Source organism: Trichomycterus rosablanca, chromosome 8 (genome assembly GCF_030014385.1).
Source record: "Trichomycterus rosablanca isolate fTriRos1 chromosome 8, fTriRos1.hap1, whole genome shotgun sequence".
Lineage (NCBI taxonomy): Eukaryota > Metazoa > Chordata > Actinopteri > Siluriformes > Trichomycteridae > Trichomycterus > Trichomycterus rosablanca.
This window is the reverse complement of record NC_085995.1, coordinates 37,767,697-37,828,644: the sequence shown is the minus strand read 5'-3', so window position 1 is coordinate 37,828,644 and position 60,948 is coordinate 37,767,697. Positions and strand designations below refer to the sequence as shown.

Below are 60,948 nucleotides of genomic sequence, written 5' to 3'. Positions count from 1 at the left end.
CAGCTTTTCAATGGGCGCAAGGCACACAGTAACACCCTGGATGGGGCACCAGTCCATCGCAGGGCAGACACGCGCACACACACACACCCATTCACCTACAGGGCAATTCAGTGTCTCCAATTAACCTGACTGCATGTTTTTGGACTGTGGGAGGAAACCCACACAGACACGGGGAGAACATGCAAACTCCGCACACAAAGGACCCGGACCGTCCCGCCTGGGGGTCGAACCCAGGACTTCTTGCTGTGAGGCGACAGCGCTACCCACCGAGCCACCGTGCCTCCCCTTAAGTGAACAGTGATTAGTAAAAAGAATTACATTATTGATACAGAACACAATCATGCTATTACTAAATGTTATAAACTCATTTAAGCGTTAGATTTCAGAGCAAGAACTGAAGTCTTTCACACTGGCGGTTGGACGAGGGTACTGCTGGTGTCATTTACGGTGTATAGAAAGGCACGACTCCTACTGGTGATGTTATGGAGTCTGGTAATAGGAAGCTTCATAAACACAGCACCTTACATGTCACCCCATGATTGAATTGCCCCATGAATTGCTTATACTTAATCTAAATCCTAAATTGACCGGATACACCGAGCAGAAAAAGCCGAATGAGATTAGTGCAACGTGTGGACACAGCTACAAGCTAACATGCTAAAAGCTAGTAGAAAGGTCTTGAGAATCCTTGGACTGCAAAGTACAAAGCTGGCGGGAATTCAGCAAAAAACAATGCTACGTTTAACTAAATAAAGCTGTTTCTTTTCTTCCAGTAACCACATCAGGTAGAATAATTAAATCTACACATTTAAACTCATTTCATGTGTTTTCAATCTGGATCCAGGTTAGATTTAATTCAAATTTACACACTTGGCAACAAACTTTACTGTAACACAAAACTTTGGAATCCATGGAGCACATATGCAGTGAGCCAATGTTTTAGGGAGGGGTTTATGGTCACCAGATACATCTTGGAGAGTGAGAGCGAATGTAAAATCATCAATAAATGTATTTAAACATGTAACGGGAATAAATCACTGATCAGGTAGAATAATTAAATCTGCACATACTTTTATATTTTGGGTATAAACGGTGAGGGTGGGAGGAGGAGTAATCGGTCGTGTCTGACAGACTGAGAGACGCTTATAGTCCAGATTTAGCTCCATCTGATTTCCACCTTTTTGGACGCTCAGAGAAGCTTTAAGGGGAAGAAGATTTTCATGTAATGTGAAAGCAGCGCTGCATCATAAAACTTGCTGATGGAATTAAAAAGTTGGTACGACGCTGGGAAAAATACATCGGAAGGTGACGATGTAGAAAAGTGATGGAGTGTTTTTGAAATTCTTAATAAATAGAGTTTAAAAAGAGGTTTTGTTTGTTTGTTAGGATTTTAACGTCATTTTTTACACTTTGGTTACATTCATGACAGAAACAGTAGTTACTTATTACACAAGATTTATCAGTTCACAAGTTTATATCAAACACAGTCATGGACAATTTTGTATCTCCAATTCACCTCACTTGCACGTCTTTGGACTGTGGGAGGAAACCGGAGCACCCGGAGTAAACCCACGCAGACACGGGGAGAACATGCAAACTCCACACAGAAAGGACCCGGACCGCCCCACCTGGGGATCGAACCCACAGCATTTAAGGTACTGAGCTAGTAAGCAGAAGATGCCGGTTTAAGCCCCACCAACAACAACTTGACATTGTTGGTCCCCTGAGCAAAACCCTTAAACCCTTAATTTCTCAAAATGTATTCGGTAATAATTGTAAGTTGCTTAACATAAAACAATATAAATCCTAAACAATCAGTAAATATTTGGTTACTCAAAGAATAGATCAAGCTGAGCTACCAGTAAAACGGGTAAAACGTGTACAAATGAACCTCAGGTTGGAAGAAGTCGTGTAGAACTGAAAGACAGCCTTAGTTGGGAACTGGCATGGGAAAAAACTTAACAATGACGCCAACAGAGGACTTAAATTTTAATCTACAATAATAAAAGGTAAAATGAAAACTGGCTGAAAAAATAACAGCTTGTTAATGCAAACTCGTCGTTTGCACATTGTAAACACATTACCATTCTGATCGTATCATGAAATAACAACAAAAACTGAATAAAATGGTGGTCAGTTTAAAAGGTTTAGTTACATTTTACATTTACATCTGGAAACAAAATGCAATAATGTGAAGTGGAAAAGGCCCAAAAGATAGAGCTTCACTGTGTAAAACACATTTCTATACTGGTTGTGATTTCCTTTTATTCTGGACGTTTATTGTTTGTGTAACCACGTTCATGTCCATTTCATGACTCGGTCATTTCATGTGTTTCAATCTGGGTCCAGGTTAGATTTTTGTCTGAATGTACACACTTGGCATCAAACTTTACTGTAACTCAAAACTTTGGCATTCATGCAGTACATTTGCTGTGACCCACTGTTGGGTAAAATCACCAATAAATGTAATTAAACATGTAACATGTGAATAAATCACTGATCATATGAATTATAACATGATAATAAAGCAGACAAACATTCTAGTGTAAACAGAGTCGAATATAAACGGAAGCATCACATTCAGAATGAAGCGCTGCAGCTTTAAAAATCATCAGTAACGTAACAGTGGTCAGATCTGGGGTCACTGCCTCCGTGCTTCAGGGTGTGGATGTTGTAAACAGATTACACATTAATAAAATAGAATTACACCAGAAGTGGAAAATCTTAAAATTCAATTAAAAAAAAAACCTTCATTTTAAATCCTTTGGTGGACAAAAGCACATAATGAGCAGATCATTTCAATAAGTACAAAGATCTATTAACATAACAAAACAACCACCGATAGGAAGTACTGATTAGAATCTGATTTTAAACACTGTAAGGCAGTGGTCCCCAACCACGGGGCCGCAGACCGGTACCGGTCCTTGGGTCATTTATTACCGGTCCACACAGAAAGAATAAATAATTAGAGATCGTTACAAGAGCAATTACATTTCCAAAACTTTTCTGGTGTTACTGTCCCCAATCACCACTAGGTGGGAGCAGTGTCTTGTTGCATCAAAAAAAGGTCAGAGATCCCACTGATTTTCCATTCTATAGTTATTCTATTTTAAATCCTCTCGCCCCCACCGGTCCGTGGGGCAAAAAAGGTTGGGGACCACTGCTGTAAGGCACAAGAGGCCAGTTGTTGTTTTTTTTGACCATTTAAGTACAGTAACAAAACAGTAACATTATTCTAATATGGATTAAATCAGAGAATTCAAACATTTTTCTACATGAACTAATGCATCACAGCACGTATTTCCCTTACCCTCGTGCATCTAATCTTAAAACACTTCAGAACCCTATTTTACCTACAGAATTCTCACAATACTAACATTTCTAATGACTGATTTGTTGTCTAACAATTTATATTGGCAACAATCTTTAAAAGACTTTAATATACTGGGTTGGTTAATGTTACTTCCTATTGGGAGGGGAAAAAACCAAAAGAATGTTCTAGTAAAAAGAAAGTTGTGCATTTGCACCGTCTTTACTAATAACCCTGTGTGATGAATCCTCATATTGCACAGTTATGATACCTGGGACTGAATCTAATGAGCTTTTTGTGTTTATTTTCCCTTGAGTGCTGTGTATGTAACTGGTGTACCAGAGTAAAGGTGCAGTGTGCACAGCTTGCACATGGGAAGATACAGGATGCAGGGAGGGAGCTATTAGGGTTCTGGGCTATAGTTCGAAATGTTGAGGGTTCAAATACAAGCTCTGCCGAGGTGTCGGACCCTTAACCGTTTGCTCCATGTGGCTGATCCTGTGCCGTGCCAACTTCCCGACAGTCTAACATACACAGTACTTACAGTAATGTACAGTACAATAAAAACAGCTGTATTTATTCTATTGTACTGCACCTTCCTTCCTCATGCTTATGCAATAAGGGAAGATCTTAAAAAAACAACAATAAAGAGGTGAGACAGTTCAAGTGTAGCTCAAATTTAGAGGAATTTAGTTTCGTTTTGTGCAATTTGCAGCAAATGGATTTGCAATTTAAATCAGCCAGCTTACAAAGCCAGGCATAAATGGTCCACAGCCTGTTGTCTGGAATTGCCAGGTGCCGTTTTTATCCTGCCATGTCAGTGTATAACTACAGGTGTGTGTTTATTCTTATTTATTTATTTAATTGTTTAATGCCGTTCTTACACCATGATTATATTCACAGCGGGAAGGGTTGTGGGTTTATTCTCTTTGCCTTTAGCATTCAATTTGGGCATTTTACCTAAACTACATAAATATGTATTAAAACAAAATAACAGCAGGACCGCTCAGGTGGAGCAGCGGTAAAAACACATGCTGAAACCAGAGCTGGGATCTCGAATACATCGTATCGAATCTCAGCTCAGCTCTGCCTACCGGCACATGAACGATTGGCCTGTTGTTAAGATATGGGTGGGATATGCCATTTAGACTCCTATATATTTCCCTCTTGATCCTATGTATGTTCCTAAATACATTTATACATTCACTGAATTCCTTTCCTTATTCTTATAAACATTCCTATGTAATGTAACAATCATGTAATACTAAAAAATATCAAAATATTCAGGGAAACGACTTGTTTTTATCAATGCTTGTGTGTCTGTCTAATTTTTGCAAAGGTTGCGTGACAGAATGCGCACCTTCACATCACACACACTTACACGTCAAATACAAGATGTGTGTTTGTGTGTGTTCGTGTGTGTGTGATTTTGGCCAAAAGGACAAAAAGTCATAATAAAAATAAAATCAGGTAAGATAAGTAAAGAGCAATAAAAATGTTCCCTAAATTCTAAGTTGTAAAACAGCCACACCAGAAATGATCATCCAGCTTAATCAGGTGGTTTAAAATGCAGTAACATTAAAAGAAAATCTAAAAAAGGAGACCGGACACTGAGCTCATACTGAAGTACAGGAGAAAACATTTTGGACAGTCTTCTTGGTATAAATAAAACATTTGGTAAACAGGTGAGACTCTCAGGACATCTTTCCAATCTGGACTTTCTTCCAGGCTTCAGAGGCTGTGAATATGATGGAATCTATGATACCAGCCACTGTGAAAGTCCCGCCGATGATGGCGCAGATCTGAGGATGAGAAAACCACAAGGAATCAGTAAAAGAATTAAAGCAGAACAAAACTAACCCAAACCCACACCCCACCCCTGACACATGGGCAGCAGTCGTATGCATTTTTTCACCTGCACTAGGCGAGTGCTAATGCAGATCAGCCCCGTGTACGGAGAGACACACACTGATCAAGACACTCCTTCCCCGCCCCTGTGCAGGCGCCATCAATCAGCCAGCAGAAATTGTTGTTGCATCAGTTACGAGGAGACCCTATCCGGCTTATTACTACCCCACCCTTATATGAACAACAGGAGCAATCGTTGTTCAAGTGGCCGCTTAGCCCAGCCGGATGGCAGATTCGATACGATGTATTCGAGATCCCAGCTCCGGTGTGCTAGCGTGTGTTTTACCGCTGCACCACCTGAGTGGCATGTCAATAATTTTGATAACAGGGCATTGTGGTGAGTGTTTTCAGACTAATATGAATACAGAATAAAGAACAGCCAGACGTGCAGCTCTTACTTTTTTCCTTTACAGCTTACAGCCGATGGTTGGTGACCGGCAAATTATGAGTTTAATGAATTTTATTTATTTCATATATTTAATATTGGTGTATGTATTCATGATTCTATACAGATTCTAACTTTCTAACTGTACCCCCCTCCACCTCCACCACCACCACCACCGAGCTTGAACATCAAAGTCAGCTTTTAATGAAAACGAGATTAAGTTCAAGATTTATAAGCATTTTAGCAAGTATGCAGATTAACCTGAAGCACTGAGCTAGCTAGAGTGTGTTTACTGGTGGTGGAAGCCTAACCGGTGCCAGTCCCAAAATGGTAGTTCATCCGATTACCCTTGGTAGTTAAGACCCCACCGAAATCAAATAAATCCTTAACAATTACATAAATTTGAAACTCTTTCAAGATTCAAGATTAACTTTATTGTCATTTCACTGTACACCAAGGTGTATAGAAAAACTAATTTACGAGCATTCAGTTCATCCTAAAAACACAGCAGATTTAAAATATAGAGCATATATAAAATGAAGGATATAAAAATGTAACCGACTGAAATAGGTATCAAAAGTTAAATATATCAATATTAAAATTCACATGCCAAATTTGCATAGTAGTTATTGCAGCTATGAGTTGCAAAATTCACACAGTGATTATTACACGTGATTTGTTGCACATTGCACATTATTGCACATTATGATATTGCACATTACAATACTGTATATTCGATTTTGCACAAATGGTTTAATCTGCTTCAGTATTTGGTGATTTTGTTCTGTTCAGGAGTCTAATGGCAGTCAAGCTGAGATCAGAACTCTTCAGTAAAGTTACATATCAGTCATTTTAATATTATATAATATTTTTAGCACTTAGATAATAGGTGGCTTGAATGAGTCTAGGTTCCTAATGGACAAAAAAATGAGGTATAAAATATGATATGAATACGACTATGATGATGCCGGCAGTGTAGCCTAGTGGTTAAGGTACTGGTCCAGTATTCAGAAGGTTACCGGTTCAAGCCTCACCACTACCAGGTTGCCACTGTTGGGCCCTTGAGCAAGGCCCTTAACCCTCAATTGCTTAGACTGTATACTGTCACAACTGTAAGTCGCTTTGGATAAAAGCGTCTGCTAAATGCCGAAAATGTAAAATGTAAATGATGCTTAAGACTAAGAACAGCTGAAAAACCTTGTTAATACACATGATGATCAAACATGACACTAATCATTTGCTTCTACTTTACATGTTTAAGAAACAAGACAGAGATTTTACTAACAACGTTACACATTTCCCTACAGAACAGTCAGTTCGTATCACTTACGGTGGTGATGAAGCGGTAGATGGGTTGCCTCCTCTCTGTGTACTTCACCGTGATGGGACTCAGATCATAACGGAACCAAATAGCTGGGATGATGCGGCCTGTGTGACTGTACGACACGTATTCCTGCAATAAACCACAGCTGGATGGTAACGATGTGCAGATGTGAATGTTTTTAAGGCTGAAGAGTCAGAAAGTTGTCGGATCAACTAGTGAACCTTCAAAACATAGGTCTGGAACAATCTGATATTTCTCAGTGATCAGTAATAACCAGAACATAATAAATGTTCATCAAATGCATAAATAATTAGAATATTTATTTGAATTTTAGAACAATCACCTGAGACAATCGTTATTTAAATAAAGAATTTTAGCATCATGACTGTTCTTTGTGCGCAAATAAATAGGGCTAGTTTAACTACAACCATTACAAAGAATGTGACACAACTGTTGCCAGAGTCAGTGGGGTAAAAACAAACTACAGGTCTGAAACATGGTTAGCACTGTTCACAGTCAAGCAAGCTGCTCTCCTGCTTTTCTTTATCCATGCAATTATTTCAACTTTGGTCGTACGTCAAGATGAATAGCACATAGGTGAATGCATAGCTTGCTTGACTGTGGACAGAGATACATTTGTTTCAGCAGCTTCTCATTCATAGCTGACCTGTTTTAGCATCATGACCCTTAATTCCAAAGCTCTGCCTCGATGTACACAGACTCCCATTTCACATGGTTATAAGGGCGGCACGGTGGCTAACTGGGTAGCACTGTCGCCTCACAGCAAGAAGGTCCTGGGTTCGATCTCCAGGTGGGGTGATCCGAGTCCTTTCTGTGTGGAGTTTGCATGTTCTCCCCGTGTCTGCGTGGGTTTACTCCGGGTGCTCCGGTTTCCTCCCACAGTCCAAAGACGTGCAAGTGAGGTGAATTGGAGATACTTAATTGTCCAAGACTGTGTTCAATATAAACTTGTGAACTGATGAACCTTGTGTAATGAGTAACTACCGTTCCCGTCATGAATGTAACCAAAGTGTAAAACATGACGTTAAAATCCTAATAAACAAACAAACAAACATGGTTATAAATTGCATCTCACAGAGTAGAACTTAACACTCTGGTTTACCTTGTTGGCGACGGTGTACTGGTAAGAGAACTTCTGCTTTCCTGAAAGATCCTCGTACACTGTAGGAACAATCTTCAGGATGTAATCATGGGACGCCAGAGCTGATCAGAACAAAAAGACAAAAAAAAAAAAAGTTCAACATGGCTCAATAACCATCAAATATTCATACATTTATTCACTGTCTGTTTTACCACCACTTTATGGTGGTCAAGATCACAGTGGGTCTGATTCATTGGGCGAAAGGTAGGATACAGCCTGGAGAGGTCACCAGTCCATCACAGGACACAAAAAAGCACACACATACAAAAACACACACTTTTTTTGCAATTTTAGTAGCTCAAACCAGCCTGACTGCATGTCTTTGGAGGCAGACACAGGGAGAACATGCAAACTCCACACAAAAAAGACCCTGGCCACCTGGCCAAGGAAATCAAACCCAGGACCTTCTTGCAGTGAGGTGAGAGCGCTGTGCAATGCGCCACCATGTTACCTTGTTGTCTAAATTTACATGAAGGTGGCACGGTGGCTCGATGGGTAGCACTGTCACCTCACAGCAAGAGGGTCCTGAGTTTGATTCTCAGGTGGAGCACTCCAGGTCCTCTCTGTGTGAAGTTTGCATGTTCTCCCCTGTGTTTGGGAGGAAACCACAGCACCCGGATGAAACTCACACACAGTCAAAGACATGCAGTCAGGATAATTGAAGATTGTGTGTCCTGAAGGATGGATGGATGGATGGATGGATGGATACTTTATTTATCCCGAAGGAAATTATTAAATTTTTGAATACAGGTGACCCACCCAGGGTGTTTCCTGCCATTCGCTCAGTCCACCAGACCCACCGCCACCCTACATTGAATAAAATGATGTGACCTAATATCAACCGTGTTTCTACAGTAATGTGTACAAGGTATTTTTGTTAAATTTAATGAAATTTGGACCTCATAAAGGACTGGCACCCTGTTTGGGGTGTGTTCTTGTTTTATGTCCAGTGTTTCCAGGAAAATCTGACCCACAACAACCCTGACCAGGAGAACACAGTGGTAAAAATGACATTAAATGAATTGTGCCTCTAGTGGTTACAAGCTGAACTACAGTAAGTTATTGTGTCTGCGGTCACTGTCTACGGGAAGTTTGGCTTCTCCTCTATCTCTATGAGCTTCCTATGAGAACCATGTTTGAAACCGGAGCCCACAGAGGAAACCCACTCAGACACGGGGAGAACATGCAAACTCCACACAGAAGGGACCTGAGCCGCTTCACGTGGGCATCAAACCAAAGACCTACTTGCTGTGAGGCGACAGTGCTACCCACCGAGCCATTGTGCCACCCATATAAAGGAAGATTTCTCTCATGGAAACCCAACCCAATCAATAAAGCTCATTAAGAGCAGTTTTGGTGCCAGTCATTTCTGCCAGATTGCGTTTAGCGCTAGGGCAGCTCCACTTATAGTAATAGACTTTGAGATAGCTCAAACTAAGTGGAAATTTGATAGACTGACTTGGAAACTGGCACTGTGCAAGTTAATAAATCTTCAATATGCCCTGTTGTTCTGCCAATGTTTCTCTATTAAGATGGCACGGTTACATGCTTTGAGAAAAGGACGGGTGACTGTAGGGCAGGAGATCCCAGATCTGTACATGAGCCTTTAAAATGGGGCTGATTATAAAGTAAAGAAAAGCACCACATGTATTCTCCTGTATTATCTGTGTGTGATGAAGACACACTGGGGCGTCCTACCATTAGACTGGAGTCTGTTGGCACCACCGAGGGCATTAAAGGCTCCTTGGACGTGCTGCACCTGCAACAACAAGCAAACACTCGCTTTAAAATCAGCCTCTGATGGAATTAGTTTGATTAATGTTTACGTCTGGGATGAAAGAACCTGAAGTTTATCCCCGAAGGCGAGTCTGTGTATGATGTGGGTCATGTCCGGGTTCTGCGGCTGCGCCGTGGCGCTGTGTGTGGACACGTGGAAGTTTCCAGGCACCTGGAAAAAAGCAGGAATGTAGAGAAAACCCTCGGGCAAGCCGATACCAAGATACACCCGTTACACGTTAGCTGCCTGGCACAAAGTTCTCCGCCGGCTTTCTGGATTTAAAACGAGGCCTCAGAAATATTTCACTTGATGAACCGTCCAGCATGCAGTCGGTTATTTCCTTTTGTTTTGTAAGTGTGTGACGTCGGGGGACATTTTTCCAAACAAGGCCCCTTTCAGTGCAGCCAGCGGCGATTATTCAGTCGAAAATAATGAAATTTAAATCGGCACGTAACTCACAAATGACTTCCTTTTCCTTTCAATTAGAGCTCAATCCAGTCTTTATATTATGTGCCATGTTCATGCTGCAGAGAGATTAAATCACTTTGAGGTGTAATTACTGCACTGGAGTGCACCAAAAGCCATTTCCTTTGTCTTACCAAAATATAACAATAATTTAGACTCTCTTGCGTCACGTCCACTATCGAGGCCAGTGCGCACATGGCTTAAGGTCAGGAGAAGAGACAGGGTTTATGTTTTTGTACAGTTTGATCCAGAGATGTTCACAAGTCACAAAATACGAGTCCGAGTCGAGACACGAGTCTTTAGGCTAGAGTCTGAGTCAAGTACGAGTCAATATAATCTACACAAAACATATATTGAAAATGTAGCGTAGAAATAAAAAAATAATCTATAAATTCAGATTAAAACAACAACAGATTAGCGAGTGTATTTAGCCGTTGTACTTTGTGCCTTTACTTTCCTAGGTACCGCTTAAACTGATACGTTTTGTTTTCATTGCCAAACAAAAGCGTGCAATAAATTACAGCACAGCGGCCCAAAGCCAAAACACAGCAAAAAAAATCATAATACTGCTTCTGTTCTTCCAGATGCTATTAAATTTATAAGCGTGTGTCCCATTAGGAATAGAATCCGTTATTTTGTCATTGTTGCTTATAATTAAAAACCTCGAAACTTTTCCCGGTTGTGAAGTAAAACAGGAACTCGTTAGAAAGCCGATAAAGCGTTTCATTACCACGTCATCTGTGTGACGCTGCAAACTAAATAAATGCAAATAACAGCATTTCTTACTAAACATTACAATCAGAAGGTCTGATTGGTTCAGAAAGCGGTTCTTACAATCATTAGCGTCAATTCTGTACGAGCGCTTCATTCACATGGTCTGTTACTTTGAAGTGCACTACGTAGGGTATTACACCATTTTAAGTGGAGAGCGACGCTTCATCACTATGCTGGAAGCTGGCTGTAACATTTACAGACATCCCAAGTTGCAAAAACTCATTTCCAGGAGGTACCCCCTGACCACGACCCCCCCCTACATAGTGCACTAAGTTGTATATCAGATAGAGAATTTGTGTTCCCTACATAGAGCACTAGATAGTATTTTAGATATGAATTCATGTTCCCTACTTAGTGCACTAGACAGTAGTGCGTGTGTGTGTGTGTGTGTGTGTGTGTGTGTGTGTGTGTGTGTGTGTGTGCGCGCTCATTGACACTCGTTCTAGATTCCGGGAGATTTTATCTGACTTGCGGGCATCAGATAGCCGCTATGTATATGCGGGAGACTCCCGGAACTTCCGGGACACTTGGGATGTCTGCATTTACCCATTGCGTGCGTTGCGGGTTAAGATGGCCACAGCGTTATTAAAGAGCAGACAATGACACGATCAGAATGATGTTGGATCATATATATACATATCATATATATACAGTATATATACACGTAATGTTGCTGACTTTTGTTGTACACAAGTCATTTTATGTGAGTCGCAGACTCGAGTCCCCATATCTGGTTTGATCTGCTTTCTTACTTTATTAATGCTGAACTCGCCCTCGAACCGGCAGCCGTAACCATTGTTGAGTGGAACCTTCATGGAGTTTTCTATGTGGCCGACTTCATGACGTCCCATCTCATCCTGGATGTCCAAACCCACCACTGAAAGGGACAAACAGAGGAATCAGCATGTTTACAGGAGTCACTGTCCTATCAAATCAAAATCAAATCAAATCAAGGTTTATTTGTCACATATAGTCACACACTACAACTGGCAGTGAAATGCTTTAGTGACTGCTCGGCCAAATTAGCTACAAAATAGACAAAAAATATATATTTAAACAAAAAAATAGAAATATGTTATTAAAATCAAAAAGTGTAGAAAAATACAAAAAAATGTATTAGATTGAAATTAAAAGAAACTTAAATATAATTTAAAAATAGAAGCAATTTAAGTGAACCAAGTGTGTGAAAGTGACAACAGTTGTGCAAGAACTGAACATCATACATTTTCCAATATTTTTTAGTAGCAGCTCAGCACCAATGATATAAAATCACAGATTGAGCTTAAACAGATCATCAGATGTCCCAAATGATCAAAGTGGGTTATTCTAAATATTTAGCACACTGATGTTCTCATGAGAAGCGGCAGGCTGTGTCGTCGTTTCCTATGAACTGTGGCACTTTTGCCGCATTGGGCTCTCGATTTTTGCGCTTCACCTGATTGAACTTTGACCCAGTTTGCTGCTGACCTTTTTAAAGCTCCTTCAATAAGACAAACTGTTTGATATGACACGGTAAAAGCGGCTCAGGCCATGCAAAGCAAGCTTGACGTTACTAAAACAACGAGTGAGGAATTTCATTAGTGGAGAGAACTTATGAGCAGTTATAATGAAGAGAAGTTTAGTGCTCCTGTGTCGTTCTTTTAATACATTAAACCATGTTAAGCTTTATTAATGATAAGCGTTTTAGACTCTGGGAGAAGCTGATTCTGATTCTCACAATTTCTCAGAAGCTCGAGCTGTAACACAAGTTTAAAAGTGAAACAGTGAGGAAAGTCGAGATAAACACAGATACATGTGGAGCTGTAACACTGGATCCAACGGTTATTCCACACAAATGCAGATTCGTCTTATATTCACACTTTGATGACGTTTTACTGCACCGTCCAAGCCAAGTGCTGAGTAAAGTGGCAGTTTGCGCCGATGTGAATGCACCCTAAGACCCTAAGACAGACTGACTGACTGACTATCTATCTATCTATCTATGCCGTGTTTAGTCTTGTAAGTTACATTCACGGCAGAAAGGTTTATGTGGGTGCTTTGTATCCATTACGTAGTCTCTGATATTATATGTGTATTCCTAATTTAGTGATTGTAATAAAGTTCAAAGGTTTTTCTGTTTTTCCAAGGTTAAAAATGTCTTCCATTGTTCCAGCTATGGAGAATTTTTGTCTTTCCCTTTGGTATGTAGGGCAGTTAGTATGTGTTTAATCGTGATGGGTAGTTGGCAGGATTCGCATTGCAGGGCATCCTCCCCCTTTATCAAGTAGGAATGTGTAATGGAATATGTGTCTGGTGTGTCCAATGCGACATCTAGAGTAGATAACTTGATCTTTATGTTTTCCTGGGTATGATTTCTGGCAGATTTTTAAGTCAGGGCATATTTAATGAAGCTTGTTCTGTGTTAATGTGTTCCATTCTGTCTGCCATTTGCTATATAGATAGACAGAGAGACAGAGAGACGGATGGACGGATTCTATCTATCTATCCATCCATTCGTCCATCCGTCTCTCTGTCTCTCTATCTATATATAGACAGAGAGACGGATGGATGGACGGACGGACGGACGGACAGACAGACAGACAGACAGACAGACATACTTTATTGATCCTGAAGGAAATTCAAGTGTGTATATACTGTATATATACAGTATATACTGTATATATATATATATATATATATATATATATATATATATATATATAGTTTCACTAGAGGTATGGTGTCTGTTGTTGGAAGTTTGGGGTTGATGATCTGTTCTCCTGTTTCTCTTATTGCCAACTGATCTGCTTTCTCTTGTCCTGGAATTCCACAGTGGCCCGGGATCCAGCAGACTTTTATATCGAAGTTGTGTTCTGTGAGCTTTTGGTTTCTTTTCAGAAGATCAATAAGGATCGGCTGATGAAGTGAGCAGGTTGTAAGTGCTTTCAGACAGGACAGCAACTAGATCTTTAGTAACATCTAGAATGTGATTAATTCTCAGGTTATAAATGCACGTTTTTGTTTAAATGTATATGTACAGAGTCAAAAAGACCACATGCAAATGTGAAAGTTGAAATATATACACTGACACTGTAAATATTAAAAATAAAAATGCTGACAAACTGTCAGTCAGTGTAACGACACGACTAACGTTGACCTTTAACTCTTACGCCAGCTTTCAATACGTAACCGAGCGTAAGGGCAGAATGAGGAAACATTTAGCTCTCTTAAAACCTGTCCACAGAGTAGAAGTGTTTCCATTACATCAGCTCCACTCACAGAGCCAAGCACCCTCACCATCCATATAAAAAACCTGACACTTATAATAATGATCCTACTCATCACAACAGAACTTAATGTCATGCTTATTTAACACCACTGGTTTTAACTGAGAATGTAACGGAACAGTGAAAACCTCTCTGCCTCCTCAGTGTTCATGTGATCATCAGTGGTGTTCCTAAAATACTCCAGCTTACGCCAAAGCATTACAGCAGGGGCGCAGAGGAAAAGCCTGCCTGCACCTCATTTATTCCATTCAAGAATAAACCATGTGATATTAAGAAAGGTCATGAGAAGAATAGATGTTCACGTCAGGCATAATTACAGCACTCCTGTTTTTATAAGATGAAATGTTAAAGTAATATAAGGAAAAAAAGATTCATGACTACTAAAGAGTAAAGAACGGAAAGGAAGTAAGAGACATTAAGATTAGTAACTTTTTAAACTGGTGAACCACAACCAAACATTTCACTATTAAAATGCTAAAGTTTCACTCAGATTTATGTAATGTACTTTTAACCTGGTACTTCTAAGTTTAAAATTGGAGATAATGGAAAACTTCATAGAGCCACAAAAACATTCAACATTTAATTCAGTTCAGCTAAAACCATCACCCTCAGGACACAACACATGTTTTCCCAGCATGAACTGATACACCGATCAGCCATAACATTGTTTCTACACTCACTGTCCATTTTATCAGCTCCACTTACCATATAGCAGCACTTTGTAGTTCTACAATTACTGACTGTAGTCCATCTGTTTCTCTACATGCTTTGTTAGCCCCCTTTCATGCTGTTCTTCAATGGTCAGGACCCCCACAGGACCACCACAGAGCAGGTATTATTTAGGTGGTGGATCATTCTCAGCACTGCAGTGACACTGACATGGTGGTGGTGTGTTAGTGTGTGTTGTGCTGGTATGGGTGGATCAGACACAGCAGCGCTGCTGGAGTTTTTAAACACCTCACTGTCACTGCTGGACTGAGAATAGTCCACCAGCCAAAAATATATCCAGCCAACAGCGCCCCGTGGGCAGCGTCCTGTGACCACTGATGAAGGTCTAGAAGATGACCGACTCAAACAGCAGCAATAGATGAGCGATCGTCTCTGACTTTACATCTACAAGGTGGACCAACTATGTAGGAGTGTCTAATAGAGTGGATAGTGAGTGGACACAGTATTTAAAAACTCCAGCAGCGCTGCTGTGTCTGATCCACTCATACCAGCACAACACACACTAACACACCACCACCATGTCAGTGTCACTGCAGTGCTGAGAATCATCCACCACCTAAATAATACCTGCTCTGTAGTGGTCCTGTGGGGGTCCTGACCATTGAAGAACAGGGTGAAAGCAGGTTAAAAAAAAGTATGTAGAGAAACAGATGGACTACAGTCAGTAATTGTGGAACTTCAAAGTGCTTCTATATGGTAAGTGGAGCTGATAAAATGGACAGTGAGTGTAGAAACAAGGAGGTGGTTTTAATGTTAAGGCTGATCAGTGTATATATGTGGTCAGATGTCCTTAAGCTCGTTTCACTTTGCTGATGGGATCTTTGGCTGTTTTATTAATCAGAATCCAGATATTAAAGAATTTGGAATTGATAATCCAAACTTCACAGATTGGTTAAATTTCTGCAACACACCAACCACTGTTTCATCTCACCACTCAACTCACATATGAATGGATGATGAATTTGTCCAAGGTTGGGAAGAAGCCCCAAAAATGCCAACTTGGACAAAGAGACTACTGTTCCATGTACCTTGACAAATGCCAACACAACCTGAGGCTGCTAAGAAATGATGCCAAATGACGAGAGTTCCTCATAGTAAAGCTGGTGGTTGTTTCTAATGGGTGCAAGCAAACTAGCCCGATTTACACAGACACAAAAAATTATCACCAGATCATGTTAGGAAAAGCTCGTGGTAAACCTGATTGAATAATTACAGTCAGACTTTAAGAGGAAAACTCAGAATGTGATCAGAATAGAAAAGTGTTGAAGGTGTGAATTCAGCACGAGGTTGTTACTGCAAGTACGTGAGTCATAATGAAAAGGAGAGGAGAACAAAAAGTCACGCAAGAACTTGTTTCCTCTCTCAGTGACCGGAGGGTACAGCTTTATATATATATAGAAATACATAAATAATCATTCGGAGGGAAATGTTTAGAAATCTAGGAGCATGTAAAACCTTAGAAAACTTCTACATTCACTTCTAAAACTAAATAATATAAAAATATAAACCAAAATACAAAAGAAATTTGTAATTAATACAATACACCAATCAGCCATAACATTAAAACCACCTCCTTGTTTCTACACTCACTGTCAATTTTATCAGCTCCACTTACCATATAGAAGCACTTTGTAGTTCTACAATTACTGACTGTAGTTCATCTGTTTCTCTACATGCTTTGTTAGCCCCCTTTCATGCTGTTCTTCAATGGTCAGGACCCCCACAGGACCTCTACAGAGCAGGTATTATTTAGGTGGTGGATCATTCTCAGCACTGCAGTGACACTGACATGGTGGTGGTGTGTTAGTGTGTGTTGTGCTGGTATAAGTGGACCAGACACAGCAGCGCTGCTGAAGTTTTTAAACACCTCACTGTCACAGCTGGACTGAGAATAGTCCACCAACCAAAAATATCCAGCCAACAGCGCCCGGTGGGCAGCGTCCTGTGACCACTGATGAGCTCAAACAGCAGCAATAGATGAGCGATCGTCTCTGACTTTACATCTACAAGGTGGACCAACTAGGTAGGAGTGTCTCATAGAGTGGACAGTGAGTGGACACGGTATTTAAAAACACCAGCAGCGCTGCTGTGTCTGATCCACTCATACCAGCACAACACACACTAACACACCAGCACCATGTCAGTGTCACTGCAGTGCTGAGAATGATCCACCACCTAAATAATACCTGCTCTGTGGGGGTCCTGTGGGGGTCCTGACCATTTAAGAACAGGGTGAAAGGCTAACAAAGCATGTAGAGAAACAGATGGACTACAGTCAGTAATTGTAGAACTACAAAGTGCTTCTATATGGTAAGTGGAGCTGATAAAATGGACAGTGAGTGTAGAAACAAGGAGGTGGTTTTAATGTTATGGCTGATCAGTGTATATACAATGAAAAAGAAATACTAAAACATAAGACTAAGATTGCAAAAACACTACAAATACTTAATACTACAATTGCAGCATTAAAATCTAAATACTCTAAACAATAAGAGAAATGCTAATAAATTGCAGAAAATGTACTAAACAACAATGTTCAATATATAAAATCAAAATATATAAGTTTTTTATATATATATAATTCAGACATTTTTGACTCAGTGGAAGTGTATTATTCTTTCGGATGAACAAAAATAATATAGATTTGTTAACTAAAGCTTTTCAATTTTTGTACGCGTAGCAACTGGTTACCCATGATTCATCTGTTCAAACTTGATGCCAAACACCATCACAACCAATTTTGTATCTTTTGTAATTTACCTCACGTGCATGTCTTACACAACCAGAGCTTTGAGAAGAAATTCACGCAGACATGGGGAGAACATGCAAACTCCTTACAGAAATCACCCAAACCGCTCCACCTGGGAAATGAACCCAAAACCTTCTTGCTGTGAGACGACAGTGCTACCCACTAATGATACTGTGGTTCAGTATTATACGTTTAATATGTTAATTAGTACTTTTGTATTTTGATTTATTCAGATTTATATATTTTATCTGTCTCAAAAATATTTTCTATATTTTTCTTTCGCACTATTTGTAAATATTATTGTTTACATTTGAATATCACTTTGCAAAGAATATTTTTACCTAAAATTTTATATTACATGTAAAAATATATAATACATATGCTGTTTATTTAAATTAATATTAAACAAAACATTATTTTATAATACATTTTTAAAAATCTATTTCTATTTAATTCTATATACTATGTTATTGTTTTAAGAGGATTTTTCTGGTATTTTGGTTAATTTTTTTCTTTCAGATTCTATTAATGACAGGAACGGTAGTTACTCGTTACACAAGATTCATCAGTTCACAAGGTTACATCAAACACAGTCATGGACAATTTAGTGTCTCCAGTTCACCTCACTTGCACGTCTTTGGACTGTGTAAGGAAACCGAAGCACCCGGAGGAAAACCACACAGACTCAGGGAGAACATGCAAACTCCACACAGAAAGAACCTGGACTGCTACATCTGGGAATCAAACCCAGGACCTTCTTGCTGTGAGACGACAGTGCCACTTGCAATTTTTCTATGATACTGTGGTTCAGATTTATATATTTTATCTGTTTCAAGAATGTGTTAAATATTTTTCTTTTGCACAATTTGTAAATATTGTTTACATCACATTGTTTACATTTATTTATATTTGTATACATTTTTAGCATGTCCAATTTTTACCCAATTGCATTTATGCTTCTTCTCTACTGGTGCTGACCACCGTCCAGATTGAGGAAAGCAAACTGATACACACCCTGACACACAACCTCTCCGACACGTGAGCAGTAGCCGACGGCAAGTTCATCAGCCGGATCAGCCTTGTGTACAGAGAGCCACACCCTGACAAGCATTATTCCTCGACTCGATTCCTCGCAGGCGCCATCAATCATTCAGCAGAAGTCGTAATTGCATCAGTTATGATGTCCCTATCCGGCTCCATCCCTAGATGAACAACAGCCAAACGTTGTTCATGTGGCCGCCCAGCTCAGACCGATGGCATATATTACATATGATATTTATTTTCATTTATATTAAACAAAACAATTATTATTGAATTACTCAAATGTTTTCTGTATTTCCATTTAATTTTATATACTCTGTTATTAATTTAGAAAGATTTTTCTGGTATTTTGATAGATTTTTAGGGTTATTATAATATATTAATATTCTATATTACAGAAATAATTAGAATTTTTGGACTAATTAAATATTTAAGCTGAATTATTTTGGTATCTTTGCTTCCACAATCTGTGTAAACAGACAAGTTTTACAACCAAAATTGTCCTGGCACCTGAACACGAGTCTAATGGACTGTAAACACTGATATGCACCTTTGGAGTTTGTCTGCTGGAATTTGTACCCACTCAGTTAAAAAGGCATTTATTATGAAAATGGTCTGTGGCTGCTCTCGTTAGGGGAGCCGGTAGGACTGGTGGCACAGCTGATTTGACAGTTATTACGCCGGATGCCCTTCCTGACACGACCCTCCCTATTTATCCGGGCTTGGGACCGGCACTACAATGCACTGATTTGTGCATCCTAGCGGCTCGGTACCTATAGGACAATTCAGTGTCTCCAATTAGCCTGGCTGCATGTTTATGGACTGTGAGAGGAAACCGAAGCTCCCGAAGGAAACCCACGCGGACACGGGGAGAACATGCAAACTCTGCACAGAAAGGACCCAGACCGCCCCACCTGGGGATCGAACCCAGGACCTTCTTGCTGTGAGGTGACAGTGCTACCCACTTAGTCATCGTGCCGTCCAAAGGTCTGGCTAGCAATCAACGTCCCGATTCATCCCAAAGGTGTTTGATGAGGCTGAGATCGGCTCTATTCAGGTCACTGTTCCTTCACTCCAAACTATCCACTTTTACCAAAAACGGCCTTCCCTGTATTGTTGCTTCAGAGGGAGGACGTGTAATATGTAATACAAAGTATTGGCGGTTAAAAACACCCAAACACTTAATCATTCATTATTATGGGTGTCTGTATACTTCTCGGACACATCGTTTGGTCTCAGATCTGGTAAACGGTGACGTTTTTACATCATCAATGTTGTTTCCTTCGCATATAAATAAAGGGAACCGGTAAAGAACTGTGTGTCCGCTAAGTGACGACGCAGCTCAGGTTCACCTTCACCGACGGCTCTTTCCACAAACACTTACAGAGAAGATTTGCATAAAGCTGCAGGAGATTTCCTCCCCCGGACAGAGACAGAGACCGACCCGGGTGCGAAGAGCTGAAACTGTTATGCAACCTCATGCAGCATGACGGGAAATGAACCAAGTCATGATCTGTTCAGGAAATCCTGCTTTCATCAACTTGGTGTAATAATAGGGTTAGAGTTAGTACAAAATACAGTAAATACCTAAATACCTAAATATCTAAAACGTAATGATACTAGTATCAGAGTTTATAGAGAAATATTGATGTTTATACTCACAATCACAGTGTAAGTTTGGCAAACTGATGTTTAAAGTCACTTCAATCTTCCCACCACTTTCTTTATCAGGATCGTCCACGTACAGTTCATTTACTCTGGAAATACAGAAGAACAATTAACAATTAACATTATTTACATTATTTATTATTAACTCTGTATTATACACTGATCAGCCATAACATTAAAACCACCTCCTTGTTTCAACACTCACTGTCCATTTTATCAGCTCCACTTACCATATAGAAGCACTGTTTGCCTGCATATCTTTTTAACCTGCTTTCACCCTGTTCTTCAATGGTCAGGACCCCAACAGGACCACTACAGAGCAGGTATTATTTAGGTGGTGGATGATTCTCAGCACTGCAGTGACAATGAGACAATGTTGTGCTGGTATGAGTGGATCAGACACAGCAGTGCTGATGGAGTTTTTAAACACCGTGTCCACTCACTGTCCACTCTATTAGACACTCCTACCTAGTTGGTCCACCTTGTAGATGTAAAGTCAGAGACGATCACTCATCTATTGCTGCTGTTTGAGTCGGTCATCTTCTAGACCTTCATCAGTGGTCACAGGACGCTGCCCATGGGGAGCTGTTGGCTGGATATTTTTGGTTGGTAGACTATTCTCAGTCCAGCAGTGACAGTGAGGTATTTAAAAACTCCAACAGAGCTGCTGTGTCTGATCCACTCATACCAGCACAACACACACTAACACACCACCACCATGTCAGTGTCACTGCAGTGCTAAGAATGATCCACCACCTAAATAATACCTGCTCTGTGGTGGTCCTGTGGGGGTCCTGACCATTGAAGAACAGCATGAAAGGAGGCTAACAAAGCATGCAGAGAACCAGATGGACTACAGTCAGTAATTGTTGAACTACAAAGTGCTTCTATATGGTAAGTGGAGCTGATAAAATGGACAGTGAGTGTAGAAACAAGGAGGTGGTTTTAATGTTATGGCTGATCAGTGTGAGAACCCAACAGAAATGGAAATTCTTACTGATTTAATAGAGCTATTATTGCTTATAGCCAATAACGTTACATGGTTTTGTTAATACACTATATGGACAAAAACATATATGGTCAAAATACTAAACTAAATAATGTATAAAATAGTATAAAATACTATACTAAAGAAATGCCAACGAGGCAGAATTACCAGCTGGCACGGTGGGCGCTGGCTTGCTCTCGTTCCTCATTCTCATGCTAAGCTAATGAAAAGAGGCCAAGTCAACAATATCCTGTGTGAACCTCACAGTTTAACCAGAACGTTTTAACCAGCATCATCAGATCTGTACATTAAGCAACATGCAGTACCGGCCGCCCCTCCCTCACACTTAATATTAACATCACAATAATCTGACCTCAGTTCTGCCTGAATGCTGATTATACTGATTATTTCTTAAGGCTCAGATCGAGTCCTCACAATGGTGACCCGGGTGAGTCATGTGTTTCGGTAACAACATCTTGTATGTGATGTAAGTGAGGAGAAAACAGCTTTACACATACGTACATTTCTGTAGCGATGAATCCCGTCAGCTCGGACAGAAAGAGGAAAAGCATGAAGACGCAGCAGCAGATGGAGACTGGAGAGACGGAGAGGGAAAAAACAGTCGAATAATTACGCATCAGAAACCATCAACAAGTGATTCACTTTACTGTAAACAGTTTAAACACCAACAAAATAGAATTCATAATAGTTTTTTTACTTCCTTAAATGTATAGTGAATTTTTTTCTGTCACCATTTACCAGAAGCCAAACGATGTTGACCATTTCAATTTCAATATGTAATAAGCAATATGGAAATTTAAAACACTGATGACAGGAGTCAATAAGAAATACACCCACACACACACACACACATACATATACTGTATATCATATAAGTCAATAAACACCAAAGATTATCTCTTCATCACGGCACCTGTTAGTGGGGGGGATATATTAGGCAGCAAGTGAACATTTTATCCTCAAAGTTGATGTTAGAAGTTTGACGAGGACCAAATAGTGATGGCTAGACGACTGGGTCAGAGCGTCTCCAAAACTGCAGCTCTTGTGTGGTTTTCCCGGTCTGCAGTGGTCATTATCCATCAAGGAACAGTGGTAAACCTGTCATGGTCATGGGCGGCCAAGGCTTATTGATGCACGTGGGGAGCGAAGGCTGATCCGTGTGGTCCGATCCAACAGACGAGCTACTGTAGCTCAAACTGCTGAAGAAGTTCATGCTGGTTCTGATAGAAAGGTGTCAGAATACACAGAGCATCACAGTTTGTTGCATATGGGGCGGCATAGCCGCAGACCAGTCAGTTAGAAAGGTGGTCATAATGTTATGCTTCATCAGTATGTAAATATATACATATACATACCTACACACACATTTACTTTATAAAAGATCTGAACTCCATTGTGCAAACCACTGGAGTTTTTCAGCACAAAACCTGTTACACCATAAGGGTCATACTGAACCTCGCTTAGTGCAAAGGGGTACAGTCCTGCTGGAACAGGAAAGCACCTCCTCAAACGGTCAGCTTAATGTTGGAAAGCATGATGTTATTTAATATATTTGAATGTACACATGCTAGCTTTAATATACCACGAAATTCGAGGGTTCTTCAAAAAGTTTCCACACTTTTTTAACTTTTCTACACAGTCGCTTTCCGATGCATTTTATCAGCGACGTACCAACTTTTTAATGCCGTAAGAAAAAAATGTTTGTGGTTGAGCTCGTAGCCACTGATGCACCTTTGCTTTCACATTACCATCACATGAAAATCTTCTTCCTCTTAAAGCTTCTTTGAGCGTCCAAAAAGGTGGAAATCAGTTGAAACGAAATCCAGACTATAAGCGTCTCTCAGTCTCTCAGACACGACCGATTACAACTCCTCCCACCCTCATCGTATCCAACTAAAATATAAAAGTGCTTTTTCAAGATCCCTCGTATCATTTACTTAATTATTATGATTTTAACGTCATGTTTTACACTTCGGTTACTGGTTACACAAGATTCATCAGTTCACAAGTTTAATATCAAACACAGTCATGGACAATTTTGTGTCTCCAATTCACCTCACTTGCACGTTTTTAGACTGTGGGAGGTAACCAGAGCTCCCGGAGGAAACCCACGCAGACACGGGGAGAACATGCAAACTCCACAAACAAAAGAACCCGGACCGCCCCACCTGGGGATCAAACCCAGGACCTTCTTGCTTTGAGGCGACAGTGCTACCCACTGAGCCACCAAGCCGCCAAGATCTCTCGTATAATACGAATTAAACGGTGTCTGTAAAAAACGTATATTTAAAGTATTTATAACATGACTCTCCCTACAGCATGTCAGATGGGACATGTGCTAGTCTATGACTTTGTGGCACAGGAATTGCCATTGGGAATTAGAAATGACTAAATGGGATAAAAAGAAAGAAAAGGAAAGAAACATGCTGCCAAGTTCATTGTTAAAAAATGTGACCAACCTGCACAGAGCTTCAACCACGACCCCTCAACCCCATTATTATGAAAATGGCAACTGTATTTCTGACTTATTGGAGGGTGTGTCTGTGGAAATTTATCATAAGTGCCAGTCATCACTAACGCTCAAAATCTGTAAAATACAGATTACCACTAGTAACTGTGACAGAGAAAAGGACAAAGTGCTTTCCATCATGGACAATCATAACCATCCACTGCACACTACTTTTCTGAGACAGAGAAGTGTATTTAGTGGCAGACTACTGTCACAGAGCTGCTCTACAGACAGACTCAGAAAATCCTTTGTTCCCAGAGCCATTAGGGGACGGGGAGGAACTGAAGACTGAATGTAACAGAATTGTGGCACATGTACATGTACAGGGGTTGGACAAAATAACTGAAACACCTGGTTTTAGACCACAATAATTTATTAGTATGGTGTAGGGCCTCCTTTTGCGGCCAATACAGCGTCAATTCGTCTTGGAAATGACATATATAAGTCCTGCACAGTGGTCAGAGGGATTTTAAGTCATTCTTCTTGCAGGATAGTGGCCAGGTCACTACGTGATGCTGGTGGAGGAAAACGTTTCCTGACTCGCTTTTCCAAAACACCCCAAAGTGGCTCAATAATATTTAGATCTGGTGACTGTGCAGGCCATGGGAGATGTTCAACTTCACTTTCATGTTCATCAAACCAATCTTTCACCAGTCTTGCTGTGTGTATTGGTGCATTGTCATCCTGATACACGGCACCGCCATTGGATGCACATGGTCCTCCAGAATGGTTCGGTAGTCCTTGGCAGTGACGCGCCCATCTAGCACAAGTATTGGGCCAAGGGAATGCCATGATATGGCAGCCCAAACCATCACTGATCCACCCCCATGCTTCACTCTGGGCATGCAACAGTCTCGGTGGTACGCTTCTTTGGGGCTTCTCCACACCGTAACGCTCCCGGATGTGGGGAAAACAGTAAAGGTGGACTCATCAGAGAACAATACATGTTTCACATTGTCCACAGCCCAAGATTTGCGCTCCTTGCACCATTGAAACCGACGTTTGGCATTGGCACGAGTGACCAAAGGTTTGGCTATAGCAGCCCGGCCGTGTATATTGACCCTGTGGAGCTCCCGACGGACAGTTCTGGTGGAAACAGGAGAGTTGAGGTGCACATTTAATTCTGCCGTGATTTGGGCAGCCGTGGTTTTATGTTTTTTGGATACAATCCGGGTTAGCACCCGAACATTCCTTTCAGACAGCTTCCTCTTGCGTCCACAGTTAATCCTGTTGGATGTGGTTTGTCCTTCTTGGTGGTATGCTGACATTACCCTGGATACCGTGGCTCTTGATACATCACAAAGACTTGCTGTCTTGGTCACAGATGCGCCAGCAAGACGTGCACCAACAATTTGTCCTCTTTTGAACTCTGGTATGTCACCCATAATGTTGTGTGCATTGCAATATTTTGAGCAAAACTGTGCTCTTACCCTGCTAATTGAACCTTCACACTCTGCTCTTACTGGTGCAATGTGCAATTAATGAAGATTGGCCACCAGACTGGTCCAATTTAGCCATGAAACCTCCCACACTAAAATGACAGGTGTTTCAGTTATTTTGTCCAACCCCTGTATCTATCTATGTATGTGGGTGAGCACGTGTGTGTGTGCATATCTGAGTGCACTCGTGTGTGCACATGCACAGTCAGGCACATCCGCACTTTTGTACATAAATCTGCACATTTTCTTATATTTGCACTGTAGTTTCACTTTATAATTTATATTTTATAGCTGTTACTTACTTACAATCTATACCAGCCTTACGATGTAAACCAAAATAACATCTCCATATGTACCCTCGGGTGCTGTTGTTGTAGTGTGTTGTCTGAGTGTTGTGATTCTACAGACACTTGTTTGTATAATGTGAATCTCTGTAGTGTGTACTATTACTTCTGACTTTTTGATTAATGTAACTTGCTGCTGGGGCCTTAATTTCCTTCGGGATTAATAAAGTATCTATCTATCTATCTATCTATCTATCTATCTATCTATCTATCTATCTATCTATCTAACTATCTAACTATCTATCTATCTATCTATCTATCTATCTATCTATCTAACTATCTATCTATCTATCTATCTATCTAATAAACTGAGGTGAGGCGGATAAAAATACAAGACAGAGGTTCATGTTTACATTTACATTTTCTGCATTTAGCAGATGCTTTTTTCCCCCCAAAGTGATTTACAGTACTAGGACAGTATATTGTCTAAGCAATGGAGGGTTAAGGGTCTTGCCCAAGGGCCCAACAGTGACAACTTGGAAGTGGTGGGGCTTGAACCAGCAACCTTTTAATTACTAGTGCACTACTTTAACCACTAGGCTACAACTGCCCTGTACAAAGCTGTGTTAATGTTTATGGTTTAGGATGTGACGATCAAGAGCATCAACATCAAAAACAGCGTTTATTTGTATTTGCTACTTATCGCCAAATAAGTCGAACATTTTTCGTACCAAAAATGCACAAACGTAAACGTGGATGTTCTGACGTTGTTTTACACTTGGGATGTTTTTTGACCCGTTTCGAGGCGTCTGACCTGTTTTTCACATCTCTATTTGACTAATAGCTCGTTTAGCCCCGGCTGGTACTCGGTGACCTCAAGTTCTTGAAATGACTGTATGTGGTTTGTTTTAACTCTCTCAGCTCGGCACAGAGATAAGCAACGCGGCGTGTGGTGAAGCTGCACCGCTTCCTGTCCACGTCAGCATCATGTGACTGTAAGAGGACAGATAAAAAAGTGCTGGAGTAAGCAGGTCCGGTGACGATTATTTACATGCAGAGCGGATCAGTGATCACGTGACCTAATGGAGCCACGTCACACTCGAGATCCTTGTGGTTCCTTCTAGTTTACACAAAGCTAATGTTTAGCTAGAGCACAATCACCAGGGAGTGTCACCATGACACATACACAACACATAGGACACTCAAACGACACGTCATCGCCCAGAGAGACGCTTATTCACAGGGAAAAAACACCACCGTTCTAACTGGAATGTAAATATGTTCAAGTGTTCTGCTGAGTCACAGAAAAAAGTTACAATATTTAAAAATATTAAACAATCCGCACAGCAGCTTCTGTTGGACACTTGAGCAAGACCTTTAACCCTCTGGTTTCAGAGGAGCTGCACAAAGACTGACCCTGAGCTCTAGATTATTCAAAAAGAGAATTTCATTATACTGTAAACATGAATGTACACTATAAGGACAAAAGTATTGGGACACCTCTTACAATGTTTTAATCCATGTGTTTTAACCAGGACAATTGCCAACAGGTCTAACAGCATGACTGTACCCCTGTGAACAAAGCAAGCTTCATAAGGACATGAAGAAAATCTTAGTTTAAAGAAACTCCAGTGTCCAGCACAGAGCCCTGACCTCAGCACCACTCAACAACTCTGGAATAAACTAGAACAACATCCGTCGCTCTTTGATTGAATAGGCACAAACTCCCACAAACATACTTCAAAGTCTTGAGAGACCTTCTTAGTCGAGTGTCTGTAGAGAAAATCACACAGGGGTCACTATTTAAATAGCATTTGATTTTACGCTTCCAACTATACAGTAACAGTTTAGGGAAGGTCCTTTCTGGTACAAAGAAAGCTCTATAAAGACATGAAGAAAAACTTGGTTTCAAGAAACTCCAGCGGCCTGTACAGAGAGAGAGAGCGGCTGTTGTTTAAATGGAAAAGATCACACAGAGGTCATTCTATTTAAATAATAGCATTTGTTATTGTAATGCTATGTCCAACAAGCTCATGGTCAGTTGTCCAAATACTTTTGGACAAATATTGTATGTATGAACTTTGCTAATTCTAGTTCCTTCCATGTTGTGTTAAACTCCACTTACATGTATTTAATGTTCAGAACCCAAACACAAATGTATTAATTAAAATGTCTTAAGTTTACACAATTTAATGTGTAAATATGACAAATAAATGAATTCTAAATTCTACATTATTTGAGATCATAAAATATCTATAACAAGTTTAATTTAAAAAAATCCCTTTTTATCAAACTTATGGTGTATTTCAATTTTTCAGTATTTTATTATTCACTTTTTCTTTGTTGTGCAATGTTACAAAAAACAAATACAAATAAAAAATTGAAAAAAAGAAATTACATTCAAACCAAAAACTAAAGGAATAAAATAGAAAAACTGTCCTTAAAACAAACTTTTGTTCATACTTAGTGAGAAAAATCTATTTGTCTTTCTGCCCTTTATTCAGCCAGATAAAAGAACCAATAAAGAGAAATCAAAACTAAAAATGTACATAATAATTAAAAGACATATTATTTCTAAAATCAAGTTTTTAAAAGGAAATGAGTTTGATCTAATAAAGACTTTTTAAAAACTCTAATAGATCCAATTCTACTAGTTAAATAAGTATTTATGGTGAACGAAACTTAAAACTAGTACAGCGGTACCTTGAAACTCAACGCCAACTGGTTCTGGAAGTGGCGTTGAGTTTCAAGGTATTTTTTCCCATAAGGATGTTTGGGAAACCTGTTAATATACAATAATGGGTTGTTTTTGACACTTATACACTTAAAATGACACCAATTTAATATAAAAAACCACACTAAAATACAATTAAAACAGTTCAAATCAATAAAAAAATACAATAAAAGCTGCTCTTTATTTTTACTTCTTTATGTGCTTTTTAATTGTGGAGATGATTGATCTTGGAATATAATATTCTGTTCAGTAAGGGCACATTTACATGAGAAGTGACAGAACCGCTTTCACGCTGATTGTGCCGTTATTTTCCATGGAGTGTGGTGGTGCACAAAACTTAACGTGACTTATTGTACTAAAACAATGAGTGAGGAATTTCATTAGTGGAGAGAACTTATTAGCAGTAATAATGAAGAGAAGTTTAGTGCTCCTGTGTCGTTCTTTTAGTACATTAAAAAAAAAACTGAACATGTTGAGTTTAAGGGTACATATTTCACGACGAAGTGCGTCGAGTTTCAAACATTTTGAGTTTAGGTGACATTGAGTTACAAGGTACCATTGTAAAAGTTAAAGCCTGAACACCTTTAAAACTCATTAAAGCTCAAACTAAACCAAACAAACTGATTCACCTTTTTCAAAGACAGACAAAAACCTAAATAAATAACGTAAGTCTACTTACAGTGTATCACAAAAGTGAGTACACCCCTCACATTTCTGCAAATATTTCATTATATCTTTTCATGGGACAACACTATAGACATGAAACTTGGATATAACTTAGAGTAGTCAGTGTACAGCTTGTATAGCAGTGTAGATTTACTGTCTTCTGAAAATAACTCAACACACAGCCATTAATGTCTAAATGGCTGGCAACATAAGTAAGTACACCCCACAGTGAACATGTCCAAATTGTGCCCAAATGTGTCGTTGTCCCTCCCTGGTGTCATGTGTCAAGGTCCCAGGTGTAAATGGGGAGCAGGGCTGTTAAATTTGGTGTTTTGGGTACAATTCTCTCATACTGGCCACTGGATATTCAACATGGCACCTCATGGCAAAGAACTCTCTGAGGATGTGAGAAATAGAATTGTTGCTCTCCACAAAGATGGCCTGGGCTATAAGAAGATTGCTAACACCCTGAAACTGAGCTACAGCATGGTGGCCAAGGTCATACAGCGGTTTTCCAGGACAGGTTCCACTCGGAACAGGCTTCGCCAGGGTCGACCAAAGAAGTTGAGTCCACGTGTTCGGCGTCATATCCAGAGGTTGGCTTTAAAAAATAGACACATGAGTGCTGCCAGCATTGCTGCAGAGGTTGAAGACGTGGGAGGTCAGCCTGTCAGTGCTCAGACCATACGCCGCACACTGCATCAACTCGGTCTGCATGGTCGTCATCCCAGAAGGAAGCTGACGCACAAGAAAGCCTGCTAACAGTTTGCTGAAGACAAGCAGTCCAAGAACATGGATTACTGGAATGCCCTGTGGTCTGACGAGACCAAGATAAACTTGTTTGGCTCAGATGGTGTCCAGCATGTGTGGTGGCGCCCTGGTGAGAAGTACCAAGACAACTGTATCTTGCCTACAGTCAAGCATGGTGGTGGTAGCATCATGGTCTTGGGCTGCATGAGTGTTGCTGGCACTGGGGAGCTGAAGTTCATTGAGGGAAACATGAATTCCAACATGTACTGTGACATTCTGAAACAGAGCATGATCCCCTCCCTTCGAAAACTGGGCCTCATGACAGTTTTCCAACAGGATAACGACCCCAAACACAACCTCCAAGATGACAACTGCCTTGCTGAGGAAGCTGAAGGTAAAGGTGATGGACTAAACCCAATTGAGCACCTGTGGCGCATCCTCAAGTGGAAGGTGGAGGAGTTCAAGGTGTCTAACATCCACCAGCTCCGTGATGTCATCATGGAGGAGTGGAAGAGGATTCCAGTAGCAACCTGTGCAGCTCTGGTGAATTCCATGCCCAGGAGGGTTAAGGCAGTGCTGGATAATAATGGTGGTCACACAAAATATTGACACTTTGGGCACAATTTGGACATGTTCACTGTGGGGTGTACTCACTTATGTTGCCAGCCATTTAGACATTAACAGCTGTGTGTTGAGTTATTTTCAGAAGACAGTAAATCTACACTGCTATACAAGTTGTACACGGACTACTCTAAGTTATATCCAAGTTTTAGTTCTATAGTGTTGTCCCATGAAAAGATATAATAAAATATTTGCAGAAATGTGAGGGGTGTACTCACTTTTGTGATACACTGTAAATCCAAACCAGTTCCTCAGGACCTGTTTTACTATGCAACACCCACCATACCAGTTAATCACCTAATACAGAAACACTGGGCTTTATTACGGCTTTATTAGACTGAAGAGTCTATCAGTGTATCAGATCTTCCACGACTTCACTAATGAGGAGGTGGATCCCTGAAATATTTAGCTCTGATGGTGTGTTAGGCGGGTTGTGTTACACTAAACGTGAGCGAGTAAGGATGAGCTAATCCACCCCGAGGCCTCGGCGCTGATAATAAAGCTGCAGGAACGAGAGCCAAATTCTATTCAAGCAGGTAATCACTGAGAGAACCACACCCATAACAGAGTCATCCTGGGTAACCGAATCCTCATCGTGAACACAAACGCGCTATCGGTCAGGAAACGGTCACGGCGCAGGGTTGGTCAATCAGTGCTGAATGTGTCGTGGTCAGTATTTCATTGTTCTTACTATTACTAATGATGTAGAAACATCTGGAGAACATGATGATGGACTAATACTGAAACAATCTGATTACACTTCTCATCTTAGTCATGTTACAGGCACCCAAGATCCCGTCACTTCCTCATAATTATCACTCACACTGGACTCAAACGGGACAGACTTTCTTGCTAATTAGATAGAAATTCGTGATATAATGGGTGATGTGGAAAAAAGTGACCTGCTCTGCAATCACTAGAGCCAAAAATTGACTCTATTCACCTGTAAATCTGATTTATGCTTCATCAGAAGATCTTCAGGATGCTGCCTGGAAATGACTTGGAAGTGTCACTACAGTGCCTACAGTCAAGCATGGTGGTGGTAGCATCATGGTCTTGGGCTGCATGAGTGTTGCTGGCACTGGGGAGCTGCAGTTCATTGAGGGAAACATGAATTCCAACATGTACTGTGACATTCTGAAACAGAGCATGATCCCCTCCCTTCGAAAACTGGCAGTTTTCCAACAGGATAACGACCCCAAACACAACCTCCAAGATGACAACTGCCTTGCTGAGGAAGCTGAAGGTAAAGGTGATGGACTAAACCCAATTGAGCACCTGTGGCGCATCCTCAAGTGGAAGGTGGAGGAGTTTAAGGTGTCTAACATCCACCAGCTCCGTGATGTCATCATGGAGGAGTGGAAGAGGATTCCAGTAGCAACCTGTGCAGCTCTGGTGAATTCCATGCCCAGGAGGGTTACGGCAGTGCTGAATAATAATGGTGGTCACACAAAATATTGACACTTTGGGCACAATTTGGACATGTTCACTGTGGGGTGTACTCACTTATGTTGCCAGCCATTTAGACATTAATGGCTGTGTGTTGAGTTATTTTCAGAAGACAGTAAATCTACACTGCTATACAAGTTGTACACTGACTACTCTAAGTTATATCCAAGTTTTATTTCTATAGTGTTTTCCCATGAAAAGATATAATAAAATATTTGCAGAAATGTGAGGGGTGTACTCACTTTTGTGATACACTGTATATACACCTATGGCTAATTTAGGTTGTACAAGAGGTATTAAACACCTTAGCATACGCCCACAACCTAAAAGATGCCTCCACCCCATCAACCCTGTTCTTAAACAGAGTAAATAATCTTCCTTGTTACCATGGAAGTAGACTGTAGTCCATCTGTTTCTCTACATACTTTTTTAGCCTGCTTTCATGCTGTTCTTCAATGGTCAGGACCCCCACAGGACCACTACAGAGCAGGTATTATTTAGGTGGTGGATCATTCTCAGCACTGCAGTGACACTGACATGGTGCCGGTGTGTTAGTGTGTGTTGTGCTGGTATGAGTGGATCAGACACAGCAGCGCTGCTGCTGGAGTTTTTAAATACCGTGTCCACTCACTGTCCACTCTATTTGACACTCCTACCTAGTTGCTCCACCTTGTAAATGTAAAGTCAGAGACGATCGCTCATCTATTGCTGCTTTTTGAGTCAGTCATCTTCTAGACCTTCATCAGTGGTCACAGGACGCTGCACACGGGGCGCTGTTGGCTGGATATTTTTGGTTGGTGGACTATTCTCAGTCCAGCAGTGACAGTGAGGTGTTTAAAAACTTCAGCAGCGCTGCTGTGTCTAATCCACTCATACCAGCACAACACACACTAACACACCACCACCATGTCAGTGTCACTGCAGTACTGAGAATCATCCACCACCTAAATAATACCTGCTCTGTGGTGGTCCTGTGGGGGTCCTGACCATTGAAGAACAGCATGAAAGGGGGCTAACAAAGCATGCAGAGAAACAGATGGACTACAGTCAGTAATTGTAGAACTACAAAGTGCTTCTATACGGTAAGTGGAGCTGATAAAAATGGACAGTGAGTGTAGAAACAAGGAGGTGGTTGTAATGTTATGGCTGGTCAGTGTATACACAGTGGCTGCATAGCCGAGCTGGGATTCAAACTCTCAACCTTTCGATTGATAGCCCAAAGCTCTACCCACTAGGCTACCACTGTGTTTACAAGAGGTACTCACATAAAGGACCAATACCATGGGGTAAACCAAAATTTCTCTGGGACGTTTTTATTTTTTGGAAATTGGATTTTTGGATACAACATTAGATCTTTATAAATGTATTTACTTTATTTTTACACCACTTTATACACACGATTGTGTCCTTTATGGTGTGATCGGTGTTATGTTTGATTCTTTTTAGTATTTCTTGTTTCTATTTGTCCATTTATATTTTTGTTACTGCCAGGACGTTTAAGATTGCTCTTGTGTTTTCTTGGGTAAAGGGGTTTCTTTACCACTTCCAGGTAGGTGTAGTTTTTGTCTCTCTCTGGTGTATTTGGGGCGTTCTATCAGGATATGCTTTGGTGTTATCAGTGTTAGGCACCTTTTACACATTGGGAAGGTGGTCTCACGTACTGGTGAGTAATTCTGGTGTGAGCAGTTCTACACCTTGTGTGTATGACTAGGTCTGCTCGTCTTCCTTTATGTGTTCTTGGTTTGTTGTTAATATTTGGATGTATCTCGTGGAGTTAATTTGTTGTCTGAGTGTTGCCACAAACCACCGACATATTGGGTGGCCAAGACTCATTGATTTCAGAGAACATAAAGACTGTGAGGTCTGGTACAAACCAACAGGAGAGAAAGTGTTTCTGAAACTGTAGATAATTTTAATCCTGGTGATGAGATGAATGTGTCAGGCCGGTCAAAGTACCCATGATAACTCCTGTTCACTGTCCAGAGGCATCAGAACTAAAGGTCAGAGCAATGGAAGAAGGTGACTGGCCTGGTGAATCCTAATTTCTCAAAGATCTGCACCAGGATGCTGTAAAAAAAAACTACTCAGTGTACAGTAGTTGAAGATAGTATCCTGGTACCACAGGACTAATTCCATGTTTTGACAGCACAGCGTGCAGGTGGTCCTAATGTTTTGGCTCAGCTGTGTAATTTAGTGCTACAGTGACCACCACAAGTTGGTGGATGGGAACTGCCCTGGCTGACCTCAGAATTAAAAGGTTCCCCCCTTTCATTTGAGCAGGAAACAGTATGTTATTAGAAACCAGGTAAGAGAGTCAAACCCAAAATCCCACAGTGTTTTCTTCCTGTAAGAGCTTAATTTCAGCTGTAGACCAGGATCGGGTTACACGGCTCTTTGTGTTTTCTGTGCAGTAAGGAACAGTTTGTGTTTTCTTTACACGGGTTACTAATAAAAGAAAGCTTAACGTAAACCTCTGGGATTAGAATTCGATTGTGATCATTCATTAGATAACGGACAGTAATTATAATGAGTGAACGATGAGATCAGCTGGAGTTCTTGTAGAAAATAAAACCTCAGTGAACTGTTTTTAAGATGGAAAAGAAAACACTTGATTTTATAGAAGTTTATTTGGGTGTCCACAGCCAAGCAGCTGCACGGAAGCCTAAACATTCATTATGTGAAGCATAAACTGGAGTGATATAAAGCAGGATTTCTTAAAATTAGTCCTGGAGGCTCACTGACCGTAATCTAGCTTAAAAAACTATTATCTAGGTCTCAAATGGGTGTAGGTAGGTAGTTAGGTAGGTAGGTAGATTTACTGTCATTAGCATGAAAAGGTTAAAAACTCAAACACTAAAAAACCATGGTGTAAAGAACACCAACAACAACTGTTTTTATATAGTATATTTTATTTTATTTTATTTCCTAAATATGTAACTACATTTTGGAAATACTAATGTCCTTATTAAACATACCAATAAAGCTACGTTTGATTTTAATTGAGTGAGTGAGTGGGTCAGTGAGTGGGTAAATGGGTGGGTGGGTAAGTGGGTAAGTGGGTAAATGGGTGGGTAAGTAAGTGGGTAAATGGGTGGGTGGGTGGGTAAGTAAGTGGGTAAATGGGTGGGTGGGTGGGTAAGTAAGTGGGTAAATGGGTGGGTGGGTGGGTAAGTAAGTGGGTAAATGGTTGGGTGGGTGGATAAGTAAGTGGGTAAATGGGTGGGTGGGTGGGTAAGTAAGTGGGTAAATGGGTGGGTGGGTGGGTAAGTAAGTGGGTAAATGGGTGGGTGGGTGGGTAAGTAAGTGGGTAAATGGGTGGGTGGGTGGGTAAGTAAGTGGGTAAATGGGTGGGTGGGTGGGTAAGTAAGTGGGTAAATGGTTGGGTGGGTGGATAAGTAAGTGGGTAAATGGGTGGGTGGGTGGGTAAGTAAGTGGGTAAATGGGTGGGTGGGTGGGTAAGTAAGTGGGTAAATGGGTGGGTGGGTGGGTAAGTAAGTGGGTAAATGGGTGGGTGGGTGGGTAAGTAAGTGGGTAAATGGGTGGGTGGGTGGGTAAGTAAGTGGGTAAATGGGTGGGTGGGTGGGTAAGTAAGTGGGTAAATGGGTGGGTGGGTGGGTAAGTAAGTGGGTAAATGGGTGGGTGGGTGGGTAAGTAAGTGGGTAAATGGGTGGGTGTATGAGTGGGTAAATGGGTGAGTGAGTGAGTGAGTGAGTGAGTGAGTGAGTGAGTGAGTAAATGGTGAATCAGTGAATAAATGGGTGAGAGTAAATAAGTCAATGAGTGAGTGAATGTTTGAATGAATTAGTGAGTGAGTGAGTGGGTGAGTGGGTGGGTGAATAAGTCAATGAGTGAGTGGGTGAGTGAATTAGTTAATGAGTGAGTGAATTAGTCAATGAGTGAGTGAGTTGGTTAATGAGTGAGTGAGTGAGTGATTAAATCAATGAGTGAATAAGTCAATGAGTGAGTGAGTAAATTAGTTAATGAGTGAGTGAATAAGTCAATGAGTGAGTGAATTAGTTAATGAGTGAGTGAATGTTTGAATAAATGAGTGAGAGAGAGAGAGAGAGAGTGAATTAAGATAACACTTTATTGATCCCGAAGGAAATTGCAGAATAGAGGGTTAAGGGCCCAACAACAGCAACCTGGCAGTGGTGGGGCTTGAACCAGCAACATCCTGATTACTAGTTCAGTACCCTAACCACTAGGCTACAATGTCCCCTAAATTAGTGAATAAATTAGTGAGTACGTGAGTGAGTGAATGAACAAGTGAGTGAGTGAATTAGTGAGTAAATGAGTGAGAGAGTGAGTGAATGTTTGAATGAATGAGTGAGAGGGTAAATGAGTGAGTGAGTGAGTGAGTGGACCCATCACAACCCTAACCATGAAGATGTAATAAGTGAAAAAAACAAAACAAATCAATGACTGGAGTTGAAGTGCACTATAAGAAAACAAACTCCAGCTGGACCAGTGTGACCAGTGTGAACAATAATAAGAGGGCAGTGAAGACCAGTACTCACTGACAGCTCCAGTGTACGTGGGCTGGGTGAGGTCTTTTGGCACCTTCCTGTAGATATCAAACCTGGAAGGAAGAGAGGGGCGAGAAGAAGGGAAGAGCGGTCAGGACGTGTGAGGAGAGAACTGTAAACACGGACATGACGGCACATTCTGTTCCCAGCGCGTCGAAGCCATGACGAGACCTCAGGAATGTTAACAATGGCTGAGCGCCATGAAAAGCTCAGACAGACGCCGCTCACCTCCGGCGCCTAACGTTACACCTTTTCCTCTGAGCCCCCGACCCCCAGCCCCCGACCCCCGACGCAAACCTTCACACAGGAATGTAACCTTTCATCCCCGAGGTCGACTCCGGTTACAGTGTGAGCCAGGCCGTAAAGCCAGACTGAGAGGGTCGTTATCAGATTAAGGAAGTGAACGGTCACAATTGCTCCCTCCATAATTTTCACAAACCTCCACGAAAGATAAGAGCCGTTACTTAAAAACAGGAGAAGATAAAAGCAGGTAGATTAGATCGTTCTACAGAGACAGACGTGCACTAACAGGTAACAGAGCAGTGACGACACCCGTGATCTGCCAGACTCGGCATTCTGAAATACCTCAATACATCTGCAATCAATCAGGACCCGACAGAGCACAAATTCCATTTAGTTCTTTTAGTTTAGGGAGGTCGGGGTTTAAAAGCACTGGATGTTTAGATTATTAGCCACAGTTTGTAATAACTTTTTATTATTATTATTTATTTATTTATTTATTAAGATTTTAAAGTCATGTTTTACACATTTTGGTTCCATTCATGACAGAACAGGTAGTTACTGGTTACACAAGATTCATCAGTTCAAGTTTTTAAATGTAAAACAGTCACTTGCACGTCTTTGTGTGGGTTTCCTCACACAGTCCAGACACATGGAGAACATGCAAACTCCACACAAAAAGGACCTGGACAGCTCCACATGGGAATCAAACCCAGGACCTTATTGCTGTGAGGCGACAGTGCTACCCACTGAGACACTGTCGCCCTTATTATTATTATTATTAACGACTCCGATTACAGATAGTAGTGAAATACACGCAAGTAATATCCTATTAATGGGGGAACCCCCCCATTTCATTATACACACATATGTATATATTTACATATAGAATATATAGTGTTTTATCATATAGTTGTAATTGTCATAATGCTGTATAATAGTAATTGCATCTCATAGCTAATATTATTTTTATTTACTGTACTGGAGCTGCTGTTACACTCGAATTTCCCCATGGGGATCAATAAAGGAATCTTATCTTAATACTTTTAACAACATACAAAAATGCTAATAAAAGTATTTAAACCCTTTGTAACATTAAGACCAGCTTGAATTTAAGCACAACCATCGCCATTACTGATTACATTCACTTACATTCACTCAACCGCTTTATCCTTATTAGGGTCGTAGTGTGTCCAGTTCAATCATTAAACCCTAGGCACAAGGCAGGACCACCCTGGACAGGGTGCCAATCCATCCCAAGTCTTCGGCCTCTCTCCTGACATCTCCGATCATGTCTGTGTAGACGTCCTGTCAGCTGATAGTATTTGACCACTCCACCACCCTCCACCACTCAATTTATAAATTTTTAGGCAACACATGTCAGAAATTTGTGGACCAGCTGTTACTAAAAACCATCTACAGAACCAGTTCAAACGAAACTGAAGTGCAGTCTGTTTGTTTATTAGGATTTTAACGTCATGTTTTACACTTCGGTTACATTCATGACCGGTATTTACTCGATACACAAGATTCAATAAACATTCATGGACAATTTTGTATCTCCAATTCACCTCACTTGTCTGTCTTTGGACTGTGGGAGGAAACTGGAGCTCCTGGAGGAAACCCACACAGACATGGGGAGAACATGCAAACTCCACACAGAAAGGACCTGGAACAGTCCACCTGGGAATTGAACCCAGGACCTTCTTGCTGTAAGGCGACAGTGCTACCCACCGAGCCACCGCAGCGCCCGACTGAAGTGAACAAACTTCACAGATGAGACACAAACAGCCAGTTAATAGTGTGAATGAGTCTGGTTTCAGTGGAACACCCCAGATACAAAGCAGGCCCACCCTGGACAGGCTGCTAATCTATTTTAATGCTTTCACAATCCCCCTCCTTAGACATAGCCAAATCATGCCTGTGTAGATGCCCAGCCAGCAGCATCTCTGAGATTCAAACCCAGATTTCAGTATCTGTGGGTAATGTTATAGATCACTGAACCACCGGAGTGTGTGTATTATTTATAGTTAGACATTAATTGTACTTACAGGGTGAGATTAATAAGAAGTATTATATGAATAAAAACTGAAACCCTTGAGTGGTTTCTCACAGATCTCTAGTAGCACATAGAGAACACGTTTCCACAATAACATACTAACATTGTTTACATAACTGAGCCAATCAGAAGAGCAAACAGACGGCTGGTTGCACAGCTTTTCAACAAGGTCACTGTTTTTGTTCCGTGAATGGAATCCACTGTATCAAACTAAGCTAAGCTAGTAGACACAACACTGGTCTGTACTTTACACACACTTTATATGATTTTATTTCCTTTTCTGTACACTTTTTATGTTTAAGGTCATACTGTTAATAGGTTTAAGGTCAGGATTTAAGAACGGCATTTTAGCCTGATGTAGTCGTTCTAAAAGCATTTCGGATCTGCTGGAACACTGAGTACCATCTGGGATTAGAAACACTATTGTGTAAATTATGAGTGTGTTCCAGAACCTAGTGATCTCTCTACAGAGACACATTTTACGTCATCCTACGCACGCTGCCAAGAAGAAGGCTGTTCAAATTCTTAGATGCCTTAAAATGCTGCCTAGTAATGCCAGGTTCACACTACACGACTTTCCAAGTCATCAGGTCGCTGTACAGTTCACACTACACGACTGGATCTCTTGTAATCGGGAGTCTTTCAAGTCGGTGTGGCTGATCGGTGATAGGGGGTCACACACTACACCATCTATCACCAACTGGAATCGCAGGCGAGCTTCTCTGGTCTCCCAAACTACGTTATGTCACGAAAACAAACGTGAGGAGTGACGAGGGGTTTAATGATACCACGTCCAAAAATGCACGTCAACAAGTAGCGAGCGATCAATAACCTATAGATGCCACGACTAAATGGGTGTGTGTGTGTGTGGAGCCTTGTAATGAACTGGCACCTTGTCCAGGTTGTGTTCTAGTCCCGCACCTAGAGTTTCCATGAAGCAATTAGTAATAAATGGATGATTTTAACATTGAATGGTGGATCTGTTACTACTGAATGAAGCCTCAGAATGATTTTTTTTTTCACTTTTTTCTCTCTTAAATCCAAACTAGGATAAAAACTATGTACACAGATAGTTCAGCTGTGAAGTAAGCACACATTACAGCGCTCAGCTCCGAGTAATCTGCTCAGTCGTTGCCTTATTTAGGATCCTGAAGCCGTGCCATTGCTTTTTAGGAGTCGGATTGTTTTCCTCAGTCACGGCGCTGCTCCATCCCTCGATCTCATCATCGCTGCTAAAGTACACAAACATCTGAAAGCATTTCTTCCACCGAGCGCTGCAACATGAGAAGCACGTCTGACGTAATCAACCGGCAAGGCTGAACTTCCTGTATCGAATTTCCCCGGCGTTTCAGTGTGACACCCTTCCTGCTGGTACTCTTCCTTCAGCATGAACTGAGTCAGCACTGAAGAGAACAGCATGAAGTGCACGTATAATGCCTCGCTGGTTTGTTTTGGAGGGAAGCACATGTTTTTTTTTTTGTGACAGATTGATATTTGGGGACGGACGTCACTTATAGCAGAGATTATTCATCTTTTTAATGTTACCACCAGAGCAAAGGCTCGCAAACAAAGTGCAGAAATTATTAGATAGACAGATAGATACAGGAAGACAGACAGACAGACAGACAAACAAACAGACAGATAGATAGACAGACAGATAAATAAATGGAGAGACAGAGATAGACAGACAGACAGACAGACAGTTAGATATATAGTGACGTACTGTACACTATATAGTTTATACAGTGACGATAAAGATTGTATTCTAAAAAAAATTGGACAACCCCCACATTTATTACCAATTAAAATGCCTAAAATTAAAATCTGGTGCAGCACATCAAATAATTAGGATCATCAAAGAGGATTTCGGAGGATCCCGTCTTATTTAACCTCAGACGCTCTGTTTGGTTTGCTATTGATTGTCGAAATCATTGGCAGATAAAATCATCTGGAGCAAATTCAAAACAACCGCAAACATGGCCGGGTCAGGTCGTCCGAGCAAGTTCAGCCCAAGAGCAGAACACATGATGTTTAAAAAAGTCGATCTTAAATCTGACAACCCGAAATTCTAATCATGAGACAGACCTACAGGCAGCTCCTGCCACTGTTAATATTCAATTAACATTTACATTTTCAGCATTTAGCAGATGTCTTTTATTCAAAATGACTTACATTACAGTTACAGTCTAGTGTCTGAGCAATTGAGGGTTAAGAGCCTTGCTTAAGGGCCCAACAGGGACAATCTGACAGTGGTGGGGCTTGAACCAGTGACCTTCTGATTACTTTTATAGGGCCCTATAAAATAATAATGCCACTTACACTCATTTTATTACCTTTTCGGCATTTAGAAGACACTTTTACCCAAAGCAACTTTCAGTACTGTGACAGTATATTGCAATTGAGAATTAAGGGCCTTGCTTAAGGGCCCAGCAGTGGCAACCAGGCAGTGGTGGGGCTTGAACCGGTACCCTTTCGATTACTAGCCCACTTCCTTAAACACTAGGCTACAACTGCCCTCAAGGTGTGATAAGAGCTTCATGGCTGCAATCAAGCGAACGTTTGTTTACTAGACTGTAGAATTGTTATCAGGGTGTGATAGAATATGAATCACTCACTTTCTGATTGGCGCTCGACGTGTACATGTACACACGTACACACGTACACACACACACACACACACACAGTGTTTCACCTCAGACACACATCACTGATTTTCGGGTAAATGAGGGCACATTATGGAAAAAAACATGCCGTCCTACTACCAGCGACGTCAGCTGAAGCATGTACACAACACAACGTTAGAGAATGTGCCACGCTACACGTGTGGCCTCGTTCCATTCACCAGGGTTTAAAAAAAGAGGGATAATTGCTCACCATCATGTCACTGATTAATCCACGTCCATTACCTCTACTCCACTCTGACCGCTATGTAAATGACCATTTCCCTGAATCTGGCAGTCTGAGTCAGTCGAACACATGACTGGGTTTGCACAGCGGTCATTAGAAGTACTGCGTGAGCTACGTGCCGGTTTAGTCCTTTATGAAAAAAAAATGTTCTAGTAACTAGTAAGCCCCACATCTGCCAGCTTGCCACTGTTTGGCCCTTGAGCAAGGCCCTTAACGCTAAATTGCTTGTAATGTATACCCTCAGTTGTAAGTCGATTTGGATAAAGGCATCTGCTAAATGGTGAAAATGTAAATGTATATGATATTTAAGTTCCTCCTGCCGACCACGTTTTGGACACTCATCCACAGGGGCTGGACTTCACCCCAATCTTTCCAGCTCAACCACACAGCTAGACTCCCTGCTAAACCTCTAGCATCAATACAGATGATCAGGGGGACTCAAGAGTGCTCAAAGGAGTCGCCAATGACAGAAATGAAGATGTACAGCTGATCTAGATGGCATGTCTATCTATCTATCTATATAAATATATATCTTAATTATCATAATGTATATTGATTACATTTGACATTTTCAGCATTTAGCAGACACTTATCCATTGTGACTTACTGTGACAGTATACAGGGGTTGGACAAAATAACTGAAACACCTGTCATTTTAGTGTGGTAGGTTTCATGGCTAAATTGGACCAGTCTGGTGGCCAATCTTCATTAATTGCACATTGCACCAGTAAGAGCCGAGTGTGAAGGTTCAATTAGCAGGGTAAGAGCACAGTTTTGCTCAAAATATTGCAATGCACACAACATTATGGGTGACATACCAGAGTTCAAAAGAGGACAAATTGTTGGTGCACGTCTTGCTGGCGCATCTGTGACCAAGACAGCAAGTCTTTGTGATGTATCAAGAGCCACGGTATCCAGGGTAATGTCAGCATACCACCAAGAAGGACAAACCACATCCAACAGGATTAACTGTGGACGCAAGAGGAAGCTGTCTGAAAGGGATGTTCGGGTGCTAACCCGGATTGTATCCAAAAAACATAAAACCACGGCTGCCCAAATCACGGCAGAATTAAATGTGCACCTCAACTCTCCTGTTTCCACCAGAATTGTCCGTCGGGAGCTCCACAGGGTCAATATACACGGCCGGGCTGCTATAGCCAAACCTTTGGTCACTCGTGCCAATGCCAAACGTCGGTTTCAATGGTGCAAGGAGCGCAAATCTTGGGCTGTGGACAATGTGAAACATGTATTGTTCTCTGATGAGTCCACCTTTACTGTTTTCCCCACATCCGGGAGAGTTACGGTGTGGAGAAGCCCCAAAGAAGCGTACCACCCAGACTGTTGCATGCGTAGAGTGAAGCATGGGGGTGGATCAGTGATGGTTTGGGCTGCCATATCATGGCATTCCCTTGGCCCAATACTTGTGCTAGATGGGCGCGTCACTGCCAAGGACTACCGAACCATTCTGGAGGACCATGTGCATCCAATGGCGGTGCCGTGTATCAGGGTGACAATGCACCAATACACACAGCAAGACTGGTGAAAGATTGGTTTGATGAACATGAAAGTGAAGTTGAACATCTCCCATGGCCTGCACAGTCACCAGATCTAAATATTATTGAGCCACTTTGGGGTGTTTTGGAGAAGCGAGTCAGGAAACGTTTTCCTCCACCAGCATCACGTAGTGACCTGGCCACTATCCTGCAAGAAGAATGGCTTAAAAGCCCTCTGACCACTGTGCAGGACTTGTATATGTCATTTCCAAGACGAATTGACGCTGTATTGGCCGCAAAAGGAGGCCCTACACCATACTAATAAATTATTGTGGTCTAAAACCAGGTGTTTCAGTTTCATTGTCCAACCCCTGTACTTGTCTGAGCAATTGAGGGTTAAGGGCCTTGCTCAAGGGCCCAACAGTGGCAACCTGGCAGTGGTGGGGCTTGAACCGGTGACCTTTTGATTACTAGCTCAGTACCCTAACCACTAGCCTGTAATTGCTTTTATCCAAAGCAACTGTGACAGTATATTGTCTAAGCAGTTAAGGGTTAAGGGCCTTGCTCAAGGGCCCAACTGTGGCAACCTGGCAGTGGTGGGTCTTAAACCAGCGACCTTTTGATTACTAGTCCTGTTTCTTAACCACTAGGCTACAACTGCCTACAATAGATTTACAGTCTTTGTATATATTGTTAATAATAAACATACACGGATCAGGCGTAACATTATGACCACCTTCCTAATATTGTGTTGGTCCACTTTTTGCTGCCAAAACAGCCCTGACCCGTCGAGGCATGGACTCCACTAGACCCCTGTCTGTTGGATCGTACCACACGGGCCAGCCTTCGCTCCCCACATGCATCAGTGAACATTGGCTGCCCATAAACCTGTCGCCGGTTTACCACTGTTCCCTCCTTGGCCCCCTTTTGATAGATACTGACCACTGCAGACCGGGAACACCCCACAAGAGCTGCAGTTTTGGAGATGCTCTGACCCAGTCGTCTAGCCATCACAATTTGGCCCTCATTAAACTCACTCAAATCCTCACGCTCGCCCATTTTTCCTGCTTCTAACATCAACTTTGAGGATAAAATGTTCACCTGCTGCCTAATATATCCCCCCCACTAACAGGTGCCGTGATGAAGAGATAATCAGTGTTATTCACTTCACCTGTCAGAGGTCATAATGTTATGCCTGGTCAGTGTACACATACATTTCATGCCATAGTGTAATTTATGTGCATTTATTTGCATATCGTATATAGTATATATGCACATTGTACATTTGTATTAGTTCTTTATTCTTTTCCTCTTGTTCAGCTACTGGAGGCCTATAATTACCTCTGGGATAAATAAAGTATCTATCTATTAAACATAACACGTCAGATAAAAGGTGATGTTTTATTTCACCCTGAACCGGATCTTTCGTGCTCTGTGCAGTTCATCTCAGTACATGACTCACGCTGTAGTTCAGCTGTTGACACTAACGCAAAGCCGAGGGTCCTTCTATAAAAGCAGCACATTGTGTGCGGGAGGACTTCCTGAGCTTATGCTGAAGTACATTCTGTACCTATGCATGACATACGGGGAGCAATATTTACATTTACATCAGCTGGGTGAGGACGAGACCGGCACACAGCTTCTCACGTACAGCGCTGATGTGAAGACCACAGGCTATTTTTAACCATAGAACAAAGACACTTATTTACATGGTGATACATTTAACCAGGAAAACCAGATAAAAACACTATTTAGGTCATGTTACGTCACTATGCCATCATGGCCTTGTGATGGTCAGCTGCACAGATGGGCATTCTCTAATGCCCTTTGTACCAGACCAGACCCTATAAATGCAATTCACATCATGATGTTGTCAATCCAGCTTACTCTTGGTCTTTTGATTCTTTCAACAAGTCCTGTCATAACTCCGCCTGAAGTGTTGTCATGTGGGCACCTCATCACATGCCCAAAGTAATGTAACTCGCAGGACTTAATGTGGTTCAGAAGCTCCTTTTCTGTTCTGGCCATCTTGTACACTCGCTCAGTGGTGATCATCTTCCTCAATTCAATTTTCATCTGTTTCTGAGGCATTTTTTTCTTTATTTCTATTTCTACAGTGTTCAGGCTTCACATACATGCAGCTACTGGCCAGACCAAGGCTTTCATCAATCGTAGCTTGATGGTGCTGATTGACTTGTTTTATTCCTTGTCATTTTGACCATCATTGCCATGCCCATTGCTATTGTTGACTTCACTAGCAGATTCTGCAGGGTTTGATACTTCCCAAATATAAGGAGTCCACTGGTTTCAATCTTCCACCATAATCTCCAGTAACCACATTCAGACTGCAAAAATGAGCTGCTGATAACATTACAGTAGATTTTCAACACGAGTCTAAGTTTACATTTACAGCATTTAGCAGACGCTTTTATCCAAAGCGACTTACACAATGAGCTGAACACGATGAGCAATTGAGGGTTAAGGGCCTTGCTCAGGGACCCAACAGTGGCAACTTGGTGGTGGCAGGGCTTGAACCGGCAACCTTCTGTTTACTGGTCCAGTACCTTAACCACTGAGCTATCACTGGTTTATCGAACCTACAAGAGTCAAACCTACACAAAAGGCAACAAGAGCTCTAAAGGGAAAAAACAATGAAAAACCAAACTGCAGCCGCATCAAACACACTTTAAATAAATTTCATGTTCCAAGAAACACAGCAGTGGCAGTGAATGCCAAACATTTTCAAACAGCATCAACGAAGTGGAACAGTGGTCACTAATGGAAAAGGGACACATGCAACTTCACAGCAAGCCAAAAATAACTATCACCCAATCCCAGCAAAACCTCATGTCAGCAATACATCACAGCAAAGCCTTTTACTAGGGATGCCAATTTTCCCGACAAGCATCCCATCAAAATATAAAAAACATCGACATACTTTATTTAATCCAAAACAGTGCAGGGTAGTGACTGCAGAACAGTAAGAGAAACATAAACACTGTGAGCAGAACCAATTCAGCATTACAAGCGTTAACTAAACATGCTAATGATGATTAAGAGGCACGATCGGAATATTAAAGCGTTTCCAGACAATATAAGTGAGATATCGTTATTATGAGATACACAGAGCTGTACATTTAAACTGGGATGTAACTCAAACTATCCACATCATTTTTGTAAACAAATAATAAGGCCCACTGGCGCCGAGACCCATGTTCAAATCTGGTGCTATGGACCATTCGGGCGTCTACACAGACATGCTTGGCTTTGTCTGAAGAGGGGATGGTCGAAGCCTTACATTTACATTACATTTTACAAAGCGACTTACAATTGTGACCACATACAGTGTATCACAAAAGTGAGTACACCCCTCACATTTCTGCAAATATTTCATTATATCTTTTCATGGGACAACACTATAGAACTAAAACTTGGATATAACTTAGAGTAGTCCGTGTACAACTTGTATAGCAGTGTAGATTTACTGTCTTCTGAAAATAACTCAACACACAGCCATTAATGTCTAAATAGCTGGCAACATAAGTGAGTACACCCCACAGTGAACATGTCCAAATTGTGCCCAAATTGTCAATATTTTGTGTGACCACCATTATTATCCAGCACTTCCTTAACCCTCCTGGGCATGGAATTCACCAGAGCTGCACAGGTTGCTACTGGAATCCTCTTCCACTCCTCCATGATGACATCACGGAGCTGGTGGATGTTAGACACCTTGAACTCCTCCACCTTCCACTTGAGGATGCGCCACAGGTGCTCAATTGGGTTTAGTCCATCACCTTTACCTTCAGCTTCCTCAGCAAGGCAGTTGTCATCTTGGAGGTTGTGTTTGGGGTCGTTATCCTGTTGGAAAACTGCCATGAGGCCCAGTTTTCGAAGGGAGGGGATCATGCTCTGTTTCAGAATGTCACAGTACATGTTGGAATTCATGTTTCCCTCAATGAACTGCAGCTCCCCAGTGCCAGCAACACTCATGCAGCCCAAGACCATGATGCTACCACCACCATGCTTGACTGTAGGCAAGATACAGTTGCCTTGGTACTTCTCACCAGGGCGCCGCCACACATGCTGGACACCATCTGAGCCAAACAAGTTTATCTTGGTCTCGTCAGACCACAGGGCATTCCAGTAATCCATGTTCTTGGACTGCTTGTCTTCAGCAAACTGTTTGCTGGCTTTCTTGTGCGTCAGCTTCCTTCTGGGATGACGACCATGCCAGACCGAGTTGATGCAGTGTGCGACGTATGGTCTGAGCACTGACAGGCTGACCTCCCACGTCTTCAACCTCTGCAGCAATGCTGGCAGCACTCATGTGTCTATTTTTTAAAGCCAACCTCTGGATATGACGCCGAACACGTGGACTCGACTTCTTTGGTCGACCCTGGCGAAGCCTGTTCCGAGTGGAACCTGTCCTGGAAAACCGCTGTATGACCTTGGCCACCATGCTGTAGCTCAGTTTCAGGGTGTTAGCAATCTTCTTATAGCCCAGGCCATCTTTGTGGAGAGCAACAATTCTATTTCTCACATCCTTAGAGAGTTCTTTGCCATGAGGTGCCATGTTGAATATCCAGTGGCCAGTATGAGAGAATTGTACCCAAAACACCAAATTTAACAGCCCTGCTCCCCATTCACACCTGGGACCTTGACACATGACACCAGGGAGGGACAACGACACATTTGGGCACAATTTGGACATGTTCACTGTGGGGTGTACTCACTTATGTTGCAGCTATTTAGACATTAATGGCTGTGTGTTGAGTTATTTTCAGAAGACAGTAAATCTACACTGCTATACAAGCTGTACACTGACTACTCTAAGTTATATCCAAGTTTCATGTCTATAGTGTTGTCCCATGAAAAGATATAATGAAATATTTGCAGAAATGTGAGGGGTGTACTCACTTTTGTGATACACTGTACATTGCAAACAATGGAGGGTTAAGGGCCTTGCTCATGGCTAGAGCTCCATTCCCTTCATCTTTTTAATTCACCTCATCATCTCTCAGACAGACATAAAACAAAGTTTTGTATAATCGATTTAAGAGCAGCAGGACAGTTTGGTCAAGATTTAAAACCTTTAATGATCTTTTTCTAGCTGAAGCTGAAGTCTGCAGACACTTAATACAAGTCCTGTGAGTTTCCAGCAGCCTTTCCAGTTTTTGCCTTTTCATGTTCCGGTACTCAGACAAAGTTTTAAGGTGCTGATTGTGCAGGATGAACTTTTTTTGTGCAGCAGACTTATAAGCACATGTAAAGCTCACTTTACTGTGGACGGTGACACCTATGTTCCAGCAGCTTCTAGGTAAGACCATTTTTGAAGTAGTAGGGGTCAAATAAAGATAATTATTTTTTTTAATTTTCTGTACCACCTAACTCTAGATCTGAGTCAATGCATATACAGTGTATCACAAAAGTGAGTACACCCCTCACATTTCTGCAAATATTTCATTATATCTTTTCATGGGACAACACTATAGACATGAAACTTGGATATAACTTAGAGTAGTCAGTGTACAGCTTGTATAGCAGTGTAGATTTACTGTCTTCTGAAAATAACTCAACACACAGCCATTAATGTCTAAATAGCTGCAACATAAGTGAGTACACCCCACAGTGAACATGTCCAAATTGTGCCCAAATGTGTCGTTGTCCCTCCCTGGTGTCATGTGTCAAGGTCCCAGGTGTAAATGGGGAGCAGGGCTGTTAAATTTGGTGTTTTGGGAACAATTCTCTCATACTGGCCACTGGATATTCAACATGCCACCTCATGGCAAAGAACTCTCTGAGGATGTGAGAAATAGAATTGTTGCTCTCCACAAAGATGGCCTGGGCTATAAGAAGATTGCTAACACCCTGAAACTGAGCTACAGCATGGTGACCAAGGTCATACAGCGGTTTTCCAGGACAGGTTCCACTCGGAACAGGCTTCGCCAGGGTCGACCAAAGAAGTTGAGTCCACGTGTTCGGCGTCATATCCAGAGGTTGGCTTTAAAAAATAGACACGAGTGCTGCCAGCATTGCTGCAGAGGTTGAAGACGTGGGAGGTCAGCCTGTCAGTGCTCAGACCATACGCCGCACACTGCATCAACTCGGTCTGCATGGTCGTCACCCCAGAAGGAAGCTGACGCACAAGAAAGCCAGCAAACAGTTTGCTGAAGACAAGCAGTCCAAGAACATGGATTACTGGAATGCCCTGTGGTCTGACGAGACCAAGATAAACTTGTTTGGCTCAGATGGTGTCCAGCATGTGTGGCGGCGCCCTGGTGAGAAGTACCAAGACAACTGTATCTTGCCTACAGTCAAGCATGGTGGTGGTAGCATCATGGTCTTGGGCTGCATGAGTGTTGCTGGCACTGGGGAGCTGCAGTTCATTGAGGGAAACATGAATTCCAACATGTACTGTGACATTCTGAAACAGAGCATGATCCCCTCCCTTCGAAAACTGGGCCTCATGGCAGTTTTCCAACAGGATAACGACGCCAAACACAACCACCAAGATGACAACTACCTTGCTGAGGAAGCTGAAGGTAAAGGTGATGGACTAAACCCAATTGAGCACCTGTGGCGCATCCTCAAGTGGAAGGTGGAGGAGTTCAAGGTGTCTAACATCCACCAGCTCCGTGATGTCATCATGGAGGAGTGGAAGAGGATTCCAGTAGCAACCTGTGCAGCTCTGGTGAATTCCATGCCCAGGAGGGTTAAGGCAGTGCTGGATAATAATGGTGGTCACACAAAATATTGACACATTTGGGCACAATTTGGACATGTTCACTGTGGGGTGTACTCACTTATGTTGCCAGCCATTTAGACATTAATGGCTGTGTGTTGAGTTATTTTCAGAAGACAGTAAATCTACACTGCTATACAAGTTGTACACTGACTACTCTTATAGTTATATTTATATAACTATATAAATTAACTTTTATAATATATAAAAGTTATATTCAAGTTTTAGTTCTATAGTGTTGTCCCATGAAAAGATATAATAAAATATTTGCAGAAATGTGAGGGGTGTACTCACTTTTGTGATACACTGTACATTTATGATTCAGTCAGAAGGCCTAATCTTCTGCACGTCTCTGTCGTCAGATCACCAGCCATAGCAGATACTTTCTAAACAAAATGCTTCCAAATTCTAACCTCTATAAAGCTCTTGTACTTACGTGCGGAACTGCAGCCGGACCATCCTGCCAACCGAGCTGCCAAAGACAGTTTGACGAACAGTTTGTGAACGTCACGTCACCTTAAGCAGACGTGTACCGAGCCGGCGTGACATGGCAGGGTAACACGGCAGCCTGACAGAAACTTTGGACTTGTGTCAACATGAGATACGATCAGAAAATAATTGTAACGAGTAGACTTGACTTGAATAATATTAAAAGATGGAAGATTGTACCGGTGATTCCTGGATACTGGCACAACCACTACAAAATAATTTAACTGGTGTTACAAACAAACAGCATTATGGCTAACATCTAATCAACTGTGTTCAGTTCTGACATAGCATTAGCTCTCTACAATGAGTTTAACCTGTTTAAAAATGTATTTTTTACTCAGTACCATGTACTTGCCATCACTACTCTCGTCTCCCCCAATTACTTTTAGATTAGAAATGTTTCTTGTATTTATTGTACTGTTGTTTATCTGCACTGTGTACTGTACTGTCTTGCACTTTTTGTTCTGTGTTGCACCCTGGTCCTGATCCTGGAGGAACGTTGTTTTGTTTCAATACGTACTTGTATCAAGCTGAAATGACAATAAAGCCTCTCTTGAACTCTTGAACTGGACTTTATTTAAAATCCCCCAGCACACATATGCACCTGAACTACACCGATCAGCCATAACATTAAAACCACCTCCTTGTTTCTACACTCACTGTCCATTTTATCAGCTCCACTTACCATATAGAAGCTCTTTGTTTTCATTTCTACAATTACTGACTGTAGTCCATCTGTTTCTCTGCATACTTTTTTAGCTTTCTTTCACCATGTTCTTCAATGGTCAGGACCCCCACAGAGCAGGTATTATTTAGATGGTGGATCATTCTTAGCACTGCAGTGACACTGACATGGTCAGTGGATCAGACACAGCAGCGCTGCTGGAGTTTTTAAATGCCTATATACTATTAGACACTCCTACCTAGTTGGTCCACCTTGTAGATGTAAAGTCAGAGACGATCGCTCATCTATTGCTGCTCCAGCAGCGCTGCTGTGTCTGATCCACTCAAACCAGCACAACACACACTAACACACCACCACCATGTCAGTGTCACTTCAGTGCTGAGAATGATCCACCACCTAAATAATACCTGCTCTGTGGTGGTCCTGTGGGGGTCCTGACCATTGAAGAACAGGGTGAAAGCAGGTTAAAAAGGCATGTAGAGAAACAGATGGACTACAGATGGATTGTAGAAATGAAAACAAAGTGCTTCTATATGGTAAGTGAAGCTGATAAAATGGACAGTGAGTGTAGAAACAAGGAGGTGGTTTTAATGTTATGCCTGATCGGTGTATGTAGTAAACCTTTTTTTTCTATATTTTTTCTATTTACTGCATTTTTGCAGACATTTAATAGCAAATAGAATCAGATCCTCATAAACTATGTAATAACAGAAGTGCGTATTGAAACAAAAAAGCAGCTATTAGATGTGATTCATTTACTAAAGTAAAACGATTAAGCAACACTAAAACCACCACAAACGCAGCACAAACAGCAAACAAACACTTGCTAACCAGAGATCAGTCTATAACACTTCACTAAAGCTCACACAGCCACCACTTTCACCCAAATCGTTCTAAAAGTGGAATAACTCGCTTGTCGAATGTTTGCCCGAGTTCTTTTCTGACTTCCTGAAAGCGTTGTCGATGGGCTCTTGGAGGAATTTCTACACACCAGCCACTTTTAGGAAGTTTCACTACTGTTCCAGTGTTCCTTGATTTAGAGATGTGGGTGTCCAAGAGGCTTAGGAATTATTTTAACCCTTTTTATACCCATATAGAGATGAAGCTTTAGTAAAATTCTTTTGATCATGGCACTGTGTGCTGGTTTGAGAGAGTTCAGCTACTTAACACCATCTGAAAGGTTTTAATTAAGTATTTAAACAGGGCTGCAGTAACCAAACCTGGTTTTCTAGTCTAATTAAACCCATTTATAGCATTTATAATGTCATTATTAATTACATTTAATTGACTGGTTGATTAAGTAAAATAGTCCTGTCTGTTTTGGATAATCTTCTTTCCTTTTTTCTGTGTTTACCTGGTTTGTTTTTATTTTATATAAATTTATGCTTAAAGATCTGAAATAATTTAATTTAATTGTGACAAATATAAAAAAGGGAAAAACTATGAGGGGGGCAAATTCATTTTTAATGGCAACGCATGTAATACAGCCTGTCAGTTTGGACTTTGTAATGCAAATATGTTTAATTTATTTCAGAGTTTTTGTATGCGGGCGGCACAGAGTCTCGGTGGGTAGCACTGTCACCTCACAGCAAGAAGGTCCTGGGTTCGATCCCCAGGCAGGGTGGTCCGGGTCCTTTCTGTGCGGAGTTTGCATGTTCTCCCCGTGTCTGTGTGGGTTTCCTCCCACAGTCCAAAAACATGCAATCAGGTTAATTGGACACACTGACTTGCCCTATAGGTGAATGTGTGTGTATGAGTGTGTGTGTGTCTGCCCTGCAATGGACTGCCACCCCATCCAGGGTGTTACTGTGTGGCCTGCACCCATTGAAAAGCTGGGATAGGTTCCCCCCCCCCCGTGACCCTGATTGGATAAGCAGTTAAGAAAGTGAGTGAGAGTGAGTTTTTGTATGCAAATACCATTACACCAACATACAGGTACTACTATATTAGGTGCAGGTGTTGGACAAAATAATGGAAACACCACAAGAACAGATAGTTTGACTTTAAAGTTACAAATACAGCCAAACAAATGATGAGACTTCTGGGTTAATTTAGTCAGCAGCATGTTTTCATTATTATAAGTTCTGATCACACTTTGATATGTAGGATTTCAACTAATGTAAGGCAACTAATAGAGTTCTAGAGAGGAAAAACTTTAGATGTATCGTTTATTGGCATTTATGATATTTAGCAGTGGCAGTTTGGTGATGGGTCAGTCAACAGAAGTGCAAAAAAAGATTAAATATTAAACATCAGCAAAGAGGAACAGCGGTCACAAGAGGAAATTTACAGAGTAGTTATTAAACATCCCAAAACCGCAGCCATGACGATACATCCAAATTTTAATACACAAGCCTACGACCCAGCCACAAAATAAACAGCGTGTCATGAGCTTCCCAAAACTATAAGAGTGTTAGAGTGGCCGGGTCAACCTTTGTATTAAAGGCCAGTGGTTAAAAGCATAACAAAACTGGACCACTGAGCAATGGAGAAATATTAATATGGACTGATGAGTCAACTTCCACCACTTTTTTACATGTGAATGGATTTATTTTTGGAAACTGGTGCCAACTCTTAAGTACAGTGATGGTTCAACTGCATCTTATTGATTGTTTGTTTGTTAAGATTTTAACGTCATGTTTTACACTTTGGTTACATTCATGACAGGAACGGTAGTTACTCATTACACAAGATTCATCAGTTCACAAGGTTATATCAAACACAGTCATGGACAATTTAGTGTCTCCAATTCACCTCACTTGCACGTCTTTGGACTGTGGGAGGAAACCGGAGTACCGGGAGTAAACCCACGCAGACACGGGAGAACATGCAAACTCCATACGGAAGGGACCCGGATCGCCCCACCTGGGGATCGTACCCAGGACCTTCTTGCTGTGAGGCGACAGTGCTACCCACCCAGCCACCGTGCCGCCCTCTAATTGATTTGCAGCTGGTCTAGTAATCAGAAGGTTGCCGGTTCAAGCTTCACCACTGCCAGGTTGCCACTGTTGGGCCCTTGAGCAAGGCCTTTAACCCTCAATTGCTTAGACTGTATACTTTCACAGTACTGTAAGTCGCTCTGGATAAAATGTGCTCATGGAACTGCCAACAGATAGACAAGACGGGGCAAGGTGCACCCTGTGGTGCAACAATTCTTCCTGTTCAGAATGATAATGTCCTAATATATACTGATAATTCTTTAAGTTGTTTGAAGTTAACCTCACAGGTTCTCTCATCATCAGATTTAACATGACTAAATGGGTTATAGGAAACTTTGGGTTGCAGACTGGATAGTAGATCTGTCCCTTTAACTTTTCTAAACGAGCCCCAACATCCACCACAAACCGTTCAGGACTTTAGTGTGAATCAGTTAAAAAGAAATAAGTTTATAACACCGTGATATTATGAGACTGTTACCAGTTTCTGATATTTTGTCCATCACTTGCAGCTGTACACACATGTGTTGCATGGCTGCATTGTTTAAATGGGCAGCAGCACTGTGGCACTATGGGGGTGGCAAACAAACCCAGTAACAAAACACATTAAACTGAAGAGAACAGCAGCTTCACTTTGAAACTCACCTCCGCACATCGAAAGCCATGATGTTCCACTTTTTACGCACCGATCCACTTATTAAAATATTCACCGGGATGCACCAGAATCCCGACTTCAACCCTTACCGGGTGAAACCAGCGGAACTTACATCCTATTAGGACGCTTTGCAAAACCTCATTGGTCCGAGCAGGGCATGTCTGCTGATTCTGTTTCCGCTGTTTAAAAAGGGGATTGTGCAGAATTTCAAAATATTCCTGGATCCCTATCGAGTGCACTTGTATTGCGCATTTTTGGAACGTTTGGTGCACCCTTTCTAGCGCACTAAATATCCATAAAAGATGATTTTGGGATACTTTGCTCGGATTCTACTCTGTGAAAGGGATTACTCGAAGGATGGTAAAAATGTGCTAGACAGATTGATCCAGATTTGTGGTTCTCCAACTTTTTTGACCAAGAGCATTCATTTTATTTACAATTAACATTAAACACAGTTCAAAGGAATCAAAATATAAATAAGAAAAAGTCATGCTTCCAAATAGAAACAGTGGATTGTTATACAGTATAATTAAGAACTGAGTTTAAATGACAATATATTAACTTAGTGTGTGATACTTGTACTCCAGTTTGCAAAGCACTGGTCTGTATTAACCACGTTTGGAAGACTGGAGGAAAGCGGAGTACCTAGAAGAAACCCACACGGACACATTCAAACCAGATTCAAAACAGTCAGGGACCAGAGACGATGCAACTGTGCCACCCAAACAGCTAAATATCACATCCAAAAACATAGTCATTGATGAGAATATGGTCCCACTTTGCTCTTTAGGAAAGCCTTTCTACTAGATTTTGGAACATGACTGGAAGGATGTACTTTTATACTGAGTAAAAAGGGTGAAAAGTGTTCTGCAGATTTATCTAGATTTGAGGTTCTTCAACTTTTTTGACCAAGTACCACCCCTGATAAAACCTAAAGAATCAAGCAGATTTGTATCTTATATTAACCAAGCGTTGCATGAATTTTATCAATCAAATTAATCAAAATATTAATAGAAAAAAATCATGCTTCCAAATAGAAACAGTGGATTGTTATATAATTAAGAACTGAGTTTAAATGACAATATATTAACTTAGTGTGTGCAGCAAATTTTCCACATTTCCATCTAACATACCAGCAGTGATCCTTGTACTCCAGTTTGCAAAACACTGGTCTGTATTAACCACGTTTGGAAGACTGGAGGAAAGGAAAGTACCTAGAAGAAACCCACACGGACACATTCAAAACAGATTCAAAACAGTCAGGGACCGGAGACGATTCAACTGTGCCACCCAAACAGCTAAATATCACATCTAAAGATATACGCATTGACATTTACATTTACATTTTCAGCATTTAGCAGATGCTTTTATCCAAAGCGACTTACAATTATGATTTTTTTGAGCAATTGAGAGTTAAGGGCCCCGCTCAGGGACCCAACAAAAGTGCCAGGCAGATTTATGTGGATTTGTGGTTCTCCAACTTTTTTGACCAAGTACCACCTCTGATCGAACCTAAAGAATCAAGCAGCTTTGTATCTTACATAAACCAAGCGTTGCATGAATTTTATCAATCAAATTAATCAAAATATTAATAGAAAAATATCATGCTTCCAAATAGAAACAGTGGATTGTTATATAATTAAGAACTGAGCTTAAATGGCAATATATTAACTTAGTGTGTGCAGCAAATTTTCCAGATTTCCATCTGACATACCAGCAGTGGTCCTTGTACTCCTGTTTGCAAAGCACTGGTCTGTATTAACCACGTTTGGAAGACTGGAGGAAAGGGAAGTACCTAGAAGAAACCCACACGGACACATTCAAACCAGATTCAAAACAGACGATTCAACTGTGCCACCCAAACAGCTAAATATCACATCCAAAAACATAGGCATTGACAAAAATATGGCCCCACCTTGCTCTTTTAAAAAGGCTTCCACTTCTTGGCTTCAATAATTTCCTTCAGGAAAAATAAAGCATCTATCTATGTAGATTTTGGAACATGACTGAAGGAATGTACTTTAATGTTCCTCCAGGCCACGCAAGAAGGACGGAGGTCCCTGCTGAGTCTGTTTCCTCTCAAGGTTTCTTCCTGTAATTTTAAGAGAGTTTTTCCTTGCCACTGTCGCCCTTGGCTTGCTTAGCAGGGGTTTTTGGTCTGTCAGTCCTGGATTCTGTAAAGTTGCTTGGAGACAATGTTCACTGTAAAAAGCGCTATACAAATACATTTGACAAATTTGACTAATGTAGGCACAAGAGCCTTAGTAAGGCCGAGCACTAATGTTGGGTCATGAGGGTCATGTAGGTATATTGGTAACAGCAGAAAGCAGTTAGCATTTACCTCTATTCATTTCACATGTTATGGTTCTTGACTGTCACCATTCTTGGCTTATGGACAAATTTTTCCGCTCCAATTAATTTAAGTCCATAAAAGAATTGTTACTTGAGTCCAATATAGTACAGTTTATTTTGTACACATTAATGGATGGTGCTCTTTTGTGTGTCTCACTATATATCCAAAAATAAGCCATTTGGATTGTTTACTCCAACTACAGTAAAAAGGGTTCCTGAAAAGAGAAGCGATCAATCTAGTTTTGAACCACTTCGATAGATAGATAGATAGATAGATAGATAGATAGATAGATAGATAGATAGATAGATAGATAGATAGATAGATAGATAGATAGATAGATAGATAGATAGATAGATACTTTATTTATCCTGAAGTAAATTATTGAAAAATAATACCAAAAACCTTATGAAATATACAATGTACTAGCAAAGGTTTTGGAAAATGTACACACAAACATTACATTCACTTTACATACACATTACAAGACCCATGGACATATTATAGGAACGGAAGCTTGTGGTTAGCATTTGCATGTATTCATTTTAACAGGACATAACCAGTGGCATAGTGAGGAACTTTGGCTTATAGGCACATTGTTCCTGCTCAAACAAATTTAAGCTAGTGCCTCAGGACTATTGATACATTTTGGTACCAGACTAGGTATTTTCCCTTTGGCCAGTAGTTAGTTCTCTCATGAATTAGATTTATAACTATAAATGGTATCAGACCGTATACTTGGACGTTTCAGTTTATCCCCGGGATGGTGGACAGGGTTGAGGTCAGTGCTCTGTGCATAAATATTAGTTTAAGCATGAGGGCATTGCAATGCTGAAACAGAAAACAGTATTCTCTGTATTCTGAAGCAAAAAAACGTAACCTAACAGAATGTCATCTAATTATGAAGAGCCCTGCATTATCATGGGGCTTTTGTGGGAGCCAAATGGATGCCAGTACATCATACATTTTTAACGTTTAAATAGTTAACCTTATACACCGATCAGTCATAACATTAAAACCACCTCCTTGTTTCTACACACTGTCCATTTCATCAGCTCCACTTACCATATAGAAGCACTTTGTAGTTCTACAATTACTGACTGTAGTCCATCTTTTTTTCTACATACCTTTTTAGCCTGTTCTTCAATGGTCAGGACCCCCACAGGCACTATAGCACTATAAAATACCATAAAGCATCTCTGTCCCAGCGTCAGAACCATGTTACACTTGCAGTCAGTACTAGTTCCTAGTTGAAACTTGAACAAGTGACACGTGGCTCTTTCAGTGATAAACAATGTTTTATGAAGTCTGTAGCTTAGGGTGTGGACAAACACCTCTCCACTCATGAAACCAACAGGACTAGATGATCAATACACATCAGCACTCTGGATTTCTCTCATCTTAGTGAAACAGTTTCAGGTAGAACTGAAGCCCATTCCTCTTCTAGTTATTATCAAACTGTTTTGTGTTGTTTTGGTGGAAGAACATGAACTGGCAGGTCTTAATTACAGTTTTGTATTAGTTACTGAGTGTGTAATTCACTGCAGTGGACTGGTGTCCAGACTAGGGTGTTGTTAAATATTAGATTATCCACCCTGTCTTCAATAAACACATTGGTCAAGGCCCTGTGATGGACTGGTGCCATCACTTTATTGTCACGCCACATTAACACAGGTGTGAAAGGTGAGTGAAAATCTTAGGTGTATAGTCCCTCACAGTTGTAAATACACATTTACTTTCATATATTCCAGCACCATCTGTTCAATATACACCAATCAGCCATAACATTAAAACCACCTCCTTGTTTCTACACTCACTGTCCATTTTATCAGCTCCACTTACCATATAGAAGCACTTTGTAGTTCTACAATTACTGACTGTGGTCCATCTGTTTCTCTGCATGCTCTGTTAGCCCCCTATTGCCCTGTTTTTCAATGGTCAGGACCCCCACAGGACCACCACAGAGCAGGTATTATTTAGGTGGTGGATCATTCTCAGCACTGCAGTGACACTGACATGGTGGTGGTGTGTTAGTGTGTGTTGTGCTGGTATGAGTGGATCAGACACAGCAGCGCTGCTGAAGTTTTTAAACACCTCACTGTCACTGCTGGACTGAGAATAGTCCACCAACCAAAAATATCCAGCCAACAGCGCCCCGTGGGCAGCGTCCTGTGACCACTGATGAAGGTCTAGAAGATGACCGACTCAAACAGCAGCAATAGATGAGCGATCGTCTCTGACTTTACATCTACAAGGTGGACCAACTAGGTAGGAGTGTCTAATAGTGGACAGTAAGTGGACACGATATTTAAAAACTCCAGCAGTGCTGCTGTGTCTGATCCACTCATACCAGCACAACACACACTAACACACCAGCACCATGTCAGTGTCACTGCAGTGCTGAGAATGATCCACCACATAAATAATACCTGCTCTGTGGTGGTCCTGTGGGGGTCCTGACCATTGAAGAACAGCATGAAAGGGGGCTAACAAAGCATGCAGAGAAACAGATGGACTACAGTCAGTAATTGTAGAACTACAAAGTGCTTCTATATGGTAAGTGGAGCTGATAAAATGGACAGTGAGTGTAGAAACAAGGAGGTGGTTTTAATGTTATGGCTGATCAGTGTATTAATGTACAGATGTACATGGGTGTTCTTGGGTGTTCTTCCACCTGCACCCATACTTACAGAGACCAACTGCATCCCTGTTCATTAATACATTCAATAATAAATATACTACTGTTAAAGATCCAGACTCTGGTGCCTTTTGGTAGGGTGGTGGTGGTAAGCTGTTTTGTAAGTGAAATGTTATTACTTTAAAATGGTGTCGTATTTTCAGTTATTTTCTTGTTGTATAATAAAGCGTTATGAAAGCTTAGGGTTAAACTGACGTCATGTACTGTTGTGCAATCTGTACTTTTAAACTCTCTCAGATTACAGAGACAGACAAAACCTCAAAGAAATCACTTACCAAAGCCAGTATATTCAATAATGGGGAAAAAGAGAGGATATACCATGTAGTTTCCCACTCGGTTACCCAGACTCAGTCTGTCAGTAAGTAATAGTGACGACAGGGGTTAACCCTGCTATGAGAGTGCAGTATATTTAGGAAAAGTCTTGCACATGCCACTCTTTCACTTCTCTTTCTAACTGAGAGCAGCAGAAAGGACATGTAAACAGAAAAACAATAGTGTTGCCCGATTTGATTATGGCAGTATAGATGAGTCATATGGGCACTTATGATTGGAAGTGAATCATATGTATTTACAGGTATCTCCCTTCTGTCTCAATGTACAGTTTTACCGTTTCCTTTTTCTTTTCTACCGTGTAAACAACTATTCACAAAGAAGCATTATGAAAGAAGTTATTTTACATCCACCGATCAGCCATGACATTAAAACCACGTCCTTGTTTCAACACTCACTGTCCATTTTATCAGCTCCACTTACCATATAGAAGCACTTTGTTTGTCTACATACCTTTTTAACCTGCTTTCACCCTGTTCTTCAATGGTCAGGACCCCCACAGGACCACCACAGAGCAGGTATTATTTAGGTGGTGGATCATTCTCAGCACTGCAGTGACATTGACATGGTGGTGGTGTGTTAGTGTGTGTTGTGCTGGTATGAGTGGATCAGACACAGCATCGCTGATGGAGTTTTTAAACACCGTGTCCACTCACTGTCCACTCTATTAGACACTCCTACCTAGTTGGTCCACCTTGTAGATGTAAAGTCAGAGACGATCGCTCATCTATTGCTGCTGTTTGAGTTGGTCATCTTCTAGCCCTTCATCAGTGGTCACAGGACGCTGCCCACGGGGCGCTGTTGGCTGGATATTTT

At 41.2% G+C, this 60,948-nt stretch overlaps 1 protein-coding gene across 2 annotated transcripts; it reads right to left on the bottom strand.

The window, feature by feature from the left end:
* Positions 1-1,976: 1,976 nt before the first annotated feature.
* On the bottom strand, positions 1,977-54,807 carry ergic1 (endoplasmic reticulum-golgi intermediate compartment 1). Of its 2 annotated transcripts, none has more exons than XM_063000856.1 (10): positions 54,745-54,807; positions 36,537-36,598; positions 22,069-22,141; positions 20,553-20,647; positions 11,858-11,982; positions 9,933-10,037; positions 9,788-9,848; positions 8,051-8,151; positions 6,934-7,056; positions 1,977-5,112 (listed from the first exon to the last, which is right to left on the bottom strand). In XM_063000856.1, the coding sequence occupies exons 1-10, from the start codon at positions 54,762-54,764 to the stop codon at positions 5,005-5,007; spliced, it is 873 nt and encodes a 290-aa protein (XP_062856926.1). In that variant the 5' UTR covers positions 54,765-54,807; the 3' UTR covers positions 1,977-5,004. The 2 variants fall into 2 exon arrangements, with proteins under 2 accessions (XP_062856926.1, XP_062856925.1); XM_063000855.1 differs by lacking the exon at positions 54,745-54,807 and adding an exon at positions 50,426-50,506.
* Positions 54,808-60,948: the final 6,141 nt, after the last annotated feature.

What these genes read in the sequence shown, in the direction of transcription:
- ergic1 (XM_063000855.1), bottom strand. Translation starts at nt 50,448, where the DNA reads ATGGTCCGGCTGCAGTTCCGCAC. An exon ending in GCCAAACTTACACTGTGATT is followed by an intron (nt 11,983 to 20,552) that starts GTGAGTATAAAC and finishes TGTCCCTTTCAG; the next exon opens with TGGTGGGTTTGGACATCCAG. An exon ending in CAACAGACTCCAGTCTAATG is followed by an intron (nt 8,152 to 9,787) that starts GTAGGACGCCCC and finishes TGTTCTGATCAG; the next exon opens with CTCTGGCGTCCCATGATTAC.